General features: G+C 42.1%; 1 protein-coding gene across 1 annotated transcript; it reads left to right on the top strand.

Annotated features, from left to right (window-relative positions):
- The first annotated feature begins 18,659 nt into the window (after window positions 1-18,659).
- Window positions 18,660-43,683, top strand: LOC110524682 (uncharacterized). The gene is made up of 2 exons (XM_021604538.3): window positions 18,660-20,106; window positions 42,023-43,683. The coding sequence occupies exons 1-2, from the start codon at window positions 19,713-19,715 to the stop codon at window positions 42,256-42,258; spliced, it is 630 nt and encodes a 209-aa protein (XP_021460213.2). The 5' UTR covers window positions 18,660-19,712; the 3' UTR covers window positions 42,259-43,683.
- Window positions 43,684-65,606: the final 21,923 nt, after the last annotated feature.

Here is a 65,606-nt window from a genome sequence, read left to right as displayed (position 1 = left end):
AGCCTCTGCTCTTAAAAAATAATATCAAGACAAGGCTGAAGTTTGCCAGATAACATCTGGGTAAAGATTAAAACTACTGGAACAATGTGCTCTGGACTGATGAGTCAAAGGTAGAGTTGTTTGGCCGCAATGCCAAGCGCCAAAGAAAACCAAACACTGCCTTTGAACAGAAGAACCTCATACCAACCGTAAAGCATGGAGACGGTGGAATTATGGTTTGGGGCTGGCCAACTTACCATCATTTAGTCAACCATGAATTCCATATTGTACCAGACAATTCTTGAGGAGAATGTGAGGCCATCTGTCAAAAAAGCTGAAGCTGAACCAAACATGGATCTTGCAACAGGACAATGATCCAAAACACACAAGCGAAGCTACAACAGAATGGCTAAAAAATAAGAAATTGAGGGTTATGGAATGGCCGAGTCAAAGCCAAAATCTCAATCCTGTCGAAATGCTGTGAGGGGACTTGAAGAGGCCCGTACATGCAAGAAATCCCTCGAACATGACACAGTTGAAGAAGTACTGTAAAGAAGAGTTGGGGAAAAAATCTTCCCATTCGATATAAGAAACTGATAGACAGTTACAAGAAACGGCTGCATTAAGTTATTTCAGCCAAAGGGGGCAACACCAGCTATTGAAGTTCGGGGTGTACTTGTGTTTTCAGCACTATGGAATTGCATTTCTGTAGATTTTTGATGAATAAATGATTGCAAAGTATAATCTTCCAGTTTCATTTGTTATATTGGGTTTCCTTTCTTTGTCAGTGTTGAAGTGAGGATTACATATCCATCTGTCCAAATACTTACAAAAAATGCTAACTTTCCAGGGTGTGAACTAACTTTTTCACGACCGTATGTGACATCATCGAAAAGCCCAGAATGTTCTCTCAAAGGAACAACATGACTTAATATGATGGCTTGTATGGCCTCAGAGATACGGACCAAGAAATTATGTCCACTGGAGAACAGAAAAATTAATTGCTGGGTGAAAGGAGGATAAGGGGCATATCTCCTGGGTTATTTATGAGTATATAAAGAAAATACTATACACACCTCTACCACTCACCACCCACCCACCCACCCACCGCACGCACACACACACACACCCCTTGGCACTCTGAGCAGTACACTTGGAGTCAAGACAGGACAGGACATGGCACTCAATTATCCCAAACTTAAGAGGACCCTACCAAGCCTGACTCTGGATTTATGACTTTCAATTTCCATACTAAATGAGGTGGCGGGCCCACCACAGGTACAATCATTTCCCATATTAGTTCTTATTCAATATTTCCTGTTTAACCTTCTCTACTCCCTGTGTTTGCGGCAAGTCAGATGTAATCTGATTGGGGTATACACCACATACACACACAATTGTAGTTGGGGTATTGTGTGTGGGTGTGTGTGTGCGAGTGCGTGTGCATGTGCACGTGTGTGTGCAAGGGGAAGGCATTAATGTGGTATTGATCAGTGTGACTGTGACATCACTATTAGCTGAGACCAACTCAGTGCTCTGTCCCTGCTCTGTCCAGGGACAGAGCAGGGACAGATAGAAGGGAGAATGATGGAGTATGATGGAGGGCCTTATGGAGAATAGTGGTGATCAGTTTGATCGAGTGCCTCATGGAGGATAGTGAAGTGATCAGTTTGATGGAGGGCCTCATGGAGAATAGAGAAGTGTACCAGAAAAAAAATCAATACGGCTGAAGTTTCTTATTTACTATATTTCCCAAATGGAACCCTGTTTATTTGTGTTTATTTTATTCAGATTCCCTTTAGCTGTTGTTGGAGCAGCAGATACTCTTCATTGTCCCATAGGGCTCTGGTCAAAAATCCTCTTTCGAGATGTCCATGTGTTAAGCGTGTGTAGCGGAGGCGAAGTCAGGTACAGGAGAGCAGAGTGTAGCAAACAGGCGCACTTTAATTCCGTTCCAAATTGACAGCACAATAAAACATACAAGTGCCAAAACCACGGAAAAAACAAAAGTAATGCGCCTGACAAACCACATAACAATAAACAAATACACACAAAGACATGATGGGAAACAGAGGGCTAAATACATGTAGATTGATAGGGAATGGAAACCAAGTGTGTATGGGACAAGACAAAACAAATGGACATATGAAAAATGGAGAGGTGATGGCTAGAAAGCCGGTGACGTCGATCGCCGAACGCCGCCCGAACAAGGAGAGGAGCCGACTTCGGCGGAAGTCGTGACACCATGTCCCAGGCCATTGGTTTTGTACATCCAGCTCACAGGAGGCTGCTGAGGGGAGGATGGCTCATAATAATGACCAGAATGGATAAAAAATGGAATGGCATCAAACACCAATAATGTTGTATAAAACATTTGAAAGGCCTATAATACCGAAGACAATAAATACTTTCCATTTCTCGCTTATAGGCATGACCAATTTAGACATATTTTTTTAACAACATGATATTCTGCTTGAAATAACATGAAATAATTGATTTTTTTTTTTGATTATTTATTAGACTAGTGGTTATAAGTATTTATGCATACAATGTATCATGTTAATTAGGCCTCGTGAAATCATTGTCAAAAGTGCAACAGATACTGTTGCATGTAGGTCTAGATTATTTATGGTTGATTATATAGAAATATTCTTTCAACTCCAAAGCAATTTCCTTTCTGTGGTGCAGGAACCACTGACTCACTGCCTTGTTCTATTATCAAGACACCTGCTGGTAACTCTTAACTGGTTAGGACAAGTTCTGAGGTGTCCTAAATAGGTCCACTAGGTGTGACTCTGATGACTTAAGAGGCTTCACGCACAGATTTCATTTTTACCCAGGAGTAAAATGGAGCAAAATGGCTCTGTGCTCAGCACTAAAGACCAATTGTCTGCTCTGAGATGGTTTGTGGATCTGGGCCCAGCCCTTAGACTCTCAAGGAAGAGGTCATTGCCCTCATCCGTGAGATGCACGCCATCCCTACGGTACTGACCGGGGTCATAGTGCTTTATGGCAGAGTGGGGGATTGTGGGCATGCACCTGTCATGGAGAAATGCAAACACCAGCTGGTTGACAGAGCGCCAGGCCATCAAATTAAATCAAATCAAATTGTATTGGTCACATACACATGGTTAGCAGATGTTAATGCGAATGTAGTGAAATGCTTGTGCTTCTAGTTCCGACCGTGCAGTAATATCTAACAAATAATCTAACAATTCCTAACAATTTCACAACAACTACCTTATACACACACAAGTGTAGAGGAATTTTAAAAAATATGTACATATGAATATATGGATGAGCGATGGCCGAATGGCATAGGCAAGATGCAGTAGATGGTATAGAGTACAGTATATACATATGAGATTAGTAATGTAGGGTATGTAAACATTATATAAAGTGGCATTGTTTAAAGTGACTAGTGATGCAATTAATGCATCCAATTTTTTATTATTAAAGTGGCTAGAGATTTGAGTCTGTATGTTTGTTGGCAGCAGCCACTCAATGTTAGTGATGGCTGATGTTTAACAGTCTGATGGCCTTGAGATAGAAGCTGTTTTTCAGTCTCTCGGTCCCAGCTTTGATACAACTGCTCTGACCTCGCCCTCTGGATGATAGCGGGGTGAACAGGCAGTGGCTTGGGTGGTTGTTGTCCTTGATGATCTTTTTGGCCTTCCTGTGACATCGGGTGGTGTAGGTATCCTGGAGGGCAGGTAGTTTGCCCCCGGTGATGCGTTATGCAGACCTCACTACCCTTTGGAGAGCCTTACGGTTCTGGGCGGAGCAGTTGCCGTACCAGGTGGTGATACAGCCAGACAGGATGCTCTCGATTGTGCGCCTGTAAAAGTTTGTGAGTGTTTTTGGTGACAAGCCACATTTCTTCAGCCTCATGAGGTTGAAGAGGCGCTGTTGCGCCTTCTTCACCACAGTGTCTGTGTGGGTGGACCATTTCAGTTTGTCCGTGATGTGTACGCCAAGGAACTTACTTTCCACCTACTCCACTACTGTCCCATCGATGTGGATGGGGGGTGCTCCCTCTGCTGTTTCCTGAAGTTCACGATCATCTCCTTTGTTTTGTTGACGTTGAGTGTGAGGTTATTTTCCTGACACCACACTCTGAGGGCCCATCTCTATGCGCTTGCTGATGTCCTCGTCCCGCTGGAACATCCAACTCCTACACTGTGTGATGTCAGAGTAGATCACCATTGTCCCGGGGAATATTCGGATGACTACTTCCAAATCAGCTCACATCTGACGCACCAGGGCTGTCCGCTTTGTGTGTCCCAAGTCGTTTCCACCGCGGTGGATGACTATGATATGTTCATAGTTACACTTCACCTTGGCGAGAGAAAATATTTCAGAAGTCTTCCATTGAGAACAGCTCATCTGTATTTCTCGCTCCTGTATTCATCTAGCCAACTATATTCTTTATTCGTATAGTAAATATTTGCTTCAGTTTGCTTTGCTGCTATAACAGCCTCCACTCTTCTGGGAAGACTTTCTGGTATTAAGTTGGAACATTGCTGCGGGGACTTGCTTCCATTCAGCAACAAGACCATTAGTGAGGTCGGGCACCGATGTTGGACGATTAGGCCTGGCTCGCAGAATGCATTCCAATTCCTCCCAAAGGATTGCAGGCCAGTCAAGTTCTTCTAACACCAATCTTGACAAACTATTTTTGTATGGACCTTGCTTTGTGCATGTGGACATTTTCATGCTGAAACAGGAAAGAGCCTTCTCCAGACTGTTGCCACAATGATGGAAGGACAGGATCGTTGAGAATGTAATTGTTTGCTGTAGCGTTAAGATTTCCCTTCACTGGAACTAATGAGCCTAGTTTGAACCATGAAAAACAGCCCAAGACCATTATTTTCCTCCTCCGCCAAACTTTACAGTTGGCACTATGCATTTGTCCATCGGACTGCCAGATGGCGAAGCATGATTCATCACGCAAGAGAACGCGTTTCCACTGCTCCAAAGTCCAATGGCAGTGAGCTTTACACCAATCTAGCCTACGCTTGGCATTGTGCATGATGATCTCATGGTGTGCGGCTGCTCTGCTATGGAAACCCATTTCACGAAGCTCCCGACGAACAGTTATTGTGTTGGCGCTGCTTCCAGAGGCAGTTTTGAACTCAGTAGTGAGTGTTGCAACTGAGGACAGACGATTTTTACACGCTACGCACGTCATCATTCGGCGGTCACATTCTGTGAGCCTGTGAGGCCTACTACTTCGCAGCTGAGCCGTTGTTGCTCCTAGACGTTTCCACTTCATAATAACAGCACTTACAGTTGACTGGGGCAGCTTTAGCAGGGTAGAAATTTGACAAACTGACTTGTTGGAAAGGTGGCATCCTATGACGGTGCCACGTTGAAAGTCACTGAGCTCTTCAGTAAGGTCATTCTCCTGCCAATGTTTGTCTATAAAGATTGCATGGCTGTGTGCTTGATTTTATACACCTTTCAGCAACTTGTGTTGCTGAAATAGCTGAATCCACTAATTTGAAGCGGTGTCCACATACTTTTGTATACATAGTGTATATATCTATATACAGTTGAAGTCGTAGTTTACATACACACATTAAAGTCATTAAAACTCGTTTTTTATCCACTCCACAAATTTCTTGTTGACAAATTATAGTGTTGGCAAGTCGGTTAGGACATCTACTTTGTGCATGACACAAGTCATTTTTCCAACAATTGTTTACAGACAGATTATTTCACTTATAATTCACTGTATCACAATTCCAGTGGGTCAGACGTTTACATACACTAAGTTGACTGTGCGATTTGACACCAATCTCGATGAACATTCACATATCCTAACTGACCTAAGACAGGGAGATTTTACTAGTATTACATGTCAGGAATTGTGAAACTGAGTTTAAATGTATTTGGCTAAGGTGTATGTAAACTTCCGACTTCAACTGCATATAATTTGGCTGTATGTATTTTTAGATACAGGCCTATTGTAAATGTGTATTATTGTCACCATCTTTATTGCAAAAATAAATACAAGTACAAACATAACTTTAAGCTACATATCAATGAACTGTTCATTGATCAGCACTGCAATTGATAAAACAGGACCATGTTTGAAACACAAGTGGTTCTGAGCTTCTGTTAATATTACACAGTGTAAGCTAACAGTTACAGAAATCAGGAATGCAGACAGGCTGTATCTATCTGAGCTGCTGTGTCCAACACAACCATATTTTGTTATGTTGTGAAGCTACTGACCAAACATCACATTATTCTGGAAGTGCCTTCTCTAAGAGTTTGAATTAGGCTGTTTGAGAATGTTTGAATCCCAAGAAACCTACCCACACATAGTTTGAAGTACAATACCAACATAGATTCTGTAGTAGGTCAAACCTTTATAGAGTATGGGTGGAAAAGGCCTTGTGGTGCTCATGTGACTTTCATTTATTTTCAGCTACAGACCAATGCCTATTCTCACTTAAAACTTTGTTTTTTTGTTTTTAATTATTTAGCGATGAAGGTGTCTGAAGTCCTGACCTGACCTTCATCCAGCACTATACTAGTGGTTGTGCCACACACCTACTCAACAGGATAACTAGCAACACTAGTATTAGTGTTGTTTTGACATACCATACTTGCTGTTTAAAAACTGATACAGTATTTCTCATACTTTGCTGTGGTTCCAAGAAAAGTTTTTATCATCACTTCCTCACAAAGTTCAGTGATGAATGTCTATAGGAGCTTCCAATTGGTTAATTCTGTCATGTACTGTCATGTTGTGTCTTGTCTCTGTCCTTTCCCTTCACCCTGTCTCCCTCTGCTGGTCGTTGTTAGGTTACCTTTTCTCCTCCTCTTTCCCCCAGCTGTGCCTTGTCTCCTCCTAACTACCCATTCACCCCGTTTCCCACCTGTTCCCTTTTTCCCTCTGATTAGGTCCCTATATCTCTCTCTGTTTTTGTTCCTGTCCTTGTCGGATTCTTGTTTGTTGTGTTTCATGCCTGAACCAGACTGTCGTCATGTTTGCTGTAACCTTGTCTTGTCCTGTCGGAATCTGCCGGTCCGTCTGAGCCTACCTATGTTTGGTAATTAAAGAAGCTCTGTCTAAGTTAATTCGCTTTTGGGTCCTCATTCACGCACCGTAACAGAAGAATCCGACCAAGAATGGACCCAGCGACTTCGGATCCTCTCCACTCAGCCGTCGGGATCCAGGGAGCGATGCTAGGCAGACACGAGCAGGAAGTGTCTGCTGCTCGACATGCCGTTGAGACCCTGGCCACCCAAGTCTCCAACCTCACAGAACAGGTTCACCATCTCCGCCTCGATCCACCGGCCACTTCCAGGGCTTTCGAATCTCCGGAGCCCAGAATCAATAACCCGCCGTGTTACTCTGGGGAGCCCACTGAATGCCGCTCGTTCCTCACCCAGTGTGATATTGTGTTTTCTCTCCAGCCCAACACTTACTCCAGGAGCACTGCTCGTGTCGCCTACGTCATATCTCTCCTTATTGGACGGGCTCGTGAGTGGGGCACGGCAATCTGGGAGGCAAGGGCTGAGTGTACTAACCAGTATCAGGACTTTAAGGAGGAGATGATACGGGTTTTTGATCGATCTGTTTTTGGGGAGGAGGCTTCCAGGGCCCTGTCTTCCCTATGTCAAGGCAATCGATCCATAACAGACTACTCTATTGAGTTTCGCACTCTTGCTGTCTCCAGTGGCTGGAACGAGCCGGCCTTGCTCGCTCGTCTTCTGGAGGGTCTCCGCGCAGAGGTAAAGGATGAGATTCTCTCCCGGGAGGTTCCTTCCAGCGTGGATTCCTTGATTGAACTCGCTATTCGCATTGAGCGACGGGTTGATCTTCGTCACCGAGCTCGTGGAAAGGAGCTCGCGCTCTCCGTCGCCCCCCTCTCCGCATCACTACCATCTTCCTCTGCCGGCTCGGGTGCTGAGCCCATGCAGCTGGGAGGTATCCGCATCTCGACTAAGGAGAGGGAACGGAGAATCACCAACCGCCTCTGTCTCTATTGCGGTTCCGCTGGTCATTTTGTCACTTCATGTCCAGTAAAAGGCCAGAGCTCGTCAGTAAGCGGAGGGCTACTGGTGAGCGCTACTACTCCTGTCTCTCCTTCAAGATCCTGCACTACCTTGTCGGCCCATCTACGCTGGACCGGTTCGTCAGCTTCCTGCAGTGCCTTAATAGACTCTGGGGCGGAGGGCTGTTTTATGGACGAGACCTGGGCTCGGGAACATGACATTCCTCTCAGACAGTTAAAGGAGCCCACAGCCTTGTTCGCCCTGGATGGTAGTCCTCTCCCCAGGATTCAGCGTGAGACGCTACCTTTAACCCTCACTGTTTCTGGTAATCATAGTGAAACCATTTCTTTTTTAATTTTTCGTTCACCTTTTACACCTGTTGTTTTGGGCCATCCCTGGCTAGTTTGTCATAATCCTTCCATTAATTGGTCTAGTAATTCTATCCTCTCCTGGAACGTCTCTTGTCATGTGAAATGTTTAATGTCTGCTATCCCTCCTGTTTCCTCTGTCTCTTCTTCACAGGAGGAGCCTGGTGATTTGACAGGGGTGCCGGAGGAATATCACGATCTGCGCACGGTGTTCAGTCGGTCCAGGGCCACCTCTCTTCCTCCACACCGGTCGTATGATTGTAGTATTGATCTCCTTCCGGGAACCACCCCCCCCCCGGGGTAGACTATACTCTCTGTCGGCTCCCGAACGTAAGGATCTCGAAGATTATTTGTCTGTAGCTCTTGACGCCGGTACCATAGTCCCCTCCTCCTCTCCCGCCGGAGCGGGGTTTTTTTTTGTCAAGAAGAAGGACGGGTCTCTGCGCCCCTGCATAGATTATCGAGGGCTGAATGACATAACAGTGAAGAATCGTTATCCGCTTCCTCTTATGTCTTCAGCCTTCGAGATCCTGCAGGGAGCCAGGTTTTTCACTAAGTTGGACCTTCGTAACGCTTACCATCTCGTGCGCATCAGGGAGGGGGACGAGTGGAAGACGGCGTTTAACACTCCGTTAGGGCACTTTGAATACCGGGTTCTTCCTTTCGGCCTCGCTAACGCTCCAGCTGTCTTTCAGGCATTAGTCAATGATGTCCTGAGAGACATGCTGAACATCTTTGTTTTCGTTTACCTTGACGATATCCTGATTTTTTCACCGTCACTCCAGATTCATGTTCAGCACGTTCGACGTGTCCTCCAGCGCCTTTTAGAGAATTGTCTTTTTGTGAAGGCTGAGAAGTGCACTTTTCATGCCTCCTCCGTCACATTTCTCGGTTCTGTTATTTCCGCTGAAGGCATTAAGATGGATCCCGCTAAGGTCCAAGCTGTCATTGATTGGCCCGTCCCTAAGTCACGCGTCGAGCTGCAGCGCTTTCTCGGCTTCGCGAACTTCTATCGTCGTTTCATCCGTAATTTCGGTCAGGTGGCAGCTCCTCTCACAGCCCTTACTTCTGTCAAGACGTGCTTTAAGTGGTCCGTTTCCGCCCAGGGAGCTTTTGATCTCCTCAAGAATCGTTTTACATCCGCTCCTATCCTTGTTACACCTGACGTCTCTAGACAGTTCGTTGTCGAGGTTGACGCGTCAGAGGTGGGCGTGGGAGCCATTCTTTCTCAGCGCTCCCTCTCTGACGACAAGGTCCACCCATGCGCGTATTTTTCTCATCGCCTGTCGCCGTCGGAACGTAACTATGATGTGGGTAACCGCGAACTGCTCGCCATCCGGTTAGCCCTAGGCGAATGGCGACAGTGGTTGGAGGGGGCGACCGTTCCTTTTGTCGTTTGGACTGACCATAGGAACCTTGAGTACATCCGTTCTGCCAAACGACTTAATGCGCGTCAGGCGCGTTGGGCGCTGTTTTTCGCTCGTTTCGAGTTCGTGATTTCTTATCGTCCGGGCTCTAAGAACACCAAGCCTGATGCTTTGTCTCGTCTCTTCAGTTCTTCAGTAGCCTCCACTGACCCCGAGGGGATTCTCCCTGAGGGGCGTGTTGTCGGGTTGACTGTCTGGGGAATTGAGAGGCAGGTAAAACAAGCGCTCACTCACACTCCGTCGCCGCGCGCTTGTCCTAGGAACCTTCTTTTCGTTCCCGTTCCTACTCGTCTGGCCGTTCTTCAGTGGGCTCACTCTGCCAAGTTAGCCGGCCACCCTGGCGTTCGGGGTACGCTTGCTTCCATTCGCCAGCGTTTTTGGTGGCCCACCCGGGAGCATGACACGCGTCGTTTCGTGGCTGCTTGTTCAGTCTGCGCGCAGACTAAGTCCGGTAACTCTCCTCCTGCCGGCCGTCTCAGGCCGCTTCCTATTCCCTCTCGACCGTGGTCTCACATCGCCTTAGATTTTGTCACCGGACTGCCTTCGTCAGCGGGGAAGACTGTCATTCTTACGGTTGTCGATAGGTTCTCTAAGGCGGCTCATTTCATTCCCCTTGCTAAGCTTCCTTCTGCTAAAGAGACGGCACAAATCATCATCGAGAATGTTTTCAGAATTCATGGCCTTCCGTCAGACGTCGTTTCGGACAGAGGTCCGCAATTCACGTCTCAATTTTGGAGGGAGTTTTGCCGTTTGATTGGGGCTTCCGTCAGTCTCTCTTCCGGCTTTCACCCCCAGTCTAACGGTCAAGCAGAACGGGCCAATCAGACTATTGGTCGCATCTTACGCAGTCTTTCTTTTCGTAACCCTGCGTCTTGGTCAGAACAGCTCCCCTGGGCAGAATACGCCCACAACTCGCTTCCTTCGTCTGCGACCGGGCTATCTCCTTTTCAGAGTAGCCTCGGGTACCAGCCTCCGCTGTTCTCATCTCAGTTCGCCGAGTCCAGCGTCCCCTCCGCTCAGGCTTTTGTCCAACGTTGCGAGCGCACCTGGAAGAGGGTCAGGTCTGCACTTTGCCGTTATAGGACGCAGACTGTGAGGGCTGCTAATAAGCGTAGAACTAAGAGTCCTAGATATTGTCGCGGTCAGAGAGTTTGGCTCTCCACTCAGAACCTTCCCCTTAAGACGGCTTCTCGCAAGTTGACCCCGCGGTTCATTGGTCCGTTCCGTATTTCTCGGGTCATTAATCCTGTCGCAGTTCGACTTCTTCTTCCGCGATACCTTCGTCGCGTCCACCCGGTCTTCCATGTCTCCTGCATCAAGCCCGTCCTTCGCGCCCCCGCTCGTCTTCCCCCCCCCCCCATCCTTGTCGAGGGCGCACCCATCTACAGGGTCCGTAGAATTTTGGACATGCGTCCTCGGGGCCGTGGTCACCAGTACCTCGTAGATTGGGAGGGGTACGGTCCTGAGGAGAGGAGTTGGGTTCCCTCTCGGGACGTGCTGGACCGTGCGCTGATCGAGGATTTCCTCCGTTGCCGCCAGGTTTCCTCCTCGAGTGCGCCAGGAGGCGCTCGGTGAGTGGGGGGTACTGTCATGTACTGTCATGTTGTGTCTTGTCTCTGTCCTTTCCCTTCACCCTGTCTCCCTCTGCTGGTCGTTGTTAGGTTACCTTTTCTCCTCCTCTTTCCCCCAGCTGTGCCTTGTCTCCTCCTAACTACCCATTCACCCCGTTTCCCACCTGTTCCCTTTTTCCCTCTGATTAGGTCCCTATATCTCTCTCTGTTTTTGTTCCTGTCCTTGTCGGATTCTTGTTTGTTGTGTTTCATGCCTGAACCAGACTGTCGTCATGTTTGCTGTAACCTTGTCTTGTCCTGTCGGAATCTGCCGGTCCGTCTGAGCCTACCTATGTTTGGTAATTAAAGAAGCTCTGTCTAAGTTAATTCGCTTTTGGGTCCTCATTCACGCACCGTAACAAATTCATTCACCTTCCTCTCCCCTGTAGCTATTCCCCAGGTTGTTGCTGTAAATGAGAATGTGTTCTCAGTCAACTTACCTGGTAAAATAAGGGTTAAATAAATCAAAAATCTAAAATGAGGAGATTCCCTGTGCTTCTTTCTGACTGGTTAGGATTTACCTGTCACATAACCTTGGTGAGGATGAACAGCCAATGAAATGTGTCAGAGCCGCACAACACAGTATCCATAAATCCACATAGAGAACCAGAGGGGATGATCATTTATGATAATGGTCTTCATAGATAGTGTGTGTGTGCTTGTGAAAGGCGAGCATGCTCGCGGATGTGTGAAATATGTGTGATAAAAGCACGACTGAAAAAACAGCAGGCGGCAGCTTTTTATCAGGTGGGCTGGAACTGCATTATGATTCAGCCAGATTACCAGGCACTTTTTATTGGGGTTTTAATCCATCCCATGGTTGGTTTGGGGTTTTACAGGTTAGTCTGGTTTGCATCCCAAATGCCACCCTATTCCCTACATAGTGCACTGGGCCCTGGTCAAAAGTATTGCACTATATAGGGAATAGGGTGATATTTGTGATGCAGACCTTTTCCTAGCCTGGTATGTCAGGTGATCTGTCAGGTGATCTATGGATGATCTGATTGGAACAGAGGAGGAAGCATCATTAGTGTCATGTGTTCTAATTGGTCTGTAGTGATCATGGGTTCAGATAGCTTTAGGATTAATTGACCTGGTTTAGACATAGAGGATGGAGACAGCTGGGATTTCCTTCACTCTCATCTTAATGTAACTGGTCAAAAACAAGAACCACAGTGAATGTAGGAATATACTGTACCTCCTGATTTTGTTGCCTTGCTGTGGGAACAGAAAGACAGACAGTTGACTAACAATGCTACTGATTTTAATTAAAAGGTGGCTATGATTCCCTGATTCTGTAGAAAGTCTAAATCTGCACTGTTTATGACAGATGAAGAAAATACTTTCTGAGTGTTTATTTCGTCTAGATGGAAATCAGGGATGTCTAGACACAAATCATTAAATTGCTGTGTTTCAAATGATAAAATGTTGTAACAGACTGAATTGCTCTGAAACAGTAGGCCTGACTCCAACATCCTTTCTATTTTCTGGGTCAGCCTTGAACAAGGCAGCGAGGGTATTTCTTGATAAAGATCTGCGGTGGCTGCTATTGAAAGTGAATCCACTCTCAGGGCCTGAGGACTACAGAGGATTACAATCAGACACAAGAGAGAGACTGCTTCCTCAGTGGTCATAGCCACAGAAAAGGACTTTCTCTCCATTCAGCCTAGTGCATGAAACAACAGAATGAGGGATGGGTGACACGAGGGAGAGCTTAATTCAGAGAGGAGGGGAGAGGAGAGGAGAGGGAGAAGGAAGAGAATTGAATGAGGGACAGAGGGAAACAAGTGGATGAGTAGAGAGGTGAAATCAAGCTTTTGTCTGGCTGCATGGTCATATCTGATTAAAGTACATGAGGATAGAGGATGGAAGGGTTATTTTCATCAGGTAAGCCACATACACACACAAACACAAACACAGCACAGGAGGCTGCTGAGGGAAGGACGGCTCATAATAATGTCTTGAATGCAGTGAATTGAATGATATCAAACACATTAATTCGATACCATTTCATTAATTCCGTTCCAGACACTACTATGAGTCCGTCCTCCTAAATGTATGTGCCACCAGCCTCCTGCTCTTTCTGCTCCCTCCTAAATCTAAGCTGAATAGCTGTGATGGTGCTCCCTCCCTCCCTCCCTCCCTCCCTCCCTCCCTCCCTCCCTCCCTCCCTCCCTCCCTCCCTCCCTCCCCTTCTCTCTCTTTCCCTCTTGCCCCTCTCTCCCTCCCTCTCTCCCTCCCTCTCTCCCCCTCTCTCTTTGTCTGTCTTTCTCCCCCCTTCTTTCTCTCCCTCTCTCTCCTCTCTATCTCTTCCTCACATACTTTGTCACTGTTGTTTTTGAAAACCATGATTAAATGCATAGTTCACTTACACTGAATCTAAAAGTCCTATCCTGGGAAATATGGGGATGGCATTCTTTAATATATCAGATCAAATGTGCCTCAGTGCATCGTGACATGTTGCTGTAAACATGACAAGAATATCCGTTTTCTACTGGAGCACTTGTCACTTACCCTTACCATCAAATCCAACCATAGTACCTCTGATCCAGAAGTTCTGTTGTGTTCGTTCAAGGTGTGTTATCTTATCACAGTCATGCACCTGAGCACAGCACTCTCTGAGGAGAGCAAAGCCTGGGGGACAAATTAGCTGCACACTTTTTAGAGGATTTATATTTAGTATTTGCAAACACCCTCTCCATCTCCCCCTCTCTCTTTCTTGCATAATCCCCGCATATTAGCATCCCAAAATAACTCCCTTTAGCAGAAATATCTTTTAAGTAATTGTTGCTTTGATAAGAAAGTGAGAAGCTTTAATCTGACCCTATAATAGTCACATGCACTCTGAATGTATGACTGTATGATTAAGCTGGCTGCAGCACTATGACTGTATCCCTAAATGATTAGGCTAGCAGCAGCACTGTGACTGTATCCCTAAATGATTAGGCTAGCTGCAGCACTGTGACTGTATGTACATATGATTAGGCTAGCTGCAGCACTGTGACTGTATTCCTAAATGATTAGGCTAGCTGCAGCACTGTGACTGTATCCCTAAATGATTAGGCTAGCTGCAGCACTGTGACTGTATCCCCAAATGATTAGGCTAGCTGCAGCACTGTGACTGTATCCCCAAATGATTAGGCTAGCTGCAGCACTGTGACTGTATTCCTAAATGATTAGGCTAGCTGCAGCACTGTGACTGTATCCCTAAATGATTAGGCTAGCTGCAGCACTGTGACTGTATCCCCAAATGATTAGGCTAGCGGCAGCACTGTGACTGTATCCCTAAATAATGAGGCTAGCTGCAGCACTGTGACTGTATTCCTAAATGATTAGGCTAGCTGCAGCACTGTGAATGTATCCCTAAATAATTAGGCTAGCTGCAGCACTGTGACTGTATCCCTAAATGATTAGGCTAGCTGCAGCACTGTGACTGTATCCCCAAATGATTAGGATAGCGGCAGCACTGTGACTGTATCCCTAAATGATTAGGCTAGCTGCAGCACTGTGACTGTATCCCTAAATAATGAGGCTAGCTGCAGCACTGTGACTGTATTCCTAAATGATTAGGCTAGCTGCAGCACTGTGAATGTATCCCTAAATAATTAGGCTAGCTGCAGCACTGTGACTGTATCCCCAAATGATTAGGCTAGCTGCAGCACTGTGACTGTATCCCTAAATGATTAGGCTAGCTGCAGCACTGTGACTGTATCCCTAAATGATTAGGATGGCTGCAGCACTGTGACTGTATGTCGAATGATTAGGCTGGCTGCAGCAACTGTATGACTGGGTTCAGATAGTATTTGGTTCGTATGACTGATGATAATGGTGGTAGGGTTTGGGTTTTACGCATAGCTAGAGATATACAGTACAGGAATAATCCTGTTTTGTGTTTATTTCGTATATATCTCTGCCCCATCTGTCTTATCTGGGAAGCCTTATTTGGTCAAATATCGGTGTGAAAGTTTTGTATCTTCTCAGCTTTACCAAGTAAGTACTGTCCTAACAAACAAAACCAATCAGAATTAAAATGAGACTGAAATAGGAATGGAATAAGGGGTCTATCAAAGACCACCTTTCTATTTAAGTCTCTAGAACAGATCAAATACAAGTCATTCATATTTCATTTGAAGAGGATCATCACAGGAGTGCTTGTCTGTCTCTGTGGTAACACTAAGGTCAACATATTTATTTTTGCCTCTAAAAGAGGTCCTCCAGTGTGCAGAATAACTGGAACATACAGTAGATCAGGATGTCACTCTATCCAAAAACACATTTAGGATCTTGCAGCTTGCATTTGTATAATATGCAAACAAACCCATCTTAGCTCTGTTTACTCTCAATCAGAACAGACAATTTCTGTTTTCTCATGGACATCTACTGTATGTATCAGCATATGCATCATGCCTTTCACTAGACAGATGATGGACAGAAGATTTCATCCAGAATTTCATTCTCTCCATCTTGTGCACTCCTTCTCTCTCTCTCTCTCTCTCTCTCTCTCTCTCTCTCTCGCTCTCTCTCTCTCTCATCATACTTCTTTGGAACAGTTGGCTGTAACTCTATTCAATAATGTGATGACACAGGGAATGACTCAATCTGCCCTATTCTGTTCCATGATGTGTTTAGGGATCAGCGACTCCAATGGGTTCTCCTGGAGTGACAGGAGCCACTCTTTGAAAGCACTGATGTGATCTTAATTGAGTCTAGTTCATCTTCCCTAGGGGTGAGTGTGTGTGTCTGTGTGCTTGCATGTGTGAGCTTATGTGTGTGTGGCGGAATAGAGGATCCAGGGTCATCCCAGTCACAGAGGTACGCCTACACTAAATATCACCAAAGATAATTGACAAGCCAGAGATGGTCAATGGCTCAATGACCTGTGGGGATAAAAGGAAATTAAAAAGATGGGACTATGAGCTACAACGTCTGAGATCATAAACATGGTCAGGGTTTGTATGTGTGCATGCGTGATTATCTATCTATCTATCTATCTATCTATCTATCTATCTATCTATCTATCTATCTATCTATCTATCTATCTATCTATTTATCTATCTATCTATCTATCTATCCATCCATCTATCTATCTATCTATCTATCTATCTATCTATCTATCTATCTATCTATCTATCTATCTATCTATCTATCTATCTATCTATTCAATTCAATTCAATTCAAGGGGCTTTATTGGCATGGGAAACGTGTTAACATTGCCAAAGCAAGTGAGGTAGATAATATACAAAAGTGAAATAAACAATCAACATGAACAGTAAACATTACACATACAGAAATTTCAAAACAATAAAGACATTACAAATGTCATATTATACATATATATATACAGTGTTGTAACAATGTACAAATCGTTAAAGAACATCTATCTCTCTATCTATCTCTCGGTGTGTGTGTGTGTGTGTGTGTGTAGGGAAGCTGAGATAAACAGTAGAAAGGTAAATTTCAGCCTAAGCCTCCATTTTGTGACAGGCATTTAACTGCTGTTCTTCCCTGGTAGGGAGGAACAAAGGCTGATGTGTTTGTGTGCTTTACACCATTGTTATCCAACACAGTGCGTCATTCAATCAGTAATTAAACTTGTTAAAAATATATAAAATATACTTGGTTCTCTCACTCTCAGTCATCCGATCAAGGCTATTCACTGATCTTAACATACTTTATATGCTGTTGGTCTGGAGTTAAGGCGCAATGAAATATATTCCTAACATCATTAGTTTATTTTATCTGTTGGGGAAGATCAATAGTAGAGAAGTGTATGGTTAGGAGTTGTTTTCAGGGCTCATCCATATTGGGCTGAACTATATAATCATCTCAGCGTTTTAGGTTTTTTTCTAATGAGAAACCTAAATAAGTGTGTGTGTGTGTGTGTGTGTGTGTGTGTGTGTGTGTGTGTGTGTGTGTGTGTGTGTGTGTGTGTGTGTGTGTGTGTGTGTGTGTGTGCGTGCGTGCGTGTGTGTGTGTGTGTGTGTGTGTGTACCCTGTCCCCTCTCACCTTATCTACTAGCCAGAGGCTATTTCATCTCGGTATGTGATCAGAGCACACCGCCCGTGCGGGAGAGAAAGTGTTGCCTCGTCATTGTGTTTGATCGGTAGTTGGTTATGCATTTAGCACCGAATAAGCAGGACAGAGCGACGGTCGCTAATCACTCACTGACATGTCACACGCATAATGTTTTAGGGAATATTGAACAGTTTACCCAATGGCATTTCCACATTTCCACCATCACCCTTCATATGCTACAACTCTGCCCTTCAAAATACCCACACGGGCTATGTGTAAAGGCCTATTAAAAAGTGGTTAACCCCCCAAAAAGTAGAGGCAACATGACCAAATCAACTTATTATCATCTTGGTCATTCCACACCTTTTGAGAAGTGTAACTTGGTCAAAACAAACTTTTTGTTTCATCTAATTTTAACAGTCTGTCATAAGGATCTCAACTTCATAAAAACATATTTTACCACCTCAAAAGGTTCCCCAAAAATATATACTATAGTAAGTGCCTATGAGTGCCAAATGAAGTAACAGTGTTGACTATAACAGGATTGACGATTTCATCTTAACTCAGCCATAAATACCCTTGTGACAGGGGGAATGGAAGCTTGTTGTGTGCAACAGGAAGTTACAATTGAATGCAAGCTTCACACAAAAATATTATATCCTTAAAACATTTCTAGTCTGTCTATTTATGGGTAACAGGGTTGACGTCTTACTCAACCCATTCAGTTTTCACCACAAAACACCAGAAAATGGCCAAAAAGAGTGAACCAGCTCACCTGCTTTTTACACTACGATTTGACTATTAGATGTTCAATGTTTCTTTTGAAAAATGGCTTTTAATTATCATTATTATTGACCGTATTAAAATGCGAGTTCAGACGTAAATGAATCACTAATCACATGAAATAAATAATAATCTTCAGAAATGACTTTGTCAAAGCAACAAAATAAATAGGGCTGTACAATGATGGTGAAAACTAGGAGATTTTGGGGGGTTAAGTGGGTTAAACTCTTCCTAGAAGTCACAGAGGGTGAATGGAGGGACATGTCAAAATGCTGAATTTCTGTGCTTTAGCAGATCTATTATTATAAAAAAATATGATTTATTGAATTATCCATGTGGTGTATATTAAAGGGAACTTCATTTAATATAACATACTTTTAAAAATCAATATTTGTGCACAATTTCTTCTTAAAATATCAAAGGCACACTTTTCGTTGAACGACCCACCCCTTTGTCCAGCTGTGGGTGCGTTGTGTTAGGACATGGAGTCATGGACACATCGAGAGAGAGCAAACCAGAATATTCTGCAACATCGCTCTCTCACTTATGCACTTCAGCGCTGGACAGCGCTTAGCCGCGTCTCTCCTGATGGAAACGGGATATGAAGTCATGGCTGGCTATAATGCAACCCTGCCAGCCTAACACCACGGCATGACTTACCTTGTCATGTACCGGTGACTGACCACCTTGGTGGAAGAGCAGGAGGTGCGAGGCTATCGCATACATGTCACCGTGACTTTTTCCAGATCGAATATTCTTCAATGTTCAAAACATAACCGTAGTTTGACGCGCGAAACTCCGCACTGCAGTCACACAGTAGGCTATATCACGTACTTTCAGTCGCTCTTGCATACACATTTTATTACACGCGTGTTTGGTTGATGTCTTGAGGAAAATTCTGAAAAAGGTTTCTCTGCATGGAAATCAAAGTAATATACCTGATGATGACACCGCATCTTTCCTAACAGTCAGTCAAGGGAGTTACTATGGAATTAACTGCGAACGACCGAAGACATTTGACATAGATAAGGAAATAAAATAAATAATTGACCAAATATTTGTAATTCGCCTTTTCACCAATGCGTGCTAAATGAATACGTTTTTAATGCATCTGAAACTGGATCTGAAAACTTTAACAATCGCTTTCATGAGCTAGATGTAGAATATAAGGCTATTTTATTGTTTGGGTATATCGGTTCTCTTTAATAATTCCAGTCGACTCCTCTGACTGTGACAGTCGTGACCAATGTTGGACCCTCGAGCTCAACGTGCCTCTCGTGACTGACACATCAGAAGGAAATCTATTGGATTTATTACAAAACAACCACATCTATCTTTACTAAAGACAGCAAGAAGTTTGTCAGTTGAGTGGATTTTATTTCGTGAATGACACTTTTTTATTTTTACGCATTATATTTTTGTGTCTTGGTGACCTGGCTGTCATTACGCGGTATTGATGGACACACACAGGTTGTTGTTGCTGCCGGACCTCGCGCAGTGATATTTAGTAGACATCATGTTTCTATGCAACACAAGTGCAATCAAAGACTGGAGCTATTTCCTCTCTCAGATCCTGCCTCTGATCAACAAGACGTCTGGCTTGGTCAATCAGGGCATCATCGACGAAGCGGAGGTGGCGACCACCACCATGGTGACTGCTCTAGAGCCGGACCTGAGCGGGATAAGCGCCAGTCACCCCCCGCTGAACTCTAATCACACCTCCGGGATGGAACATGTCTTTCAGTACTCGGAGAGTGACCTTCTGTATACGGACAACAGGACACCAGCCCGGGACCCCATCCCACTGCCCAAGGCCGTGCTCTACCTTGTTTGCGCGGCTCTAGTGGTGGTCGCGGTGGTATATGCCATAGTGGGACACCTGGTCAAGGATCTGGTTACTGAGTTTGTAGGTATGTGTCAACAGTTAGTGCTCTGACAAGATGTGTGTGTGTGTGTGTGTGTGTGTGTGTGTGTGTGTGTGTGTGTGTGTGAGTGGTGAGTGAGTGTGAGTCAGCATATAAGGGGGACTTGTGACTATCATTAGTTTGCAACTTTTGGACCTCAGCTTCAGAGCTTTGAGAATGAAAAGGTTGGAACTGAAACACACATTAGTTAAAATTGTGATAGTGTTAGTTTATGATGCAGTATTGCACTGTTTGTAAAGGTAATTCTCTTTTCAATTGGTCAATGTGCAGATATACTGTACATCCCCTTTTTAATCAGCAATTTCCACATCATTAAATAAGATAATAATGGTGTCTCTACCAGGGATAGACTGGTGTTTATTATAATGGATAGGCCTACAGTATACAGCACAGCCTTTACCGACTCAGCCTTACTTTAGATACTGGGGATTTTGACATTGGTGTAAAACTGAGTTTACCCTCAGATTAATTGTTCAATTCAGAAAAGGATTTTGAAGAGGAAGACAACATAATGTTTGACCTTCATGGGAGAAATATAGACAGACCAATGGACAGATGGACTGACATCTTATCCTTACTGTCCCCCCCCCCAGACACACCCAAAATGTATTGTGAGGTTTATTTATTTAAAATATATTTTGAAGGTCTTTTCTGACTTTATGGAACCGATAGATAGAGGATGACAATGGGGAAAAGACAGAGGTTGTGTTGTAGGGCAGTAGGCTGGATATGAACCTGAAGCTGCCTTAATACTGCAAGGCCAGCTAGGCCACTATACACACACACACACACACACACACACACACACACACACACACACACACACGTTCTCCGCAGTGAACCAGGTAGAAATGGCGACGTGAAACAGTGAGTGTCTTACTGAAGCACTTACTATGCCCCAGATACCCCTCTCTCTCTCTCTCTCTCTCTCTCTCTCTCCCTCACCCATCTACCCCCTTCCTCTACCCTTCCCCCTACTTCCCTTTCCTCTGCTTCCCTTTCCTCTGCTTCCTCTTGGTGTGTTTGGGTTATGTTCCTAAGGTGTACGTGTGAAAATTGTGCAGTGGTGAGTCTGTTTCTAACATCCCTGGAGCAGCATGAACAGGTTCTCTGTCCCTGGGATCTGGAATGCTGTAAAGATATTCCAAAGCAATGCCTCACATATTGGGCAAGAAGACATAAGGCTTTCAGAGTCTTTCAAACATACAGATCTAGATAAAATTGGCAATATATTATTTGATTTGGACAATAATCTTTCAGCTTAAATAGGGAATAACAATAGGACAATAGGAGAGTAGGTTTATTGTCTTTTCAGGATATCCCTGTTTTCTATGGTCATTTCCATCCTAGTGCTTTATTACCAGACACCAGACCTAAGGCTCATGAGGTATATGTAGGTGAGATAAACACATACTGTAGCTAACCACAAGTATTTGCAAAATAGACTGTTGATGATATTGTTTGACTAATGACAATTCTCTAGATCATTCAATATAGAAGGCAAACTCAGCAGCAATTTATAATCTGGGGTGATGATTTATAAAACACCACACAGCCCTAAGCAATATCTCAACAGAACTTACCAATGATTTGAGCTGTGTATTTTATTTTCTAATAAAATATCCCCTCCCATCAAAACCAAAATTGGTTCTGTCAAAGATCCTAGAACGTTCGTTAGGTCAAGCAAATGTTCTCATAATACAAAAACTGTCCAAATCAAATTAAAGTTTATTTGTCACGTGCGCCGACTACAACAGGTGTAGATCTTTCAGTGAAATGCTTACTTACAGGCTCTAACCAATAGTGCATAAAATGTATTAGGTGAACAATAGGTAAGTAAAGAAATAAAACAACAGTGAAAAGACAGTTGAAAATAACAGTAGTGAGGCTATATACAGACACAGGTTAGTCAGGCTGATTGAGATAGTGTGTACATGTAGATATGGTTAAAGTGACTATGCATATATGATGAACAGAGAGTAGCGTAAAATAGGGGTTGGTGGGTGGTGGGTGGCGGGACACAATGCAGATATCCCGGTTAGCCAATGTGCGGGAGCACTGGTTGGTTGGGCCAATTGTGGTAGTATGTACATGAATGTATAGTTAAAGTGACTATGCATATATGATAAACAGAGAGTAGCAGCAGCGTAAAAAGAGGAGTTGGGGGGGCACACAATGCAATAGTCCGGGTAGACATTTGATTACCTGTTCAGGAGTCTTATGGCTTGGGGGTAAAAACTGTTGAGAAGCCTTTTTGTCCTAGACTTGGCACTCTGGTACCGCTTGCCATGCGGTAGTATAGAGAAGAGTCTATGACTGGGGTGGCTGGGGTCTTTGACAATTTCTAGGGCCTTCCTCTGATACCGCCTGGTGTAGAGGTCCTGGATGGCAGGCAGCTTAGCCCCAGTGATGTACTGGGCTGTACGCACTCCCTCTGTAGTGCCTTGCGGTTGGAGGCCGAGCAATTGCCGTACCAGGCAGTGATGCAACCATGCCCTCGATGTTGCAGCTGTAAAACCTTTTGAGGATCTGAGCACCCACGCCAAATCTTTTTAGTTTCCTGAGGGGGAATAGGCTTTGTCGTGCCCTCTTCACAACTGTCTTGGTGTGTTTGGACCATTCTAGTTTGATGTTGATGAGGACACCAAGGAACTTGAAGCTCTCAACCTGTTCCACTACAGCCCCGTCGATGAGAATGGGGGCGTGCTCGGTCCTCCTTTTCCTGTAGTCCACAATCGTCTCCTTAGTCTTGATCACGTTGAGGGATAGGTTGTTATTCTGGCACCACCTGGCCAGGTCTCTGACCTCCCGATAGGCTGTCTCGTCGTTGTCGGTGATCAGTCGTGCTGATGACCATAGAATGTTTGTTTAAAACATTTGCCTGATGTTGCAATAACGTTCATAGAACACATTTAATCTGTTCCCCAAATGGTTCCCCAAATGTTTCATTAGCTTGTGGGAAAACAGTAGGCTGGTTGGAACATTATGGGGACATCACAAACGATATGTTCTCAATACACAAAAACTGTTCATTTGTGCGGAGGATTCTACAATGTTTATTTTAGGGTGCAAAAAACAACCTGAAGTTACAAGAAAGTTCCTAGAACACATTTAGCTTGTTCTTTAAAGGTTCCCATAATGTTTCTTTAGGTTGTGGGAACATTGTGGGGTATCCCAAAACACAGTGCTGATTTTCAGATAATGTTTGTAACAGGGTACACAAAACAATCCTTTGATGTTGCAAGAATGTTGACAGAACAGCCTTTCTGAGTTCTTTAAAGGTTCAGATTACATGTAATTAGGTTGAGGGAACAGTGTGGGTACAGTACAAGAGATTGGTTCCTAAAACACAAAATATGCTCAGTTGTGATGACATTGATGCAATGTTTAAGTTAGGTTGCACAGGACATTCCTATAATGTTGTAAGAATGTTGGTAGAACACCTGGTCTAAGTTATTTAAAGGTTCCCTGAACATTTAATTAAGTTATCGGAGTTGTCTGGGATGTTGCGATATTCACATAGGTTCCATTGATGTTCGCGAAATATACATTTTACCTCGTCTTGGAGGTCCTCAGAACACTAAAAAAAGTAATAGTTAAGTTTTACAACATTCTCAGCATGCAAATTCATAGCTTCTAAAAGCGGATTGGAATAAATTCCTCTTTTGTTTCTCTCCAGATTTAATGGTCATTTTCATTAGAGGACTGTATTGTAGGTGATATCAAGACACTTGGCGTTTTTATTTAGTTCATAGCATTTAATCACACAAAACAATGTTTTTTACACAGCATATGTTGACAAACTGAACATTCATTAATAGGACACTTAAACAACATTTAATCACACAAACCAATGTTTTTTACACAGCATATGTTGACAAACTGAACATTCATTAATAGGACACTTAAACAACATTTAATCAAAGAAAGAGAATCATATAATATCTTGAACACTTATGTTGACAATTTGCACATGTGGGATGTGATCCTGCAATGCTTAGTCCCCACGCCAGGTATTTTATCCTCTGCACAACCAGGGAAGCACACTTGTATCTTTTTTTGGCAGTATATAGCCATGACAGTATAGTTTTTAGCCTTCTTAGACACACAGTAACTAACCCAGGGAAATGGTAACTAGGTTATTCACCCTCACTTCAACCAACCTCTTTATAGGCTGCGTACATCTGGGCCCATATTTACAAGATATTCAACAATATGTGTGTTGATCTAGGATCACTTTTGTTTTTCAGATCATGAAAAATATGACGGGGTATCATCCATCTTAAAGTAGGAAGGATATCGGGTTCGTTTTTGAAAGTTGAACAATACATTTTTACACAATGTTTTCTTTTTTTACAGTTAGTCTGAATTCGGCATTTCAGACTTGATTTATAAATCTGGACGAAATAAAGACATCCTTTATTTTAGTAAATTATATCTGAGCCTCAATTTCACAGTCGTTTTCAAAAGAAACGTGGATTGAACCTGCACTCTTCAGCTTTGCAGCCCCACCATTAACTCACTGCACCACTATGGTATAACTACAGCAGTGTAGGGTGTTCTTCTGTCTAATTATGGTCAGTCAGGACACAGAACACAATTTCAGAGTTATTAAAATGTTCCCAACCTCTTCATATGCTGTGTTCTTGTAACACAGTATTTTATCATTTTCTTTCTTCATCACATGTTGAAAGTCTTATGAAAAGTTATTTAGTTGGATAGAGCTTCCTTTAAAAGGTAACTCTCAACCCTAATTTCAGCCTTTGCCCAACCCCTTCAAAAACAACAACAAATGCATTTAGGTAAGAAGTGGGTGGGGGGAATTGCTCATTAATACTAATCTTGGGGGTGGGTAAATGTAGTTGTACCTGATCCCAACACTTTCTCACTAAAACGTACTTACCAGAAGGCCACTGACACGCTCTGATAATAAAATGATGTGCATCATGAACAAATATGGTTCTGGACAGTTAGCTCACAGTGGTACGGGGAAGCGCTCCTTACATCTATTGACACTTGTGGTGTATGTTTATTCACCCATGGGGCGCACATTTTTTGTTGTTGAAATGTGGATTTATATTTATTGCGGTATTGTGTTGGAAAGAAAAGTGCAATCATCACCTTGAAAATGAAGATTAGGGGCTCTATTCAATCCAACCTGCACTGCAGTAATTATAGAAGTAGCTATTTTTCAGATTGGTCTTGGGTACTGTATAAAAACCTATAACTACTACCAGTGTGACCCCTCTCACAGGTATGCTTTCACTTTTCAGAATTAGAAGTGTGTGGGCTTATGATGAATATTGTAAATAAAGGATTTGGAAGTAAAAAAAGATCTCACAAATATTGAACTATAAGCCAACTGTCCTAGCGGACTGTGCCACCAGTCCTCTAGGACAGTTGGCTTATTGTTCAGTTGGGAACAAATACAACGAGTTGACATGACCACCATTGCAATCTATGTGCCTTACTGCCTTTTGAATGTTGTGTAACGTCAGTAGTCTGAAATAAAAGTTCCCAGAAAATATCTCTCAAATTTGTTTACATCCCTGTTAGTCAGCATTTCTCAATTTCCAAGATAATCCCTCCACCTGACAGGTGTGGCATATCAATAAGCTGATTAAACAGCATGATCATTACACAGGTGCACATTGTGCTGGGAACACTAAAAGGCCACTCAAAAATGTGCAGTTTCGTCAGACAACACAATGCCACAGATGTCTCAAGTTTTTAGGGAGCATGCAACTGGCATGGTGACTGCAGGAATGTCCACACAAACACACACACACACACACACACACACACACACACACACACACACACACACACACACACACACACACACACACACTCTCTCTCACACACACACACACACACACACACACACACACACACACACACACACACACACGAGTCACATGATTTTTAGCTTACGTTGACTGGACTAAATTGTTTTTGGAATCTTTTAGTTATCACTGTATTAGACTAAGCACAAGTGATTTGATTATGTTGAAATGTTGAAGTTGAAATGGCTCTGGAATAGTGGAGGCAGCTCCGGTTTTCTTTGTGACTTGCAGTAACTCTCCTGTATTCATTTGGTAGTCTGAAATTGTCAGAAACATTAACTTGATCGACCATCCTGTAGGTCATGTAACATATAATATGCTTGGTCGACTCCACCGGACAGATGTTGATCTCCGGTTTTGTGTTAAAACAAAGGTGTGGTTGAATTTGTCTTGGCCTTAGGCCTATATATCACGGTGACAAAGGTATATGAACTAACATGTTATAGAGCAAACAACGCAATTATCACAACACATAGGCTGTAATATGGCTTCTTTTCCTGGCTTGCCTTCCCCAGGGATTTTACCCACGTACCGCTACTGATTAGATTTTCTCGACTTGTCCTAAATATTTTTGTAGTCTTATATTATTGCTTGACAATTGCTTTTTCTTTATAAAATATTTTACTTTACACTAAGTTAATAAAGTATGTATTCATATTCACTTAGCTGCCTTCATGGTCTGTCTGTCTGTCTGTCTGTCTGTCTGTCTGTGTCTGTCGGTCGGTCGGTCGGTCGGTCGGTCGGTCGGTCTGTCTGTCTGTCTGTCTGTCTGTCTGTCTGTCTGTCTGTCTGTCTGTCTGTCTGTCTGTCTGTCTGTCTGTCTGTCTGTCTGTCTGTCTGTCTGTCTGTCTGTCTGTCTGTCTGTCTGTCTGTCTGTCTGTCTGTCTGTCTGTGTGTTGTTCTCATGGGCAGTGTCTCTCTGTGCTTTCTACATGGGCTGTCTTCAGGGTCTGTCTCTGTTTGTCTGTTGTACTCATGGGCTGTCTGTCTGTATGTGCTGTCTTCATGGGCTGTCTTCATGGGCTGTCTGTTGGTCTGACTTCAGGGGCTTTCTGTTTGTAAATGAACAGAACAGGTCAAACCTTGGAGATAAGGAGGAGAAGGACACTGTCAAGGTGTTTTCAACAGCTAGTCTGCTGCGATATTTAGATTTTGTTGCATCAAGAGAGGAGAAACTGGTCTCACATAAGTAGGTAGAATGAAAGGAGATTGACACCTTCATTGCCATCTCGCTGAGTTGCGGGTATTCTCCGCTGCTGAACAGACAGAATGTGGAAAGACACATCTCATTAAAACGAGCTTGCAGGCCTTGGTCACAGGACATCTCCAGTAGTTTATCCTCAAGCTGTGACAAGTTGTGTCTCTTCAGTGATGGTGAATGGATTACGCACCTACTGCCTATCCTGGCATGGATCAGATTGTGAAAGGAAGTAAGCCTTATGAGAGACACAGCTTGTCTGTGAAATTATTGTGCAGCATTTTTGTTTGGTTGGTCATGTCATCTTGTTTAAACAAAGTCTGGTTAATCCTTGAGATGTGGATGCTTTGTTTCTAAATGTTTACGCAATTTTGATGGCTTCATAGCGTCATTGCGGTGGTCACTAGTTACCACAGCAACAAAGTAAGAAGCCACAAAGCCTACTCAACCAATCAGATAAGGAAGGCAGTTAACCCCCTGTTCCTAGGCTGTCATTGTAAATAAGAATTTGTTCTTAATTGCCTGGTTAAATAAAATACATGACTAAGAGCTTTCGGTATCTAGAACTGTGCCAAGTCCATTTAGTTATTATGAAATGTTTTGCCCTCTTCCATAGCTTGAAGACCATGCCTTTGTACAGAGACAGAAACTGGTACAACATACCATTTTCCACATTTTCCACATTTTGCTGTGTTACAGCAAATGGATAAAATTGTGATTATTTTTGTCGTACAATACACCGTAATGTCAAAGGGGAATGATGTTTTACATTTTTTTTTTACAAATTAGTTGAAAATGAAAACCTGAAATGTCTTGAGTCAATAAGTATTCAACCCCTTTGTTATGGCAATCATACATAAGTTCTGTAGTACAAATTTGCTGAATAAGTCACATAATAAGTTGCATGGCCTCACTGTAATAATTGTGTTTAACATGTTTTTTTAATTGACTACCTCATCTCTGTACCCCACACATACAATTATCTGTAAGGTCCCTCAGTTGAGCAGTAAATTTCAAACACCGATTCAACCACAAAGACCAGGGATGTTTTCCAACAGTGGCAGTAGGTCCCATTTAAGAAGAGGAAGGACAATTATTTTTTAATGAGCATTGCCTTATTTCTATTACAGTATTTCGGATGACTGTCATTCATATTCAATTCACCCAGCTCATTGTAACATCGATAGGGTTAGGCTACTACATGATACTTGAATGTCTCCTATGAGGTTGCTTCAACCTAGCCTATGAATGAAAGTTTACAACATAGGTGCACAGGTCTAGAGAAACATCCGAGTTTGTGACGGACAGCGAGTCATTCAATACCAACTTGCCCCCATTGGGTCTAGGGTGCATTTTTCAACAGAATTGGCAGAATGAATACACCCCTAATCACACACAAACACAGTTCACTTTCATAACAGCCACATACTAATTCCTTCTCGCAGCTACGCGCTGTCCTCTTATCAGCCTTTCCCTTTACTTGTGGACTCCAGTGCACAACACATCAGCTGTCTGTGACCAGGCCCAAAAAAAACATATCAAAACCTCTAACTGTTACACACAGCCTACTTTGTTGTCACCATAGTAGCTAACGTCATAGTCAACATAGCCACTAGAACTAACGCATTAGTAAACTCGCTACAATCATGCAGTAAAGTGTACAGTCAGCAAGGAGTTTAGCAGTTACACTGGCGTGCCCCAGTGGCAATAAATTAATAAAACCTTAAGCTTACCCTGACTTGGAAGAGTTACAGTGTTGGATAGCCATAGCGAGCTAGCTAACAAATAATCCCTCTCTGTTTGAGCCAGGTGTTTGAGTAGGCTAAACTAGCTAGCTGCATTCGCTAGCTAAGTTAAACTGAAAGTGAAAAAGATACAATGAAACATGGTCTCTCTCTCTCTTGCCTCTCCTTCACTTTTACGGACATTATTTGGTTGAAAACTGTTCAACTATTCTGTTTTTCTCTCTCTGTTTCTCTCTCTTCTCTACTTACCCCATTGTATGCACTACAGTGCTGGTTAGTTGTAGCTTATGCTTTCAGTACCAGTGGAGGCTGGTGGGATGAGCTATAGGAGTACGGGCTCATTGTAATGACTGGAATGGAATAAATGTAATGATGTGGTTTCCATATGTTTGATGTGTTTGATACTGTTCCATTTATTCCATTCAAGCCATTACAATGAGCTCATCCTCCTATAGCTCCTCCCACCAGCCTCAACTGTTCAGCACTGGATTCATTCTCGGTTCATTTGATTGGGTGGACAACATGTCAGTTCATGCTGCAAGAGCTCTGATAGGTTTGAGGACGTCCTCCGGAAGTTGTCATTATTCATGTGTAAGTCTATGGAAGGGGGTAAGAACCATGAGAACCATTAGGGCTCAAATTGAAGTCAATGTACTCAGAGGAGGACGGAAATGTAGCTATCCTCTGGCTACACCATGGTGCTACCCTACAGAGTGATGTTCAGGCTACTGTAAACCTTTATTGCAAAACAGTGTGTTTTTATCAATTATTTAGTGACGTGAATATATTTGGTAAAGTTTTATCTCAAAACATTTAAATCAAATCAAATGTATTTATATAGCCCTTCTTACATTAGCTGATGCCACAAAGTGCTGTATAGATACCCAGCCTAAAACCCCAAACAGCAAGCAATGCAGGTGTAGAAGCACAGTGGCAAGGAAAAACTCTCTAGCAGTGGCCAGTCCTCTTCTGGCTGTGGAGATTATAACAGAACAAGGCCAAGATGTTCAAATGTTCATAAATTACCAACATTGTCAAATAATAATAATCACAGTAGTTGTCGAGGGTGCAACAGGTCAGCACTTCATGAGTAAATGTCAGTTGGCTTTTCATAGAAGATCATTGAGAGTATCTCTACCGCTCCTGCTGTCTCTAGAGAGTTGAAAACAGCAGGTCTGGGACAGGTAGCACGTCCGGTGAACAGGTTCCATAGCCGCAGGCAGAAGAGTTGAAACTGGAGCAGCAGCACGGCCAGGTGGACTGGGGACAGCAAGGAGTCATCATGCCAGGTAGTCCTGAGGCATGGTCCTAGGGCTCAGGTCCTCCGAGAGAGAGAAAGAAAGAGAGAAAGAGAGATTTAGAGAGAGCATACTTAAATTCACACAGGACACCGGATAAGACAGGAGAAATACTACAGATATAACTAAATGTTTCACTATTTTATTTTTATGAAATTCACTGAGGAGGATGGTAAAACCTCTTCCTCCTCTGAGGAGCCTTCACTGTTTTCAAATGCCGCGTAAATAAGGGCACCTATTGGTAGAGGTGTAAAAAAAACTAAAAAGCAGAAAATCCAGTTGAGCATGCTGTTATTAATGACACATGTATCATGTATCATGTTTGCAACAAGGCAATAAAGTAATACTGCAACAAACATGGCAATGCAATTACCTTTTTGTCCTGAATATAAAATGTTATGTTTGGGACCAATCCAATACAACACATTACTGAGTACCACTCTCATATTTTCAAGTGTAGTGGTGGCTGCATCATGTTATGGGTATTTATGTAATCCTTAAGGACTGGGGAGTTTTTCAGGATAAAATATTAATGGAATGAAGCTAAGCACAGGCAAGATCCTAGAGAAAAACCTGGTTCAGTCTGTTTTCCACAAGACACTGGGAGATGAATGCACCTTTCATCAGGACAAAAACCTAAAGCACAAGGCCAAATCTACACTAGAGTTGCTAACCAAGAAGACAGTGAATGTTCCTGAGTGGCCGAGTTACAGTTTTGACTTAAATCTACTAGAAAATCTATGACAAGATCTGAAAATGGTTGTGTAGCAATGATCAACAACCAATTTAACAGAGCTTGAAGAATTTTGAAGAGAGTAATGATTAAATGTTGCACAATCCCAGTGTGGAAATCTTAGCTGTAATCGCTGCCAAACGTGCTTTTACAAAGTATTGACTTAGGGGTGTGATTACTTATGTAAATTAGATATTTCTGTATTTCGTTTTCAATAAATTTGCAAAAATGTCTAAAAACATGTTTTTCACTTTGTGATTATGGGGTATGGTGTGTAAATCAGTGAGAAAAACATATTTAATCAATTTTGAACTCAGGCTGTGACACAACAAAATGTGTAATAAGCATGAATACTTTCTGATGGCACTGTATGTTAAGTTAAACAAATACACGACTATGGTAAGTGCCTAGGTGTCAAATAGTGTATTTATTTTAACTAGGCAAGTCAGTTAAGAACAAATTGTTATTTCCAATGACGGCCTATCCCGGCCAAACCCTTCCCGTAACCCAGATGACTGGGCCACTCAGGATCCTAAATGTAAAATAATATTAATAAAGTAACAGAAGTTGTCATCTTAAATCAGCCAAAAATCAGCCAATTTCTGGCAACATTTTTGTGAAACTGTGTACGTTTTACTTGTGGATTACTTGAGGATTTTGTAAATTAAAAAATAAACTCAAGATGTGTCAATTTGTTTGTGTACATGCCATTTTAAAAACAATGCAGATATTGGAGTAAAATTATTTTGGGTTAAGAGAAGTAACAATCAGTAAGGGTAAACATCATTATAATCTTGCAAGCTGAGTTTGAATAACACTTTGCATTTATAACAGTTGGTTTTGCTATATCTAATAAATAACCAAATCATTGATGGAGCACTAGATAAAATAAATACATGTTTCTTGTCTGCTCCTCCATGCCAGTTGGCATACGGGTCATCCCACTCCCTCATCTGATTGGTCGGTTCCACGAACTGTAAACTGGCATACATGTCATCACACTCCCTCATCTGATTGGTCGAGTAGGCAGCCTTCTGACGTTGTGGCTTTGTTATCTAGTGATGACCAATCGTTGCTGAGGCAAGTCTGAAATATCACACAGACACATTTTGGAGGGCAGCTGTTATTTGAAACAAATCCAAACTTGATGCAGCATGGATTGTACTTACAAGTGAATGGACAATACTGTTTTTTTAAAACTAGGCAAGTCAGTTAAGAACAAATTCTTGTTTACAATGACGACCTACCCCGGCCAAACCTTAACCCAGAAGACACTAGGCCAATTGTGCGCCAACCTATGGGACTCCCAATCACGGCCGGATGTGATACAGCCTGGAATCAAACCAGGGTCTGTAGTGACACCTCTAGCATTGAGATGCAGTGCCTTAGTCCGCTGTGCCTGAAGGGGAGCCCTTGGTTTGTTTGTTAATTTAGCCTCAGATTAATTTGTTTGGTCCACTTCTTTCACATTAAAATACGAATCTAATCGCTTTTGTATAGAGCAGGCCATGGCTATTGGCTGTTTGGTTAGCTAACAGGGAGAGTGAGACAGCGTGCAGGCTGCGCAGCAGGGCTAGCTTGTGTGTGCATTTGGTCAAAGATATTTATAACCAACCCAAGATAGTTCATCTGTGTTGTTTACAGTGGGAGCAAATGAAGCATAGTGGGAAGAACAAGCAAGGAGGTGGGCAAAGCTAAGCACGAGCTAGAGAGATCCTATTGGCTCATTATAGCATGAATTCACATATTTCCGTTAGGGAACGCCTCCTCTGTTAAGTGCGCGTGTGCACAAACTCAATTCAACCTTGCACTCCTTCTAAACAACACAATTCGTAAAGTTTATAAAACGTAGTGCTCTGTGTTCGTCACAGATTTTAGTTTAGGGAACAGAAAAATGTATTGAGATCAGATGTTGATGAGAAAGTTATTAATGAGAAAGTTGGTAGAATATCGGCCCAGTTTCACCTAGTTCCATCCTCTCCCACTACCAGCGACTGTCTCTCCTACTATTCTCGACTGGACTTCCTCTCACAACCACATTTGGTCGTTAGAAAACATTCTAAACGGATGCTTCATGCCACACCAGACTTCGCTTTGGATCCCCCTCCTGTCCAGCTCAGGCGTTCGTCGTCACGACTTTCTAGCTGCTGCCGAACCTGAACTGCTACATATATTTACGTTGACCCCCTTTTAATATTTATTTTTATATCTTTATTTTTTGCACTAATTCTCTTGCACTGGCTCTATGCACACTCACTAGAGTCTACCCACACACTCACACCACTGACACTCCAACATACACACATTACACACGCACACACACTATACACGCTCATTTGATTTTAATATTATGTTAAAACTAAAACAAACATGCTATAAATGTCATACAAATTTACTTATTTGGAAATTGTGGAACATCATGCAACATTGTGGGAATGTTTTGTACAGCCTTCCTAAATATCACAAGAATATTCTTGCAACATCCCATACAACTCCCATAACTTAATTAAATGTTCTGGGAACCTTGAAAGTAATGTGCTCTGCCAACATTCTTACAATATTAATGGAATGTCCTGTTCAACCTAACTTAATTTTATCCAAACTGATTTTGCACTGCAAGTTCCTCCTCTCCCATTACCCAGTGTTTTTTACGAGCATATACCAACGTGGGTGATTGAAGGATGAACAAGGTCTAAACTCCACTCCAGTTGGTTGCAGTAATGCACCCCTCTTAAAGGATACATCCCTTTTTTTAAATTTTCCTCTAAAATGTCATGCCCAAATCTAACTGCTTGTAGCTCAGGCCCTGAAGCAAGGATATGCATATTCTTGGTACCATTTGAAAGGAAACACTTTGAAGTTTATGGAAATGGGAAAGGAATGTACTAGAATATAACACAATAGATCTGGTAAAAGATAATACAAAGACAAAAACAACCGTTCTTTTGCATTTTTTTTGTACCATCATATTTGAAATGCAACAGAAAGGTCATAATGCATTATTCCAGCCCAGGAGCAATTTAGATTTTGGCCACTAAATGGCATCAGTGTTTGTGCAACGTTTTAGACTGATCCAATGAACCATTGCATTTCTGTTCAAAATGTTGTATCAAGACTGCCCAAATGTACCTAATTTGTATGTTTAATAACTTTTCATGTTCAAAATTGTGCACTCTCCTCAAACTATAGCATGGTATTCTTTCACTGTAATAGCTGCTGTAAATTGGACAATGCAGTTAGATTAACAAGAATTTAAGCTTTTTGCCAATATCAGATATGTCTATGTCCTGGGAAATTTTCCTGTTACTTACAACCTCATGCTAATCGCATTAGCCTATGTTAGCTCAACCGTCCCGTTGAAGGGACATAGGTTTCCAAAACACAAAATATCTCTTGTAAATGTACCTACACTGTTCTCACAACCCAATTAAATGTCCTGGGAAACTTTAAAGAACTCAGAATATCAAAGGAATGTTTTGTACACCCTGCTGTGGGAGCCAATTTAGGATTTTTGGCAAAATGTGTAATACAGGATACATTTATTTATTGGTTAACCTCGTTACATTTTGTTACAATAGGCTACATTGTTTCAGTTGTCTCATTCTTTTTTGTAGTTGGATTCCATCTCTAAGTGTAACGGTTTTCCGTATGAGAAGGAGAGTCGGACCAAAATGCGGCGTGTCTATTGCAATCCATGTTTAATGAAGTAACACACTAAACACAAACACTATCAAAACAATAAACTTAACGAAAACCGAAACAGCCTATACTTGTGTAACCTAACACAGAACAATGACATCAGGACACTAAGGACACTAAGGACAATCACCCACGACAAACTCAAAGAATATGGCTGCCTAAATATGGTTCCCAATCAGAGACAACGATAAACACCTGCCTCTGATTGAGAACCACTTCAGACAGCCATAGACTTAGCTAGAACACCCCACTAGCTACAATCCCCATACATACACACCACCTACAAAAACCCATGCCACACCCTGGCCTGACCAAATAAATAAAGATAAACACAAAATACTTTGACCAGGGTGTGACAGAACCCCCCCCCCTAAGGTGCGGACTCCCGAACGCACCTCAAAACAATAGGGAGGGTCCGGGTGGGCGTCTGTCCATGGTGGCGGCTCCGGCGCGGGACGTGGACCCCACTCAATCAATGTCTTAGTCCCTTCTCCTCGCGTCCCTGGATAGTCCACCCTCGCCGCCGACCATGGCCTAGTAGTCCTCACCCAGAACCCCACTGGACTGAGGAGCAGATCGGGACTGAGGGGCAGCTCGGGACTGAGGCAGCTCGGAACTGAGGGGAAGCTCAGGAGTGAGAGGAAGCTCAGGAGTGAGAGGAAGCTCAGGAGTGAGAGGAAGCTCAGGCAGGTTGATGAATCTACCAGATCCTGGCTGGCTGGCGGTTTCGGCAGATCCTGGCTGACTGGCAGATCTGGAAGAGTCTGGTCGACTGGCAGATCTGGAAGAGTCTGGTCGACTGGCAGATCTGGAAGAGTCTGGTCGACTGGCAGATCTGGAAGAGTCTGGTCGACTGGCAGATCTGGAAGAGTCTGGTCGACTGGCAGATCTGGAAGAGTCTGGTCGACTGGCAGATCTGGAAGAGTCTGGTCGACTGGCAGATCTGGAAGAGTCTGGTCGACTGGCAGATCTGGAAGAGTCTGGTCGACTGGCAGATCTGGAAGAGTCTGGTCGACTGGCAGATCTGGAAGAGTCTGGTCGACTGGCAGATCTGGAAGAGTCTGGTCGACTGGCAGATCTGGGAGAGTCTGGTCGACTGGCAGATCTGGGAGAGTCTGGTCGACTGGCAGCTCTGGCTGCTCCATGCTGACTGGCTGCTCAATGCTGACTGGCAGCTCTGGCTGCTCCATGCTGACTGGCTGCTCCATGCTGACTGGCAGCTCTGGCTGCTCCATGCTGACTGGCTGCTCTGGCTGCTCCATGCTGACTGGCTGCTCCATGCTGACTGGCGGCCCTGGCTGCTCCATGCTGACTGGCGGCCCTGGCTGCTCCATGCTGACTGGCGGCCCTGGCTGCTCCACGCTGACTGGCGGCCCTGGCTGCTCCACGCTGACTGGCGGCCCTGGCTGATCCACGCTAACTGGCAGCTCTGGCGGCTCCTTGCAGACTGGCAGCTCTGGCGGCTCCTTGCAGACTGGCAGCTCTGGCGGCATCCTGCAGACAGGCAGCTCTGGCGGCTCCTTGCAGACTGGCAGCTCCTTGCAGACTGGCAGCTCCATGCAGACTGGCAGCTCCCTGCAGACTGGCAGCTCTATGCTAACTGGCAGCTCTATGCTAACTGGCAGCTCTATGCTAACTGGCAGCTCTATGCTAACTGGCAGCTCTATGCTAACTGGCAGCTCTGAACAGGCGGGAGACTCCGGCAGCGCTGTAGAGAAGGAAGGCTCTAACAGCGCTAAACAGGCGGGAGACTCCGACAGCGCTGGAGAGGAGGAGGGCTCCGACAGCGCTGGACAGGCGAGGCGCACTGTAGGCCTGATGCGTGGTGCTGGCACTGGTGGTACTGGGCTGAGGACACGCACAGGAAGCCTGGTGCGGGGAGCTGCTACCGGAGGGCTGGGGTGTGGAGGTGGTACTGGAAAAACCGGACCGTGCAGGCGCACTGGAGCTCTTGAGCACCGAGCCTGCCCAACCTTACCTGGTTGAATGCTCACGGTCGCCCTGCCAGTGCGGCGAGGTGGAATAGCCCGCACTGGGCTATGCAGGCGAACCGGAGACACCGTGCGCAAGGCTGGTGCCATGTAAGCCGGCCCAAGGAGACGCACTGGGGACCAGCTGCGTAGAGCCGGCTTCATGGCATTAGGCTCGACGCTCAATCTAGCCCGGCCGACACGCGGAGCTGGAATGTACGCACCGGGCTATGCACCCGCACTGGAGACACCGTGCGCACCACTGCATAACACGGTGCCTGTCCGGTCTCTCTAGCCCCCCGGTAAGCACAGGGAGTCTGCCCAGGTCTCCTACCTGGCGTAGCCATACTCCCTGTTAGCCCCCCCCCAATAAATTTTTGGGGCTGCCTCTCGGGCTTCCTTCCGCACCGCCGTGCCTGCTTCGCCAACTCCATTCTCTGATAACCTTCCGCGCACTGCTCCATCGAATCCCAGGCGGGCTCCGGCACTCTCCCTGGGTCGGCCGCCCACCTGTCGATCTCCTCCCAAGTCGTATACTCCATACTGTACTCCTCTTTGGGCTGCTCCTGTTGTTTCTTCTCCCGCTGCACCTTTGGGCGGCTACACTCCCCTGGTTTAGCCCAGGGTCCTCTCCCGTCGAGGATTTCCTCCCATGTCCAGAAATCCTTATTGCGCATCTCCTCGCGCTGCTCCTGCCTGTTGACACGCTGCTTGGTCCTTTTGTGGTGGGTGATTCTGTAACGGTTTTCCGTATGAGAAGGAGAGTCGGACCAAAATGCGGCGTGTCTATTGCAATCCATGTTTAATGAAGTAACACACTAAACACAAACACTATCAAAACAATAAACTTAACGAAAACCGAAACAGCCTATACTTGTGTAACCTAACACAGAACAATGACATCAGGACACTAAGGACAATCACCCACGACAAACTCAAAGAATATGGCTGCCTAAATATGGTTCCCAATCAGAGACAACGATAAACACCTGCCTCTGATTGAGAACCACTTCAGACAGCCATAGACTTAGCTAGAACACCCCACTAGCTACAATCCCCATACATACACACCACCTACAAAAACCCATGCCACACCCTGGCCTGACCAAATAAATAAAGATAAACACAAAATACTTTGACCAGGGTGTGACACTAAGAGATGATGCAGCGGCTTGTGCTCACTCTAATTTGGACAAATTTAGAATGTCACTTTTTCTCAGTCGTAGGCTGGGGAGCCATACATTTTTTTGACCGAATCCTAACTTTTGTTATCCCTGTGGAAATATTTGTACTTACCTGAAGATATTTACCTTTAAATCTGTGGATACCTTTACATACTGGAAATATGTGGAATAAAGTATTGCATTTTTTACGAGTCCGTGGTCATTTAACTAGAGTGAGTGATGCATGTCTACCAAACAGCCTCAAGCTAAGCTATCGCTGCCCCTATACAGATACAAACATTATCTGAATGTCAGCACAACTGGACAGTTCTCTTGTCATATCCCCACAATGTTCCCACAACCTCAATAAATGTTTTAGGAACTTTTAAGGAACATAAAAGAACATGTTCAAATAAAATCAAAGTGTATTTGTCACATGCGCTGAATACAACAGAGACCTTACAGTGAAATGCTTACTTAAAGGCTCTAACCAATAGTGCAACAAATGTATTCTGTGAACATTCTTGTAACATTAGGCAAATGTTTTTTTTGCAACCTAAAAGAAACATTGTATCACCTGCACAACTTGACAGTTTTTATGTTCTGAGAACATATATTTTGTATCTTTTGTGATGTCCCCAAATTGTTCCCACCAAACTGTTCTCACAATCTAATGAAACATCTTGGGAACCTTTAAAGAACAGACAAAATGTGTTCTTGGATAGTTCTTGCAACATCAGGCAAATGTTTTCTACAAACATTGTATAATCATCAGCACAACTGGACAGTTGTTGTTATCAAAACATTTGCTACAACTTAGCGAATGTTCTGGGAACTTTCACAGAACCAATTGTGGCTCCTGGATTCGGTCTTAAGTAGCAAAATTTGAAATTGTGTTTTTTACATTGGATAAAAGTAGAGACTCAGAGCTACAAAATGGTATATCATACACTGCATTTGAGGAACAATGGGAAAGTAATTCTGCTTTTAAATTTGATCATCTTGTAAACTAAATTTTGAGAAAGTCGCCTTTGAATGTTTTGGTATCTAGTGAAGAGCTCTCCTTTGTCTATTCTCATTCAGCATTGTTCACAAGCACTTAAGCTTTAGCTCCACTCATCTCGTTTTGCTCTCGGAGCGCACACTTGACACTGGCCAATGATTTGTTAACCTCTGGATAACATGAAAACAGCCTAACCAGCTCTGCTGGCAACAATCTCATTATGTTTTTTTGCAGACGTTTACTGACAAAGGCCATATTCAACAGGTGTTATACACACATCATGTAATGTTAGCTAACGAGCCAGCCAGCTAACGTTAGCTAATTAAACAACAATGAACAGTGCCAACAATGCCATAGTGTTGGGAGCTAACCAACCAGGTTCAATGTTAGCTAGCTAACATTAGGCTCCAACAAATAATAACGTCAGCTAGGGAGCCAGCCAGCTAACGTTAGCTAGCTAGTTAACAGTACCCTTTAGCTTGAAATTAAATCCCTTTCTGTCAAAATTAGAAACATGTAATATCTGAAAATGTAGCTTGCTAACGCTAGACTATTTTACCTGTATACATCATCATGCATGATGGACGCATCTCCCTGTCAGGAATGCCATACCATGGTGGCCCTTAGTTTGAAGATGTAATCCAGAGACAGGTGTTTTCTCCATCTCTGTAGCTATCATACTCCAATTCCACTGATTTCAAAACTTGATCCTCCAGAGTGTGGAGAGCAACACTTATGCAGCTCCACTACACAATACATTAAAAAAAGCTGTGTTCGACAGGATTACCAACACAGACTGACGAGCTCAAATAGACAGAAGCCTTATATATGGCAGACCAATCCGGAACTTCTCTCTTGGCATGTCCAGCCCACTCATTAACATTTGTATTTGTATTTACAGATGGCATACAAGTTTGTTATTAAGGCACATGAAAGTTCATGTTCGAGAAGGCCTTTTGGTAAAAAAAAAATATTTTTCTATTCACATGGCTCTCCTGTAAAGTTGTGACTTGCGACATACGACTAGTTTCTTGAATCAGGTCACAATTTTGGTTTGCTGGGAAAACATTACTGGTACATTGTGGTATTACATTACCTGGAAACTTAATGAGAACTTTTGGGGAATATTCTGTAGTGTTTGTTACAAATGTTGTGCACATTTTTATGAATGTTAGGAGAACATTCAAAGGATATTTCTTTTAAAATCTTTAAAAAAAATGTTACCATGTTATCATCCCAATGTTAGATAAAACCCTATCTAGAACTTAATGGGAATCGTAACTAATGTTCTGGGAATGTTCCCGGTTTGCTGGGTCTGCTAAAGCAAGGGCAAATACCCTCCAGCACATCCTAACAGTATGTCAGACGTGTGCGTGTGTGTGTGGGTGGTGCTTGTGCATGTGTACATGTATGTTCGAGTGTGTGGGACCGAGTTGAAGAACACAATTTCACAATACACTCATCCTTCTGCTCTTTCCATTGTCTGTCTGCCTTAATTCCAGCTCCCTATCTGACACACCAATGATTGATGTCTTCCAATCAAGATCTCTCCCCCACATGATGGGGGTGGTGTGTGGTGTGTGCAAATGGCAGGCAGGCAGGCGGGTGAGGCGTTTCCCCAGAAACAATTTTAAAACCTGCGTCCCAAATGGCACCCTATTCCCTACATAGTGCAACATTGTTTGGTCAAAAGTAGTGCACTTTATGGGGAATAGGGTGCCATTTGGGTCATACCCAATTTGATGGTGTTTTGCCTCTAATGGAATTGCGAATAGTAAAGCAATCATAACTCTGCGTCAAATGAAGTTTGCAGTCTTGTTCTTTTGAATGTCATGAATTTAAGGCTTTCTCACATTCACATTCAGCTGCAGGCATTTTGTCCTGTCCTCCTCATGTAGTCCACAGCACCACATCATCTATGAACGCTATGTGTGGAGTTTGTGTGTGTTTGTTTAATGTGTGTGGTAGTGGTAGCCATTAGCATGCAGTGTGAGCAGTACATTGACTATCATAACTATTCACCCCCTCAGATTTCTTCTAATTTTGTTGTGTTACAAAGTGGGATTACAATGGTTTTAATTGTCCATGTTTGTCAATGATCTACACAAAATACTATGTAATGTTGGAATGTTTGTTCAAAGTGAAAGAATATTCCAACATTCTTTAAACATGAATGAAAAATTAAACACTATTAAGTCCTGATTAGATAAGAATTCACCCAACTGAGTCAATAAATGTTAGAAACTCCATTGGCAGCAATTACAGCTGTGCTTTCCTTCGGGTAAGTCTCTAAGAACTTTGCACACCTGGATTGTGAAATATTTGCCCTTTAAAATTGGGGAGAAAAAAGCGGGTAAAATACAAATAATATGGAGAGTGATACTCAGTGATGTGTTAGATTCGCCCCAAACATAACACTTTGTATTCAGGACAATTTGTTGTTGTTGCAGTATTAGTCAGTTTGGAAGGACACCTGTATCTTTGTAGGGATTGTGTGTATTGGTACACCATCCAAAGCTTACTTAATAACTTGCTCAAAGGGATATTTTGTTTTACCCATCTACCAATAAGTGACCTTCTTTGGAAAAGCTCCCTGGTCTTTGTGCTTGAATTTGTGCTTGAAAATCACTGCTAGTCTGTAGGACTTTACAGATAATTGTGTGTGGGGGAGAGACAGGGTAGTCATTCAGAAATCATGTTAACCTCTATTATTGCACACAGAGTGAATCTATGCAAGTTATTATGTGATTTATTAAGCCATCTTTTACTCCTGAACTAATTAGCATTTTCCGTAACAAAGGGGTTAAATACTGCACATACCATATATCACCAATACATTTTAGTTATTTATTGTGTATGAATCTGTAAACATTTATTGAATTTTCTTTTCACTTTGACATTATTGTGTATTTTGTGTAAATCAGTGACAAAAATATCTCAAATAAATTAATTTAAATCCTACTAAAAATCCATGGTGGATACTTATACATGAATAAACGCATATTATTTTGAAATAATATCTTTCAAATAATTGACATGAAGGAAGGGACCAGGAACCAGGAACCAGGACCAGGAATACCATGTGTAGACACATGTCGGAAAATGTGGGAACAATCAGAATGTGGATAAGATCAGGACAAAGGACGCATGTTAGTCCCATGTATAAACGAGGCTTGAGATATGTTCTCTCTCTCTCTCTCTCTCTCTCTCTCTCTCTCTCTCTCTCTCTCTCTCTGTCTCCTCTAGACTGCAGGTTGTTTGGTGGCTGCACAGTGACCAACAGGAGTAAGAGTGAGATAAACTGTATCACCAACAGCGTGAACGAGATGAGTGAGATGAGCGAAAGGCCACAGTTGGTAGAGATGAACTACATTACTTGTAACCACAGTAACTGCCTGGGGGCGACTGCCCAACCAGAAGAACTCATAGTGACCATAGACGAGACGTTACAGCTGCCGCGGGATACACACACTGGGACCTAAACCTTGGGCACAACAGTCATCTGATATCGGATAAGAGGGAAAGGAAACAGCCAGTTTGCTTGGGTTTCCTTCATAAATGGAGCAACCTAGTCTATCACAAACCGATATCCACTGTCCATTACAGTACAGCAGTGGCATCGTCTGATGTTTGTCATGAGGTTGTTAAAATGAGGACAAAAAGTATTGAAAAGTCTTAAAACAAAGGCGATGGACAATTTTACAGCACAGGATGCAAAAGTTTGACATTGAACTGGAGGAATAACTAACAGTTGGAGTGGACTGATTCTTTTTCTGAATTTCACCATCCTGTCACTCATCATTGTGGCTTGTTCTTGGTAAGCCTTCACCTGTACACATTGTACTCTCTAAATGTGATCCAAGTATTTGACCGTGACTAATCTCTCGTTCACAAACACACACATACACACACACATACACACACACACACACACACACACACACACACACACACACACACACACACACACAGTCTTAAATGTACAGTGTAGTGGTTGAAGTGCAGTGACGATCAATTCAATTTAGCTCCTATCCTCTTCATTGTCCAGATACAGTTCTACGTGCTATGAGCAAGATGTGATCTCAACAAAATCATAACGTTCCAGGTACAATATGAGGGTGAGACAATATTTTTTTCTCTTGACGTTGTAACACGACTGGTGAAACCAAGGTCATTTCGTTCTATGGAAACTGCAATTATATTACACAAAAAAATACATGATGAAGATGTGCATGTGCATGCGTATTTCACACATTTTTTATTCATTTTTATTTCACGTGTTACATATTTCGGATTAATAACTTCTATGTGTACCGTGTCTTTCCAAATGCTCCCCGTGACTTCAATCATCAATCTCAGCAAGAGCTTACAGTGCTGATATATTTTATAATATTATGTATAGCAATGGGAATGTCCCAAATGCACCCAATGATATTTGAAGCCTTTCATTCTGTATTACCTCACTACTAAGGGCTAAGAGCTGCTGCTGTTGTGTGTGTGTGGTGTGTACCATGCTGCCAAGGTGACCTCAAAGCTAAGGGGGTTGTCTCTCCTATTCTACTGCTTTACTGTACGCTCCCTCTAATGGTTAGATGCATTGGGGGAAATCATGGTGTACTTAACAGTAACTTCTGCAATGCACAGTGATGCTGCATAATGTCACATATAGAAATGCCATGCATAGATTACATTTCATGAGTAATAGAGCATAATACAGTAGTCCTTTCCATTCATTATATTTCTACATGTACCATTGTTGCAAGAAAATTCTCTTCACATCAAGCACAAGGTCTAGTTTCACCAGTCTTTTGATCAAGTCCTTCCTCACCACTTAGTCGCCTCTCCTTGCAGTCTGTGATTTCCAGTGTGTCCAAAAAGCTGAGCAAGAATAAAGACCAAAAACAACCTAGAAGTAGTCCTTGTCAGTTTCTTCTTGATTACATTTATATTTCTCCCTTATTTTACATTTCCAGAGTTGAGATTTCACAAGTTAATATTATATTCTGATTGCAAAATATTTTAACTACATGCAGTCTATTAGCTTCCAGAATGTAAGTAGGTATATCTAGCTGTCCGATAACACATTCTGATTGTGTTACCCCTCCCAAAAAATGTAATAAATTGTCACGACTTCCGCCGAAATCGGTCCCTCTCCTTGTTCGGACGGCGTTCGGCGGTTGACGAACTCCTCAATGCTGTAGGAGTTCCACCATCTTCGTCCGGATCACCCTGCGCCTCGCCTTCTGGGTCGTCCCCGAGGCCGGTGTCGCCGTGTGTCAAGGGGGATTACTGTCACGACTTCCGCTGAAGTCGGTCCCTCTCCCTGTTCGGGCGGCGTTCGGCAGTCTACGTCACCGGTCTTCTAGCCATCGCCGATCCACCTTCCATTTGTTTTGTCTTGTTTTCCCACACACCTGGTTTCAATTCCATCATGAAATGTTGTGTATTTAACCCTCTGTTTCCCCCCATGTCCTTGTCCGGTATTGTTTATTGTAGTGCTTGTGCACGTTATGCTGGTGTGTCCCGGGTTTTGTCCAGTATTGTTTATTGTAGTGCTTGTACACGTTATGCTGGTGTGTACCGGGTTTTGATTACCCATTTATTTATTATTCTGTTTACGGTGGTTTTGTTTAGTAAACTGCACCGTTGTAAATCAGTTTTTGCTGTCTGCGCCTGACTTCTCTGCCGCCAGTACGCACCCCCTACATAAAAATCCTATTAACAACTGCAAACATTTCTCATTGCAGGAAATTTGCTGTAAAACTGCTAATTTTCCTCTCCGCCCCATGGCAAAATAAGTAGAATTGCACAAGTTAACACCAAAACTTAAACATTTCCATTAAAGTTGTCATAAAATGTAAAAATCTTCTTTCCGCCCCATGGGAAAATGTGTAGAATTGCAGCAAGCTAGCTTTAAAACTATAACATATTCTTTACATCCCATTGCAAAATGTGTAGAATTAACTTAAAATTGCTCTCTGCAGTGAGTTCTGATATTTTGTTCCCATCCCCATCAGTTGCACAAAAACTGTTCAAAACAGAATAGTTTTTTATTTCTTAATCAGCTTTAGGTTTACAGGCTTTTATTTGAAATGGTTCGGGAATTGGTAATGTCAATGTTTTAAAGTGATAATATTCACTCACAGCATGTTTACTGTTTTGCACTTTGACATTGAGAACAGACAATTATTTATCCAAACTCATGAAAATATATGAAGTGTGGTCTAACACTAATTAGGGATATCCAATTAGCAGTACCTTGTAAGCCTTAAATTCAATCAAGCTTGAAGGCAGCAGGGAGGAGACCACAATTAGCCCACATTAACATTGCAGACTTTTATCCAACCTGCCTCGGATTCTGATTAGTTAATTTAAACTCATAACACCCCCCCCCCCCCACACACACAATTCTGCAATTCTGCACATTTTGCCATAGGGCGTAGAGAACATTTTGTCATTTTAAAGCAAGTTTGCTGAGAGAATATTTAGCCATTTTTTAGCTAATTTCATGCAATTATACAAATGTTGCCATAGGGTGGAGGCAAATGTTTGCAGCTTTTAATATGGTAACTGATGATCAATGGGCCCCTATACTAACTTACCAATCTAAAAATCTTTAGCTGACATTGGCAAATTGTGAGTGCTGATGCACAACCAAATTTCGAAATTGCACCCCTTGTGTATTCTATTATTCTTACTCTCAACTGTAAGTTGAGACACCGACTGAGTTCCACAAAAAAATAAAATAATATACTGTATATACATTCAAATATTTTTGTATTTGTCCGTTGACCTGTACATGATTTACATTGAAAGTCTAAAACACACTACTGCATTATCAATCTAATCTTCCCTTCTTCATCAAGTTCAAGCTAGGACTACAAAACATGGTTTGAGACCTTGATATGTAGGCTATTAATGGTACAGTGCCTTGCGAAAGTATTCGGCCCCCTTGAACTTTGCGACCTTTTGCCACATTTCAGGCTTCAAACATAAAGATATAAAACTGTATTTTTTTGTGAAGAATCAACAACAAGTGGGACACAATCATGAAGTGGAACGACATTTATTGGATATTTCAAACTTTTTTAACAAATCAAAAACTGAAAAATTGGGCGTGCAAAATTATTCAGCCCCTTTACTTTCAGTGCAGCAAACTCTCTCCAGAAGTTCAGTGAGGATCTCTGAATGATCCAATGTTGACCTAAATGACTAATGATGATAAATAAAATCCACCTGTGTGTAATCAAGTCTCAGAATAAATGCACCTGCACTCTGATAGTCTCAGAGGTCCGTTAAAAGTGCAGAGAGCATCATGAAGAACAAGGAACACACCAGGCAGGTCCGAGATACTGTTGTGAAGAAGTTTAAAGCCGGATTTGGATACAAAAAGATTTCCCAAGCTTTAAACATCCCAAGGAGCACTGTGCAAGCGATAATATTGAAATGGAAGGAGTATCAGACCACTGTAATTCTACCAAGACCTGGCTGTCCCTCTAAACTTTCAGCTCATACAAGGAGAAGACTGATCAGAGATGCAGCCAAGAGGCCCATGATCACTCTGGATGAATTGCAGAGATCTACAGCTGAGGTGGGATACTCTGTCCATAGGACAACAATCAGTCGTATATTGCACAAATCTGGCCTTTATGGAAGAGTGGCAAGAAGAAAGCCATTTCTTAAAGATATCCATAAAAAGTGTCATTTAAAGTTTGCCACAAGCCACCTGGGAGACACACCAAACATGTGGAAGAAGGTGCTCTGGTCAGATGAAACCAAAATTGAACTTTTTGGCAACAATGCAAAACGTTATGTTTGGCGTAAAAGCAACACAGTTGAACACACCATCCACACTGTCAAACATGGTGGTGGCAGCATCATGGTTTGGGCCTGCTTTTCTTCAGCAGGGACAGGGAAGATGGTTAAAATTGATGGGAAGATGGATGGAGCCAAATACAGGACCATTCTGGAAGAAAACCTGATGGAGTCTGCAAAAGACCTGAAACTGGGACGGAGATTTGTCTTCCAACAAGACAATGATCCAAAACATAAAGCAAAATCTACAATGGAATGGTTCAAAATAAACATATCCAGGTGTTAGAATGGCCAAGTCAAAGTCCAGACCTGAATCCAATTGAGAATCTGTGGAATGAACTGAAAACTGCTGTTCACAAATGCTCTCCATCCAACCTCACTGTGCTCGAGCTGTTTTGCAAGGAGGAATGGGAAAGAATTTCAGTCTCTCGATGTGCAAAACTGATAGAGACATACCCCAAGCGACTTACAGCTGTAATCGCAGCAAAAGGTGGCGCTACATGTATTAACTTAAGGGGGCTGAATAATTTTGCACGCCCAATTTTTCAGTTTTTGATTTGTTAAAAAAGTTTTAAATATCCAATAAATGTCGTTCCACTTCATGATTGTGTCCCACTTGTTGTTGATTCTTCACAAAAAAATACAGTTTTATATCTTTATGTTTGAAGCCTGAAATGTGGCAAAAGGTCGCAAAGTTCAAGGGGGCCGAATACTTTCGCAAGGCACTGTATATGCAGTGTCATTACATAATTGTATTAGTACTACTATCATTTCATAAGTGTGTTTTCTCCATCTGTAGCCCTTTCAGTTTTATGGTGTGATGAAAGAATTACACTTTGGTTTTCGCTATTTCCTTTCAATTTGTGTCAGACAACCAGGTGAAGATGTTTCTAATAATCAATGACTTAGTTGATCAATCAAGTACAAGGGAGGAGAGAAAACCTGCAGACACTTGGCCCTCCAGGAATTGAGTTTGACACCCCTGCAAAATGCTGTGCCTCATCGAAGTGTTGCACAGTCCAGGCTGGGTTCCACCCTTGGGGGAGAGGAGAAGGTGAAACTCTGCAGCAGGGAGGTGAAGAACAGGAAAAGTTACATCGTAGCCAGCTGCTCCCTAGGACACACCCTCTTAGCTGAGGGGAGAATCAATCACAGAACACCTTTCTCTAACTCTCAGTGTAAAGTATAGAACAGTAACTATGCTAGCACTAACATACTCTAGCTATAGAGACAAGTCAATGATTCAACTTCAGTTAAACCGAGTCAAGTATTACTATGTAAGGAGGATGAGTTGTACATGTGCTATTTCCTGTAGGGCAGCATCATTTGGCACCAATCTGGGGTCAAATGACATGGAAGAGATGTAGTACCATATTACATAAAGAGAACGGTAGGATAAATGTAGCACAGTATTACCTAAAGAGAATGGAAGGAATGCGTCTCTCTTCCTGAACTTACCCTCCTGATCCAGGAAGTGTGCAGGGTTGAAGGTGTGAGGGGTCTTCTACTCTGACTCATCCAACAGGACAGACTGGAGGGTACCTAACACCATGGTGTTCTGAGGGGACAACAAAACAGACATGATCTCATCAACTCACTGTTTTATTTATTAGATACAACTAGTACACAGTGTACACAGTGTTATGGCAACAAAGATTTATGTATAGTTGAAATTGTAAGGGATAAACGCAGACATTCTGTACAGTACCTAGGAAATGATGGGCAACGCTCCCGAGTCCACTTGCGATGTTCATTTTTCCAAGGTAATGTAAATTACGGATGTGTTTATCCAACTTATACCACAGTTGTCAAAGAAAACAATACTCAAGCACAAATTTACTGGTATGTTTAGGTGCGTATTGTGTCATGATTTCAAAGTGTCCTGATATCTTTTCCAACTGTCCTGATATCTTTCCCAACTGTCCAACTGTCTTGTTATCTGTTTTTAATGGCCATTCTAGAATGCCCTTTTAGCCAATCAGAAACGAGTATTCAACAACGCTGTGGTATCTAACTCTTTTTCGAATGTTGTTATGGGCACAGTCAAACAACGGAAGTGATGGATTCGACGGATGGATTTGCTAAACTGCAGCACTCCATTGGCAAACTTGCCAGAGTAAATTATTTGAAAGAGTCAATTTATAAAGTCATGTAAACAAGTGTAAGTGTATATGTGTAATTTTATTTTTTATTTGATTCATGTTCGCTAACATTAGCTAGACCTACTAACTTAGTAGGCTAGTTCTGTTGTGCTAATAATGTTAGTTGTGTTGTGGTAGAGTTCATTAAGGCCCAGGTCATCCACCAAGCCAATAACTATTGCCTAATGATACATGTAATGATAAAATATAGGCTACATAACTATACAACTTTGTTGAGCATCCACACTAGAGGAAAGTTGATAGTTTATTGTTTTACAGTTCTACATTCCTACACCTGTCAATCAACTGATCAATGCAACCTACTTCTGCCTATGAATAATGTGGTAACAGAAGACCATTCATGAGGTTTCTAACACACAGATACTGATTCAAACCATTCAGTGCTTTCAGGATGTGTTCATTGTCATAGTGACAACTGTAAATAATACTTCAATATAAATGTAGGTCTAATGAAAAATAATGTAGTAACTTGTATTTAAATGTAGCAATTCAACAACAAACACTGCTTGACCTTTACATATTTTACAGCATGTCATGGCCTCATTGCTCAAATGGTTTGCAAGTGATTGCCATTGGTCTAATGGTTGTCAGTTCTTTTGGGTCTTATTTTTCACTGTGATCATCCCTGTATGTCCTGTGCAACTATTTGCAATGCATCAGTGCAACATGCATTTTCTATGCTGTAGGCCTGTTTAACCTTCAGCAATTAGCAAGAGCAAGCCAACTTCTTTCCCCGGATAGACTGGTAGACCTAGTATAAATAAACGTTATTTAGCTTTGTAGCCTATAGATTTTCCTGCGATTTCACGAGAAGTGGATTGGCCTATAGCCGAGAGGCTTGCATAGCCTATAGCCTGTTGTGCAAGGGAACAGATGAGAGAGGCTAGTGATCTGTAGCCGAAGTAAGAAGCTAAATATTAGCTAGATATTAGGCCATTCGTTAGCTAAATATTAGGGTTATAAGCTAAATATTTACCTGTCAAAGTTCAAGAAAAATAAGATAATAAGATTATCAAATGGCAGATCTGTGGTGCGTTTCTCCAGGCTGCGCTCAGTGGTCCCCAGTCACGTACAGTTCCACAGTATGGATTAGGCCTACGTTTTTAGACAATACAATTATTTTACAATAGGCTACAACAACAGAGTGCAATGAGGAGTGAGTTATTGTTGTCAAGAGAATACGCAATTATTGTCCATGGGCTGTACACTTCAGTGATGCAGGCTAATTTGAATAACCACTCACATGTCCTGTTTTGTTTCATGCCGACATAACTGCATGCCAACAGCCTAGGCCTGATTATGCAACCATTTGGACCCGTTTAGGTCTATTCTAGACCGTTTAGAAGGTCCAGAAAGTTACATTAGCAGGACAATCACATGGTGTAGGCTTATTTTGTCAGAATGTCATCTGGTATTAAGATACAGTAGGCCTACAATTGAAAATAGGGGTTTCACCTTTCCTACACTATTTCACATTCAGCAAGCAAGAGCAAGCGTGCACCTCTCTTCCAATAGGCTATTAGCAAGCTAAATAAAATGTGTAATTGCGCAACAGAGCAATGAAGACAGACAGGCTCGAGATGTAGCCTGTATCCGAAATTAGAAGCGTAGGCTAAGCATATTAGCCCATCATTCATAAACTCAGTGCTAGGCTTAATACTGGAGTAACTATATCCAGTCAATTTACACAGCGGGAAAAAAGTTAACGGTTAATCAGATAACAAAACAGTATGTACAGTAGCCTACACTATATGCGCCGCGGATGCTGCCCCGAGTGCGCTCCTTCACAGTCCCTGGGCATGCAACTCGAAAAGATCCATATTGTTTAAGTTTTTTAGGGACAGGAAATGAGTCCTGCCTAGGCTACAACAACACAATGCAATTAAGAACGGTTTTTTTTTAAGTGAGTGCAAAACTCTCCCTTAGAGAAAAAATGTGCAGAGTGCTGTATGACTGCACTATGCTGCAAATACTGCGTCCAAAATACCAGTTTTTTTTTACTGCAGTAATGCAGTTACAGCTGAGTATAACAACAGTTCAGCTGCAATACACTGCAGTTAATCTGCAGTTACTGCGTCCATACTACCACAATACCACAGTCCATAATACCACAGTCGACAGCAATCTTTTTTTGTAAGGGCTAGCCTAGGCAGTAAACTGCAGTGAATTGCGTATGTCAATTGAAGCTCAAAAGCCTGGTGTTTTGAACATATATTAATTTCAAAATAAGTGCATCTAGGTTGCCTAATTGGGCAACCATTTGGATCAGTTATGGGGGTTTTCTCAGCAGTTTAGCCTACAAGGACCCGGCACATTAGCAGGACAGTAATATGGTGTATTTTGTCATGATGTATTAGCTAACAGAAACATGCCAATGCGGGGATTTCTATGACAATGCACCAGCGTGGAGTAAATTCTATTCATAGTTTCCACGTTTGGCTTCCATGTTTTCAAAGCGTTTGACAATGAGGTGGATAAGTAAGGGATTAATGCTGATGTTCTGTACATTACCTTGGACATCATGGATGACCCAGATGAGTTCCTTTTTCCAAGGTAATGCACAGAACAGAGGTATTTATCCCTGTAATCATCTAAAGGAAACCCGATACCGGGCCAAAAAATGTAATGAAGTGAGTTGGACATTTCCACATCAAAGGTACAGTATATGGATAAAACCCTGCGAATTTGCTTCCACTCGTTCTGTGGCCCTTGTTAAGGTCAATGGCATCTGTCAACGGCATCATGAACCTTATCAAGTACCAGGACATTTCAGCCACAAAAATGGTTGCCTCTGCCATGACATTGACACTTGTCCACAAGCAGATCTTCCAGCAATACAATAACCCCAAGCACACATCAAAATCCACAAAGAAATGGTTAGATGACCACAAAATCAATATTTGTAATGGCATCTCAGTCTCTGAACATGAACCCCATTGAAAACCTGTGGTTTGAATTGAAGAGGGCAGTCCATAAGCACAGACAAAGGATATCAAGTATCTGGAAAGATTCTATATGGAGGAATGGTTTAGGATCTCTTCCAATGTCTCATAAAACATTTTAGAAAAAGGCTCAGTGTCGTTATCCTCACAAGGGAAGGGTGCTGGAGTATTGAAAACTGGGGATCCAATCATTTTGACCCCTATCTTAAAAAATATATTACTTGTTAAACCAAATCTCTTTCTCTGAGAAATGTAATTAGTATAAAATAATAACATTTGTCACTTTTTTTTTGCATGCAATACAGCTCAGGTCTGATGTGATTAATAAGGAGCATCCAGATGTTGCACTTGATGAATTTATGAAATTGCTTCTTCCAATTATTGATAAAAATGTCCCTGTTAAGAAACTGACTGTTAGAACTGTTAAGGCTCCATGGATTGATGAGAAATTGAAAAACTGCATGGTTGAAAGAAATGGGGCAAAATGAGTGGCTAATAAGTCTGACTTCACATCTGGCTGGCTGACTTACTGCAAGTTGAGAAATGATGTGACTAAACTCAAACAAAAAAAAGAAGAATCTGTTTTATGAAGCCAAGATAAAAAAAACTATGGAGTACTTTAAATTAAATTATGGGCAGAAAGACAAATTCAACTCCATCTTTCATCGAATCAGATGGCTTATTAATCACAAAACCATTTGATGCTGCCAGTTATTTTTATGATTACTTCATTGGCAAAGTGGGCAAAATTAGGCAGGAAATGCCAACAATAAACAGTGAGCCATCGTACTCATGCAGAAAAATAAAATAAAATATGAAAGAAAATCATTGTAAGTTTGAATTTTGTAAAGTTAGTGTGGGAGAGGTGGGGAAATTATTATTATTAATCAATAATGAGAACCCTCCTGGCATTGACAACTTAGATGGAGAGCATCTGAGGATGGTAGCTGACTATAGCCACTCCGATATGTCATACAGTATCTTTAATCTGAGCCCAGAGGAAAGTCTTTGTCCTCCGGCCTGGAGGGAAGCCAAAGTCATTCCGTTACCCAAGAGTGGTAAAGCGGCCTTTACCGGTTCTAACAGCAGACCTATCAGATTGCTGCCAGCTCATAGCAAACTGTTGAAAAAAAATCATTTGACCAAATACTGTACAATGATATTTCACTGTAAACAAATTAACAAAAGACTTTCAGCATGCTTATAGAAAAGGGTACTCAACATGTACGGCACTGACAGAAATGACTGATGATTGGTTGAAATACATTGATAATAAGAAGATTGTGGGAGCTGTACTAAAAGATTTCAGTGCAGCCTTTGATATTATTGACCATAATCTGTTGTTGAGAAGACGTACGCCACCGGTCAAAAGCTTTAGTACACCTACTCATTCAATAGTTTTTTCTTTATTTTTACTATTTTCTACATTGTAGAATAATAGGGAAGACATCAAAACTATGAAATAACACTATTAAATAACACTAACACTGTTATAAAACACTTTTGCAATTATGTTAGCACAGCTGAAGACTGATGTCCTGATTAAAGAAGCAATAAATTGGCCTTCTTTAGACTAGTTGAGAATCTGGAGCATCAGCATTTCTTCTCTTTCTTCTCAAACTCGTCAGTCTATTCTTGTTCTGAGAAATGTATGTTTGAAATTAAGGTGTGAATTTGCCAAGAAGCTGAAGATCTCGTACAACGCTGTGTACTACTCCCTTCTCGCATGGAATTGCCTTCATTTCTCAGAACAAGAACAGACTGACGAGTTTCAGAAGAAAGTTATTTGTTTCTGGCCATTTTGAGCCTTGGATTAGCTAACACAACGTTCCATTGGAACATAGGAGTGATGGTTGCTGATAGTACGCCTATGTGGATGTTCCATAAAAAATCTGCCGTTCCCAGCTACAATAGTCATTTACAACATTAACGATGTCTATACTGTATTTCTGATCAATTTGATGTTATTTTAATGGACAAAAATGTGCTTTTCTTTCAGAAACAAGGACATTTCTAAGTGACCCCAAACTTTTGAATGGTAGTGTAACTCAGAGGGTTTTCTTTAATGGAAGCTACTCTAATGTCAAACATGTCAAGTGTGGTGCACCACGAGGCAGTTCTCTAGGCGCTCTACTCTTTTCTATTTTTACCAATGACCTGCCACTGGTTTTAAATAAAGCATGTGTGTCCATGTATGCTGATGATTCAATCATATACACATCAGCAACCGCAGCTAATGTAGTCACTGAAATCCTTAACAAAGAGTTGCAGTCTGTTTTGGAATGGGTGGCCAGTAATAAACTGGTCCTGAACATATCTAAAACTAAGAGGATTGTATGTGGTACAAATCATCCCTTAAGTTCTAGACCTCAGCTGAATCTGGTAATGAGTGGTGTGGCTGTTGAACAAGTTGAGGAGACTAAATTACTTGGGGTTACTTTAGATTGTAAACTGTCATGTAGAAAAATATAGATTCAATGGTTGTAAAGATGGGGAGTAGTCTGTCCGTAATAAAGAGATGCTCTGCTTTTTTGACACTACATTCCACAAAGTAAGTCCTGCAGACTCTAGTTTTATCTTATCTTGATTATTGTCCAGTCATAGGGTCAAGTGATGCAAATAAATATCTAGTTATGCTGCACGTCTTGCTTGTCAATGTAATGAGAATGCTAATGTTAATATTATTCATGCCAGTCTTTCTTGGCTAAGAGTTGAGGAAAGACTGAATACATCACTTCTTGTTTTTATAAGAAACATTAAGGTGTTTGAAATTCACAATTGTTTGCATAGTCAACACACAGCACTGACACACACACTTATCCCACCAGACATGCCCCCATGGGACATTTCACAGTCCCCAGGTCCAGATTAAATTCAAGGGAAAGTACAGTATTATGTTGAGCCAAGAGTGCATGGAAGTCCCTTCCATCTTATGTAGCACAAGTGAACAGCAAACTGGTTTAAAAAACAAATAAAGCAACACCTCACTGTGTGACGATCTTCTTCCTCCTCTGACGAGGAGGAGTAGGAAGGATCAGAGGACCAAAGCGCAGCGTGGTAAGTGTTCATCATATATTTATTAAACCGAGAACACTAAACAAAATAACAAAGGAGAAACGAAACGGTTCTGAAAGGTGACATACACATAACAGAAAATAATCACCCACGAAACACAGGTGGAAAAAGGCTACCTAAGTATGATTCTCAATCAGAGACAACTAACGACACCTGCCTCTGATTGAGAACCATACCAGGCCATACGCAAAACACAACATAGAAAACGGAACATAGACAACCCACCCAACTCACGCCCTGACCATACTAAAACAAAAACATAACAAAAGAACTAAGGTCAGAACGTGACACACAACCTCTGCAGTCAGAATAAAAGCTAAGTTTATTGCGTCGTGTTTGTTTAAGCTGTTTATCCTGCTTTATACCACAGTTTCCAAAGAAAACAAGACTAAGCACATTTCCGTTGATAGTTTCATTTATATAAGCAAATTCATACTTTCTCAACTTTTGGTTTGCCATAGACCCGCGATCCAGTCGTTCATTCGATTAGTTCTATATTTATGGACGCGACCCAGTTGTTTGTTCTTTATGTTCCATTGCCATGCTCACTGGAAATGTTCTTATCTAGCTAGCTACAGATAACACAGTCACAATCTCTGCAGCCAAAATAAGAGCACAGTAGCCATTTTCTATTGACATTAATTTGGATACATCCATAACAATGAGCTGATAATGCCGATTTTGCCTGGCATACAGTGGCTTGCGAAAGTATTCACCCTCCTTGGCATTTTTTCAAATTTTGTTGCCTTACAACCTGGATTTAAAATAGGTTTCTGGGGGGTTTGTATCAATTGATTTACACAACATGCCTACCACTTTGAAGATGCAATTTCTTTTTTACTGTGAAACAAACAAGAAATAAGACAAAAAAACAGAACACTTGAGCATGCATATCTATACACCCCTCCCAAAGTCGATACTTTGTAGAGCCACCTTTTGCAGCAATTACAGCTGCAAGTCTCTTGGGGTATGTCTCTATAAGCTTGGCACATCTAGCCACTGGGATTTTTGCCCGTTCTTCAAGGCAAACTGCTCTTGCTCCTTCAAGTTGGATGGGTTCTGCTGGTGTACAGCAATCTTTAAGTCATACCACAGATTCTCAATTGGATTGAGGTCTGGGCTTTGACTAGGCCATTCCAAGACATTAAAATATTTCCCCTTAAACCACTCAAGTGTTGCTTTAGCAGTATGCTTAGGGTCATTGTCCTGCTGGAAGGTGAACCTCCATCCCAGTCTCAAATCTCTGGAAGACTGAAACAGGTTTCCCTCAAGAATTTCTCTGTATTTAGCGCCATCCATCATTCATTCAATTCTGACCAGTTTCCCAGACCCTGCCGATGAAAAACCTCCCCACAGCATGATGCTGCGGATGGTGTTCTCAGGGAGATGAGAGGTGTTGGGTTTCAGCCAGACATAGCGTTTTCCTTGATGGTCAAAAAGCTCAATTTTGATCAGAGTTCCTTCTTCCATATGTTTGGGAAGTCTCCCACATGCCTTTTAGCAAACACCAAACATGTTTGCTTATTTTTTTCTTTAAGCAATGGCTTTTTTTGGCCACTCTTCCATAAAGCCCAGCTCTGGGGAGAGTACAGCTTAAGGTGGTCCTATGGACAGATATTCCAATCTTCGCTGTGGTCCTTGCAGCTCCTTCAGGGTTATCTTTGGTCTCTTTGTTCCCTCTCTGATTAATGCCCTCTTGGCCTGGTCTGTGAGTTTTGGTGGGCGGCCCTCTCTTGGCAGGTTTGTTGTGGTGCTATATTCTTTAAATTTTTGAATAATGGATTTAATGATGCTCCGTGGGATGTTCAAAGTTTCTGATATTTTTTTATAACCCAACCCTGATCTGTACTTCTCCACAACTTTGTCCTTGACCTGTTTGGAGATCTCCTTGGTCTTCATGGTGCAACTTGCTTGGTGGTGCCCCTTGCTTAGTGGTGATTCAGACTCTGGGGCCTTTCAGAACAGGTGTATATATACTGAGATCATGTGACAGATCATGTGACACTTAGATTGCACACAGGTGGACTTTATTTAACTTATTATGTGGCTTCTGAATGTAATTGGTTGTACCAGATCTTATTTAGGGGCTTCATATGAATGGGGGTGAACACATATGCACGGACCACTTTTCCGTTTTTAATTTTAAAAATAAGTATTTTTATTTAATTTTTTAAAATAAGTACTTTTTTAATCAATTTTTTTAATCCATTTAAATTACAGGTTGTAACACCACAAAGTAGGAAAAAAACGCCAAGGGGGATGAATACTTTTGCAAGGCACTGTAGCTAGAATAGTGTGCCTTCTCGTCAGGACACTTATCAACACTGACTGTTAATTACGAGGAGATAGGATTGCATATCAAACACTAGGCTAGAACCTAGCTAAATAGTTTGTTGATAGCAAGCCTGCCAATATGACAACCCCCCCCCCCAAAAAAAAAAATCAGTTGTTGAAAACAGCTTGTCTAACTAGAAACATGTGGAATGATTTGACAGATTTAGTGACTGAGGGGATGGGAGAAATTAATGTTCAACATTTACCACTTTAGGTCATCAGATGCTCCCCCCAAAAAAATATGTCTCGGCAAAAACAAATCAATCAATGTTTTTTCCTCATTGCATCTGCATTTACAATGTATCCAATTTCAGTTTTTGTAGTTGTTGGTTTAACTTTCTGTAACTTTGTAGCAACTATGTTCTGCATGTGTAGGTGCATATTGCGTGATGATTGCAAGGTGTCCCGATATCTTTTCCAACTGTCCCGTTATCTGCTTTTAATGTCCATTCTAGAAACTAGTTTTCAACAATGCTGTGGTATAATAATGAATAAACCCTATACTTTTAAGTCCCTATGATAAATGACCCTATCAGTTTGTGTCCCTATTGGCCCTACTCCCTACCACATGTAAGGCTTCTAAATGTACAAACAGAACACAACACTCTGACAACATACTATACATTGAGTTGCATTTGAGTTATGAGGAACAAATCCTTGAGTGTTGCAGTAAGTGGTCCCTGAGATGACTGACCTTAGGGATGGTGCACCCTCCAACCTCAGTGTCTTTAGTGGCCTTGCTGTATACATTGAGCGGTATGATATTCCCCATCTTCTGTGTCTCATGGATGACTACATCTGTGTAGGACGTGCTGTCCCTGTCTTCCATGGAGGGCTGCCGTGACAACCCAACAACTGAATCCATCTCTACCTGCACCTTGGCTACATCAGGGATAAAATATAAAAAGACAATGCAAAGAAAGTCATCATGCTAATTAATTGTGTGTGTGTGTGTGTGTGTGTGTGTGTGTGTGTGTGTGTGTGTGTGTGTGTGTGTGTGTGTGTGTGTGTGTGTGTGTGTGTGTGTGTGTGTGTGGTGTTTTTTGTCTTTATTCGTCTTTTTTTGTCTATGTTGAAGGTTGGGCATTAAGTCCCTGCCAACGTCATGTTTAGTTTACTGGATCTATGTTTGTCAAATGATAAATGTCTATTATATTTGTATATGTATATTTGTGTATTTTCTAAACTCTAAAATACAATTATAAAAAATAAAAAATAATAATATCGGGAGAATTACTACATTCACTGCGAACGGCATCCGTGTTTACCCGACTACTTTTTTTTACCACTACATTTGTGATAGTCATCATCATCATCATCATCATCCTCAGCATCATCACGATCATCATCATCATCCCCATCGTCTTCTCTTTCTCGTTGAGGAAGCAGTCAATGAAGTCTCTTGGGGACGAGGGGTCGTTGTGCTTGTGCTCCTGAATCCTGATCTTGATGAAGGAGATGACCTCCTCCCAGCCAGAGAAGATCCTTCTGTGAGGACCAGGAACCCACGGCATCATGTTATACATCTGAGGACAGACAATCAATCACTCAATTCCCTTTATTTATAAAGCCCTTTTTATATCAGCAGTTGTGACAAATTGCTTTACAGATCTCCAGCCTTAACCCCAAAGAGCAATCAACTCAGAAGCAGAAACACAGTTGCCAGGAAAAACTCTAGAAAGAAGGAATCTATAAAGAAACTTAGAGAGGAACCCAGCTCAGAGGGGTTGCCAGTCCTCTTCTAGGGTCAACGCTAATATGAACGCCTGTCTAGTTCAGTCATATTTAATGATTATTCTAAATATAATATAATATAAATTAATGAAACAAAAAAGTAGAGAGAGACTTACTTCAGCCCAAATGCCTCCTTCCAAATACATAATCTCATTGATAGTCTTCATGAGGGTTTGAAATTGGTCGTTGCTGTATTCAAAGCGGTCACCAAACACAAGACAGCAGATAACATTGGAGACATTGTTGTTCATCAGCATCTGGGGGTTGAAGGGTTTTTCTGCATGGGACAAAAGCAGCATGGCTCACCACAAACATCATTTTTTTTTGCGTGTGAGCCATATCCTTACACTGAACTTCAGTCTGAAATAATTTTTCTGGGTAAGCACCATAGCTTATACAATTTTGTCCCAAAAATATTTATTGGTGCGAGGACTCCTGATCTCAACTGAATCTGTCACCATATAAATCAATACATTATTTATCGCTGTAATGTCTTTTACATCCAAAATAGAGGCCACTCGAGTGTCAACTTCACAATACCAATGTCTGTGTAGTGTATACTCAAATCTGTTTTGAAAAGTATACGAATTTCCTTGTGGGGACAATAACATTTGAACTGTAAGCATATCAAGTACCTTGTTCACTCAGAATGGCTTCATTCAAACACTGTGCTTCGATCTGGACTCTTCTTGCCCTGTCCAAAGTTCCTCAGGGGATACCCATGGATACCCATTCGACATAATCACACTTAAGTGTACGAAAAGTTTTCAGTGATCAGTGAAGAAGCAAAAAGTTGTACCATACACTCAAATGTAACTAAGAAAGCCTTGGACAAATATCCTTGTCTGAGTTAGAACGGCCCATTCCCTGTTTCTGTAGTGTGAGGCAGCTTGATGTTCAAGTAGATAACCCCCTGGATAGGATGCTATTTGTCGCAGGCTCCTTACCACCCCAATCCAAGAAATTAGGCACCAGGTCAAATGTTTTGCCTTTGGTATGAGTAGACCGGGGATAACAGAACAGCAATTTTGTTAACACCACAACTGAATCATCATAGTATGCAGTATTGGCAGTCTAAAACGCCTTCACTTAATTACCTTAACTTCCCAATGCTTGACTTCCAATATACACGTATATATATATATATATATCTTCAAATAAGGGAAGGGAGGGCTGATCCTCGAAACTGTCACCATTGTTGACCAAGGCCTCTTTCACCATCTCTTATCCACTCAGGACAACCCACTTTGGTCCTTGGTTTGCAGAAGGAATTCGAAGGCTGAAAATCTTTCCGTATTTTTTTGCACACTACAAGAATAATGATAAGTAAAACAGTTTGTCACATTGTTTACTCAAAAAGAGCATTTAGTTAGCCTGGTCCCAGATCTGATTATGCTCTTACCAACGCCATTGCTCATTGACAAGCCAAACTATTTTTTGTCATGACAATGTGTGACAATGAGTTTGGATGATAGTACTAACAGACTGGCACTCAAGCTAGTGTTTAGTAAACCCACCTCTTCCAACTGAAGGTGTATCTTATCAGGATCAAACTGAAACATGTTGCCAACGAAGACTATGACCAAGGTCCAGGAGGAAAATTCTTTGGAGTTTTGTTTTTCAGGAGGTCGACAAGTACCAAAAAAACACAGAGGAAAATCTAAATAGTCTTAATGTCCAGCCATTCCAAGATAGAAGAGTGCAGTAATTTGCTCATCTTACTGCAAATGACACTGACTCAAAAAAGCACACAGAAATGTAACATAGGAATTAGTTTGCTAGTGGTTTCTCTGTAACCTGCTCCCTATCTCTCTGCTTCCAAGGTAATGTCATGATAACCACAGTTGTGTGTGTTCATGCTTGCCCATGTAACTAGGTGTGACCTACTAACATAACAACCCAGAGTTCATACCTTTCCCCTTTGTGCATAGTTTTTTCCCCAGGAAAAGGGGTTACATAATGACAATACAGCGTTTCTTCCATAGCATCTGTGGCAACATTTCAAAATTGATGAAGATTAAATCTGTTTTCGCTTTAATGCCTTAAATCTTTAGCAATCTTACTTTACCTTTACTTTACCCTAACCACGACCCTTATATAAACTTTTATCTTTTACCATATTTTCTTAACTTTTCCTAGGTGGTGTGTGTGTGTGTGCGTGTGCGTGTGAGTGTGTGAGTGTGAGTGTGTGCGTGTGCGTGTGAGTGTGTGCGTGTGCGCGTGCGTGTGCGTGTGAGTGTGTGCGTGTGTGTGTGTGTGTGTGTGTGTGTGTGTGCGTGAGTGTGAGTGTGTGTGTGTGTGGGGGGGGGGGGGGGGGGGGGCGTGGTGAGAGAGAGAGATGGAGATGGTTGATTGAGCTCCAGGTTATTACTGTAATAACATACTGCTCTCTAGTGGTGTTGAAGTATCATGCTTGTTAGGCGTCTCTTCTACACCCGATCTGTACACAACATCAGATATTTTCAGATAAACATGTCTTGCTGCTCCTTACACTATATATGTTTTAAAGATTTAATGTAATTAATGAGGACCATGGTCTCAGTAGTTTCATGCAAAGATGAGGTGCTGTGAACTGATTTGGGCATTGAACTGTGTGCACTCACCGTTAGAGGTCACCAGAAACTCATTCTATTATGCATCTTATAAAATAATGCAGGATATTCAACCTAACGGAAATCAGGAAACAATACATTCTAGAAATCAGGAAACAATCAATTCTACTGAAAACAAAAAATAAGTGAGAAGTAGGCATTGGTCTGAAGCTGAAAAGTAAAGGCAATTCACATGCACCACAATGCCCACTCTACCAAGGTTTTCCAGCAAACAGCTTTGACCTACTACAGCAGTAATATTGGTATATTGTACTTTAAACAATGTGTATGCAGGTTGCTTAGTATTCTAACCTTCTCAAACAGCCTAATTCATACTCATAAAGGAGGTGCTCCCACAACAATGTGATTTGTATTGCACACAAGTTAAAGTATTGTATTCTTCACACACCACACTAATCCCATGCCACTACCTTTAAAGGCTTTTAAAAAAATGTATGAAAGCAAGCTTTGTGTAAATAACACATACACATGCTTTTGGCATAAATAAAATATACTGTACATTAAAATGATGCCTGTAAATGGCACCAGCAGATATAGTTTGCCAAGCCAACTGTACATTTGACAGTGGACAGTATAAACTATATTGAACAAAAATATAATTGCAACATGCAACAATTTAAAAGATTTTACTGAGTTACAGTTCATTTAAGGAAATCAGTTCATTGGAATAAATTCACTAAGCCCGAATCTATTGATTTCACATGACTGGGCAGGGGAGCAGCCATGGGTGGGCCTGGGAAGCCAGGCCCAGAGTATCAGAAGGAATTTTTCCCAAACAAAAAGGCTTCATTACAGACATAAATACTCCTAGGTTTTATCAGCTGTCCAGGTGGCTGGTCTCAGATGATGGATATGGAGGTCCTGGGCTGGCGTGGTTACACGTGGTCTGCGGTTGAGAGGCTGGTTGGACGTACTGCCAAATTCTCTAAAATTAAATTGGAGACGGCTTATGGTAGAGAAATTACCATTAAATTAACTGTCAACAGTCTGGTGGACATTCCTGCAGTCAGCATGCCAGTTGCACGCTCCCTCAGAACTTGAGACATACAGTGGGGAGAACAAGTATTTGATACACTGCCGATTTTCCTACTTACAAAGCATGTAGAGGTCTATAATTGTTATCATAGGTACACTTCAACTGTGAGAGATGGAATCTAAAACAAAATCCAGAAAATAACATTGTAGGATTTTCAAGTAATTAATTTGCATTTCATTGCATGACATAAGTATTTGATACATCAGAAAAGCAGAACTTAATATTTGGTACAGAAACCTTTGTTTGCAATTACAGAGATCATACATTTCCTGTAGTTCTTGACCAGGTTTGCACACACTGCAGCAGGGATTTTGGCCCACTCCTCCATACAGACCTTCTCCAGATCCTTCAGGTTTCTGGGCTGTCACTGGGCAATACGGACTTTCAGCCCCCTCCAAAGATTTTTTATCATTATTATTTATTATTATTTATTTTTATCTCGCGATACATGACCCCATCCATCCTCCTCTCAATACGGTGCAGTCGTCCTGTCCCCATTGCAGAAAAGCATCCCCAAAGAATGATGTTTCCACCTCCATGCTTCACGGTTGGGATGGTGTTCTAGGGGTTGTACTCATCCTTCTTCTTCCTCCAAACACGGCGAGTGGAGTTTAGACCAAAAAGCTCTATTTTTGTCTCATCAGACCACATGACGTTCTCCCATTCCTCCTCTGGATCATCCAGATGGTAATTGGCAAACTTCAGACGGATCTGGACATGCGGTGGCTTGAGCAGGGGGACCTTGCGTGCGCTGCAGGATTTTAATTCATGACGGCGTAGTGTGTTACTAATGGTTCTCTTTGAGACTGTGGTCCCAGCTCTCTTCAGGTCATTGACCACGTCCTGCCGTGTAGTTCTGGGCTGATCCCTCACCTTCCTCATGATCATTGATGCCCCACGAGGTGAGATCTTGCATAGATCCCCAGACCGAGGGTGATTGACCGTTATCTTGAACTTCTTCCATTTTCTAATAATTGCGCCAACAGTTGTTGCCTTCTCACCAAGCTGCTTGCCTATTGTCCTGTAGCCCATCCCAGCCTTGTGCAGGTCTACAATTTTATCCCCAATGTCCTTACACAGCTCTCTGGTCTTGGCCATTGTGGAGAGGTTGGAGTCTGTTTGATTGAGTGTGTGGACAGGTGCCTTTTATACAGGTAACGAGTTCAAACAGGTGCAGTTAATACAGGTAATGAGTGGAGAACAGGAGGGATTCTTAAAGAAAAACTAACAGGTCTGTGAGAGCCAGAATTCTTACTGGTTGGTAGGTGATCAAATACTTATGTTATGCAATAAAATGCAAATTAATTACTAAAAACCATACAATGTGATTTTCTGGATTTTTGTTTTAGATTCCGTCTCTCACAGTTGAAGTGTACCTATATTTTAAAAAATACAGACCTCTACACGCTTTGTAGGTAGGAAAACCTGCAAAATTGGCAGTGTATCAAATACTTGTTCTCCCCACTGTATGTGGCATTGTGTTGTGTGAAAAAACTGCATGTTTTAGAGTGGGTTTTTATTGTCCCCAGCACAAGGAGCAGCTGTGTAATGATCATGCTGTTTAATCAGCTTCTTGATATACTACACCTGTCAGGTGGATGGATTATCTTGGCAAAGGAGAAATGCTCAATAACAGGGATGTCATTTTTTTGGGAGAAATAAGCTTTCTGAGCATATGGAACATTTCTGGGATATTTTATTTCAGCTCATGAAGCGTGGGACCAACACTTTACATGTTGCATTTATATTTTTGTACAGTATATATACAGTGCCTTCGGAAAGGTTTCAGACCCCTTGACTTTGTCACACATTTTGTTACGTTACAGCCTTCTTCTGCAATTGATTAAATAAATAAAAGTCTCAGCAATCTACACACAATAACACATAATGACAAAGCATATCCTTGCTTCAGGGCCTGAGCTACAGGCAAGTTAGATTTGGGTATGTCATTTTAGGCGAAAATTGAAAGAAAATATGTAACCTCAAGAGGTTTTTAAACAAATCTAAATACAGTATATTTGAGATTCTTCATAGCCACCTTTTGCCTTGATGACAGCTTTGCACACTCTTGACATTCTCTCAAAGAGCTCCATTAGGTAGTCACCTGGAATGCATTTCAAGATGTGCAGATGTGCCTTCTTAAAAGACAATCTGTGGAATTTCTTTCCTTCTTAATGCGTTTGAGCCAATCATTTATGTTGTGACAAGGTAGGGGGGTGCACAGAAAATAGCCCTATTTGGTAAAATATCAAGTCCATATTATGGCAAGAACAGCTCAAATAAGCAAAGAGAAACAACAATCCATCATTACTTTAAGACATGAAGATCAGTCAATACGTAACATTTCAAGAACTTTGCAGTCGCAAAAACCATCAAGCGCTATGATGAAACTGGCTCTCATGAGGACCGCCACAGGAAAGGAAGACCCAGAGTTACTTCTGCTGCAGAGGTTAAGTTCATTAGAATTACCAGCCTCAGAAATTGCAGCCCAAATAAATGCTTCACAGAGTTCAAGTAACAGACACATCTCAACATTAAATCTTCAGAGGACACTGTAAATCAGGCTCTCATGGTCGAATTTCTGCAAAGAAATCCCTACTAAAGGACACAAATAAGCAGAAGAGAATTGCTTGGGCCAAGAAACATGAGCAATTGACATTATACTGTTGGAAATTTGTCCTTTGGTCTGGAGGCCAAATTGGAGATTTTTGGTTTTTGGTTGTGAGACGCGGTGAGGGTGAACGGATGATCTCCACGTGTATTTCCCACTGTAAAGCATGGAGCAGGAGGTGTTATGGTGTGGGGGTGCTTTGCTGGTGATGCTGTCTGTGATTTATTTACTTAACCAGCATGGCTACCACAGCATTCCTCAGCGATACGCCATCCCATCTGGTTGGGCTTAGTGGGACTATCATTTGTTCTTCAACAGGACAATGACCCAACACACCTCCAGGCTGTGTAAGGGCTATTTTACCAAGAAGGAGAGTGATGGAGTGCTGCATCAGATGACCTGGCCTCCAAAATCCCCTGACCTCAACCAAATTGAGATGGTTTGGGATGAGTCGGACCACAGAGTGAAGGAAAAGCAGCCAACAAGTGCCCAGCGTTTGTGGGAACTCC

This window comes from Oncorhynchus mykiss, chromosome 5 (assembly GCF_057628025.1).
Source record: "Oncorhynchus mykiss isolate SJ-2025 chromosome 5, ASM5762802v1, whole genome shotgun sequence".
Classification (NCBI taxonomy): domain Eukaryota; kingdom Metazoa; phylum Chordata; class Actinopteri; order Salmoniformes; family Salmonidae; genus Oncorhynchus; species Oncorhynchus mykiss.
Note: the sequence above shows the minus strand (reverse complement) of the source record. Positions and strands in the feature narration are given on the sequence as shown.

Excerpts from the sequence above, each read along its gene's own strand:
- LOC110524682 (XM_021604538.3), top strand. The coding sequence starts at position 19,713 with ATGTTTCTATGCAACACAAGTGCAATCAAAGACTGGAGCTATTTCCTC. Across the intron at positions 20,107-42,022 it reads TCTGGTTACTGAGTTTGTAG|ACTGCAGGTTGTTTGGTGGC; the intron begins GTATGTGTCAAC and ends TGTCTCCTCTAG.